Raw genomic sequence first — 72089 nt, 5'->3', positions numbered from 1 at the left:
ATTGGAGCAAAAAGAAGCGGAACTCGCTCAAATATTGGATTTTTTCTCATCATGTTAAACAGAAAGAAAAGACGAAACCAGTGGCGAAAGAATGAGGCCATTTCGACGTTATATGAGAATGTTAGAGCAAAATCAATGATCAAGCTCGTCGGTTCCCTGAAACTGGCAGGCTTTGGAATCGTGAAGGGCAACCCCTATCCTAACACCGGGTGCCAATAACAACCCAATTCATTAACTAGGTCGAGATTACACTGAAGACACAAACTTCAGTCTTGATTTCTAGTCGTTGCAGAGAGTGGTTCACAGCGGCAACCTCAGATCTGATGGTTCTCAAATGGAATCGATGAGGAGGAAGTGGATGATAATAATAGAGGACACAGAGAAGATGGGTTGCGTTGGATTGGATCTGTGACAGCGTGTTGAACTAAGAAATCAAGGGAAGAAGAAGATTTGAGCAATAATTTGGGTTGAGTTGTTGGTTGTTGAAGTTGCAGAAGATGGATATCGCAGAGGAGATTCAAGGGTTTTTGAGATCGAACTGATTGATAAGAATATGGAGATGGTAAGAAAATCGTTGCTACTTCTGTACATGAATTAAGAAGAAATAAATGGAGTTGCTGTTATCAAGTTGCAGTGAAATGAGAAGGAGAAATTAAGGGTTTTTACAGGCAATGATGAATTTGTAATGAATGAGATGGTGAATTTGGGTTTCAACAGAAATTGAAGTTAGGGTTGCTGCTATGAGATGTGTAGAACTGATTTGTGTTTCTCATCAATGGGATTTGAAGCTACAGGACATAAGTTGAGGCTTAGGAAAGATGGGTTTGATTGCAGGTGAAGAGATCAAGGATTTGTACTGATGCTGTGGGTATTGGTGGTGATAGTCAGGCAAGGTTGATGGAATAGCAAGTATGGGCCTGTGTTGTGAGAATGAGTTGATGTTGCTACAGATTTAGAGAAAGAGATGGATGTGTGGCTGAGAAACTGCAATCAGGTGGAGGAAATCTGGAAATGGGTCTCTGGTAGTGAGTTAAGTACAACTGAGTTGCATAACAAGAGTTGTTATGATTGCAGCTACATAGATGGGTGCTTTGGGACGCAGTGAACTTCTGTTGCAGTTAGTTTGAGTGAATTGCAGAAGCTACAGACAGAGCTGAAAGGAGTGAAGCAGATAAGTGAGAATACAAGGAATTGAAGGAAGTGCAGGTTATGGAGCTGCAACTGATACGGTTGGAACTGGTAGAATTGTGCATTGCAGGGAAGCCATATTGTAGAGATAAAATTGGTTGATGAGGGTTTGGTGGAGCTGTTGCTGCTTGATTACAGTCTATGGAGTTGAGGACCTGAATGGAGGAAGTATGGCTTTGAGCAGGTGGTTTTGGTGATTTTCATGGGTTGAGTATATGGCAGAGTGAATGAATGAATGCAGCTTAGATGAATGCTTAGTTTACAGGGTTGTTGTTACTCAGGATGTGGTGAATGAGCTTAGGGGACTGGCCTTGTAACTGAGTTGAGTTTTTGAGGGAAGCTGAGCTGAAGAGAAGTGCTGCGTTGGTATGATTTATTGTCGCTGCAAGGAATATATGGAGGAGTTAGTATTGCCGTGGCCTGGAGGTGTCGGTGTGAAACTACAGTGGGAGAAGGAATTAGTTTGTTGTTGTATTTGAGTGAGCTACAGATGATAAGAAGCTAATGAGTATTGGTTGTGTTGTAGAATACATGAGCTACAGGGAATGGATGGTTTGCAGCGTGTATGCTATGGATGACAGTTTGGTTGTGGCGACACAGAACTGGAGCTAGAATGTAGCAGGCTTTACAAAGTAGTTGAAGTGGTTGTTGCTGTTGCAGTCGAAGTCAGCAGTGTTCGAGATTGAAAGAGGTGTCGTTGCTTATAGAGGCAGTAAAGAAGCTGAGAAGATGCAAGCAGTAATGGGTAGCTGGGACAATAACTGGAGCAGGGAAGACTCAGTGGAGATGCTGCAGAAACAGTGCGGAAACGCAGTGAGAATGGTGAGCTGGTGGTACCAGTTCTGGTTATCGGATTTCTGAACTGAAAGTGGGGTTCATAATATTTTAGTGAATCGCGAAGGGGTATGTGTTGAATGCATGATTCGGCCGCGTCATATATGAGTTTGGAGCTACGCTTTTGGGTACGTTTTCGCAAGAACAAGGAATTGGCTTGGATGGTATTTTGTGAATGTTTGAACTGCAGAGAAGTAGAGTTCAGGTGCTGGAAGGATAAAATTCCTGGCGACAGTTTCTGATTATTCAGGTGGCCAAAGTAAATTTTCCGGTGACCGGATTCCGAACGACAGTAACCGGATTCCGGTGATGACGTCGGCAATCCGACGACCCAGTTTTGGACCCAGGATTTCCAGAGAGATGTTTTAACTCATGGGCTTGGTGGACCACTTGAAGATGGACTTTGAGAAGTAACCTAATATTGGAAAGAGTATCCTTTTGGGAGAGGTGCTATAAAAAGAAAAACTCTAGTCTAATCTCTGATCTCTTCTCCTACTATTATTATTCTAGGGTTTAGACATGGAAACTCTTCTTTTTTTCCTTGTTATGAACTCCATTAACATGAGTAATTAATCTTTTTATTGGTTAATGGTTAAGTTGATTTCACGTAACATGGTTCTTTGATTCAATATATTAGTTTTGTCTCATATTTATCGTTCATGATTCTCTGAAAATATAGTTGCATGATTGATGTATTGCAACATGATTTGAGTATTTGTTTTGTCAAGTTGCAAATTGGTAGAACTCATATCTGTATCTATAGCTAGTTTAGGATTAATCATCGGACGATAATCCTTGAACATAAGTAGCATAAATATGATTGTAGGTTATAGTGATATATCCTTGTAATCATATGAGAATCGTGACCTTTGTTCGAATTGTTTGCGCAATGTATTTCAATTGCATTGATTAGCCTAATTTCATGAATCTTAATGCTCCATGGGAATTGAACTTGATTAGAGCAAGGCGTTAGGTTATTCTTTTGGTAGAATTCATACTTGCATCGTTTTACATGTATGTGTGATGATAAGAGGAAATTGAGGGATATTCTTTCGACTAGGTATCTTAGAGCTTTTGATAATGAGAGATTAAATATCAATTCTAGTTATTAAAACAAGAACGTGTTAGTGAATGAAAACGAAATCCTTGACCAATACTTTCACATCCTTGATTTGCGTGTTTACGTTTCATTGTTTTACTTTTATTTTATTTTAGTTTATATAAAAATCAGAAAATTCCCCTCGTTACTTATAAGAAGCCATAATATATTGACAACCCAAGTACTCTCTGTGGGAACGATCCTTTCTTGCCCTTGCTTCATAATATATTTTGAGTAGTAAGAAAGTGTAATTATTTTTGACGCCTACGACAGCGATCAGCACCACTGAGGCACATATGGGACAAGGACGTATTTCGTTTCATTTGGGAACACATCATTTGTCGCTTCGGCGTACCAGCAGCAATCGTCTTGGACAACGGAAAACATCTACAAGGCAAGAATATCGACCTGTTATTTAACACCTACAACATTTGGAAGAGTAAGGCGACGCCCCTTTATCCACAAAGTAATGGGCAAGCCGAGATCACCAATAAAACAATAACATGCAATCTAAAAAAGAAGTTGGATAGGGAGTACGTAGAATGGTGTGAGGAGCTCTATATGTTCTATGGGATTACAGAACTACCCGAAGGGAAGCAACCGGTCTATCACCCTTTATGTTAACATATAGAACCGAATCCATCCTCCCAACTGAGGCGATGATACCCATAACAAGGACTGAGGCATGGAGGCGAAACATATCGGCAGATCTAATTCTGGATAAGCTCGATGACTTAGAAGAAGCTAGAGAAATGGCCCTAGAAAAAATGGAAAACTACCGACGGCGATTACAGCGTGAATATAACAAACGAGTTCGACCGAGCGAATTTCAACCCGGGCAATTGGTATTGAAAGAACTACCCAGCTACGAACGTGACAAGAAAGCCGGGAAATTGGCGGCACGATGGGGCGGGCCATACACTATTGTGGAAATGGTCGGAGAAGGGGCGTATAAGATATTGAAATCAGATGGAACACCAGAACCGCGACCGTGGAACGCTCGACGCCTGAAGTTATATCGCCCATGAGAGGTGTATAAGAAGGCTTGATACTCTGTCATTTATTTCCTTAAAAATCCACGAGGGGTAGGGAACGTGACAATTCCGTCTAATGGTCATTCGTACTCGGGGCGACGGTAGTGTGCAAGTGCCGAGGTGACTTACACTCGAATGGACATTCGTACTCGGGGCGATGGCAGTGTGCAAGTGCCGAGGTGTCTTACACTCAAAGGGCTATTCGAACTCGGGGCAGTGGCAGTGTGCAAGTGCCGAGGTAGTCTAAGGGTCTTGGTGGTTGGAAACCAGTGGCCGATTGTCGAGGCACGAGTACTCGACAGTCGAGCATACAACATTGCTCCCATCGCAAGTGGCCGAAATCACTTGCCCAAGCCAGCTAATTGATAACTCCTTGGGGATATCGAGCCAATAAAACTTAGGAATGACTGAATACACTACCACTAGATCAAAAAGACGGTGATGAGATACCTCAATCGGGACATGGCATTGGGACCGATGACCCTCCCTGTTGAGTGTGTTCGACAGAAACGGAATTTACACTAACACATTAAACATCTTGATGTAGGAAATAATAAATCTACCATAAACAAACAAACAAACAAGGTACGAACAAATCCACACAAACGAAAGTGTCAAGAAATGAGAAAACAACCGACTGACGACGCAACACCCCATTAAGAAATTTTTTGGAAAAGATGAAGTTGTTCAAACGAATTACAGCCTAGTACAAAGGGAACTATAGTAACGCAGCACTACAAAAGATCTAACTACTCTTTTGGCGGAATCGACCCCGAGCTCGCCTTCTTAGCAGCTGCATCGGCCCGCTTCTTATCAACAACAACTTTCATGCCTTCCTTAACCTTTCTAACGAGCTCGGTCTTGAACTTTTCTTTCTCGGCAGCAAGATCAAGAGTCAATTGAGACGATGCCACCTCAGCAGTAGCTATCTGCCCGAGTAATTGGGTTTCCCTCGCCTTCAACCGAGTGGCCTCTTCCTCCAAAGACTTCACCTTTCCTTGCTCAACTTTAGATATGAAAAGGCGATTAGCAATGGGCAACCACATCAAGACGTCGAAGTAAGCACAAGAACAATACAACATAAGCAAAAAACACCTTCAAGCAAGGGTAATACTACTTTAACGGTCTCCTCGGATTTAAGTAAACTACATTCAAGGGCTGAAACCTCCGAAGTTAGCTCATTATAACGTTTCTCATTAAATTCATTGGTGGGGCAATATTTCTTATGGTCACTCCAACTAGATTTATGCCGATCGTGTGCCAACTGCAAACCCGACAACTGAGTTTGAACCCATTCCAACTCTTGGGATACCTGATCGAATCGTCGAAGCCTTTCCCTTAACTCTCGGGCGGACCCCTCAGCAATGTCTTTTTCCTTTAAGATCCGCTTGCGATCAACGTGCAGATCTCTAATCTGAAGCCTCAACCTGTCACACTGACTTTCTAAATTATCGGCCAACAACGTCTCATCGGCGGCGATTCCCTGAACCCGAGAGAGGCTCGCCCGAAGATTGTCCATCTCCTCGAGCACATACTCAAATCTCTGATAACGAAGTAGCTCGTCTCGCAGATTCTCGAGCTCGACGTCCTGACGATCTATCTTATCATCCTTATTGACAATTATTTTACAGAGGTTATCCACATGACTTAGCTCAATGTCTAATTTTCTCTTCAACAAGCGATACTCTGAAGCAGCGTCGGCATCTATACTAGACCTCTCATCTAGGAAGATAATACTAAACTCAGGATATTGGCACTACAGAATCAATCATAGCTACTTAGGTTTTGAACAAATACCTCGGGTCTCGGCCAGCTGCCTCTCCAATACTCGGGATCTTTCCTGCTCTTGCTGCAGTTGGACACGAAGACCCTCCATCTCTGCCATCTCCCTTCGCCGTATAGCAGCATCCAACAACTTTCTATTGGCGTCCTGAGAACATTACGTTTTACGACATTAAGAACTGACTACCTTACAAAAATGCAGTTAAGAAAGATCACTCACCATCTGGTCGAAGGTGTCCTTCAGACCGGCGGAGTACAATGACACGGCCTTGATCATTTCCTCGTCGGATAGGGAGCCGAAATCGGGAGAAGTAAGAGTCCCCAAAGAGTTACACATTGGGCCCGAGAAAGTGAAGAAGGTATTCTCACCCAATCTCGGGGCAGGAGAAACAGGAGGCACATTTTCCAACAACTCGCCCACGTGCACGACATTCTCTCCACCAGCAGAATCTACTACCTGCTTCGGCTCCTCTTCCTCGCTCATACCACCGGTTTCACCCTCCTCGCCAAAAAGATCCTCGTCATCATCATCATCATCAGATATTACAAATACAATATCATCGGCGATGACGACACCTTTACCAGCAGGCTGCTGGGGCACAACCTTCCCCGGGGCAGACACATCGCCCTTTGGTTCTTTACCCTTATCACTAGGCTTACCACCTACAACGGTAGACGAAATATCAAAAGTTTTCTGAGGAACTTCCTCAGGAAATGGGATAAAGGTAGCCGATCCTCGGGATCCTCACTGTCTTTAGATGAAGCACCTCCAACTTCTCCTTTATAAGCTTTCGACCTCTGCACATGAACCATCATCAGATTTGTTCAAGGCAACAAATATGAGCAAGTACATGTACTGTGGTTAAGAGCAGTATATTTGTTACCTTTCCTGTCTCCTCCTCGGCTCATGTGCTAGGACCCCTGTCCCTCTTTTGAAGGTTGAGAGCTTCAGGTTGGGTATTCTGGGACTTGGGCTGCAAAATATAAACAAGTAAAACACCATTTCACTGATCATCCGGGCCGACCAACTAAACCAAAATTGAAAAACTTACCCGATCAACATTAACCACCCAGAATGGATAGGGCTCGGCCGGAGGAGGAAACTTTCCACTTAGAAGAGGACCATAAATAGCAAGGGGAACCCGATCCCAAGATACGTCACTGGCGTGACGGGAATGCTTATTAGAAGTTTTTCCCTAGGGGTCCTCATCCAACAGCAGATCCTTCAAACCCTCAGGAAGAGTCTTGTTGCGATGAGGACTAGCAGCGAAACCAGCAAGATCACCATTGGTAGAAATCCCACTTCGGTAGTTGGCAACATAGTTGGTGGGAGTATAGTCGCCTGCCTGAGAGGGATCATAGGTCAACCAAGTAGTAGGAGTGCACTCGCCTCGCCCACGCGTCTCCCATTCAAACATGAGGCGGAAACTATTACCATTACATTAAGCTAAAGCACGAGGCGGACGAATCTTGGAGAGAACTTCATACACGAAGGGACGGCTAGGATCGAATAATGGAAAACGCAGCCCGAGCTCCAACTGACCTTTGGTGATAATGGTCTCCTCGGCCGAATGAGAAAATTTCATAACGTCCTCCTTCTTCAGAACACCTTTTTGGCCCGATGGGAGTCTGATATCATAACCGTGAAGATCATAATCATCCTTCAGTTGCTTGATGAACTGCTCATCTTTCAAGTACTTAGAAACTCTCTTGTCATTCCTACACGAAAATGAAGGAGAACCGTCAGAAAGGATAGAGTTAAGAGCGCAAAAATCATGGTGCGAAAGACTGTCAACAATAAATAAGGAGTCAAGGGGAACACCATAATCATCAGAAAAGGTATAACTCACACACCTTTTCTCAGTCATGGAGGGAGTCGAAGAAGCCATTGGGCAACTAAAGAAGAAAAGCTCGAACTGGAAAATATAGAAGAAGGTAACGAGCAGCAAATGTCATAGCAGCAGCAATGGTGGAGCAACAGAAAGATCGAAGGATTATGGAGGTTCTCAAAGGATTAGAAGACGAAAGGATATTCGAGCAGCAGTTGATGGAAGAAAACAAGAAAAGAGAGTGTTATTTTCTGAAAGAAATAAATGAGAGATCAAGGGTTTATCCGTCGAATTTATAGTCCCAACAGTTGTAACTGGAGAAAGAGGTAAAGGGTCATAAAGGCGGAAGTAATGGGAAACAGCATGGCGTGAAATACGGCATGGTCAGGGACGCGGAAGGCGAAGCGGTTTCTTTCCCTCGTGTCGATCACACGAGTGAAAGAAGGGGAATAAATATAGGTGTAAATAATCCACAGATCTAGGTGGATCAATCCTAAGCAATGAGGCATCAACAATAGGTGGAGTTGGAAGCACCAAATCATCTTATCCAAGCTCGGCGCGAGAAAAGAGACATCGAAGAAACCAGTGAGGCCAGCACGTGTAAAGGTGAAACTCAGATCTGATGCCTGTCGAGTACAAGGGCAATAAATGCACTGACAAAGTGGTTGAGAGGATAAGAAGGACCTGGTCAAAGTAAGACTTGGGACCGAGAGCATCAAGGACGATATCGGCTATACTCACTAAGCAATCGACATCGGTTAGAAGTACGTCGGGAGAAGAGACCACTAAGCTCAGACCAACACATCAAGAAAACATTATCCATCACCCGAGAAGGACATCAAGGAAGATGTACCACGACTCACACTGTAACTTGGATGTATCATCATGTGTAGCTATAAATAGAGATCCTTGTAGAGAGTTGAGCCCAAGCAATTAAGTGAGAAAGGAGAGAGAACTAAGAACATTGTGGTGATTATAGAGTGTTTACTAGTGAGATACACCCCTTGTAACTTTGAATCAAGCAATAAAGATCATCCATTTACCCCCGTGGACGTAGGTAATCATATCGAACCACGTATATCTTGTGTTCTTGAGCATATCTTGTTTGTTGGCTCCAATATATGTGTGTTTATAATTTGGATGTAGAAGTAGGATTTTCCACATCTACACCGTTGTTATGTGTCTTTCTCTAGTTATTTTTAATATTTTTTAAATTTTTATCCCCAAGTGGCCGATCATGTGCCTCTTCTAGTGATTTTTCTTACAAGAAGATGATCGTGAGCCTCTCAGTATCCAATGTGACACACTCCTTTATATGAATGAGTGGATAAAGGAGTTTGAGTGAAAGTGGATCTCTACACTACCCATAGTAACACCCAATTTAGTCATTTTTATCAAACTCTTTCACTTTGAGTGGGTGTTCTCATTTCTTAGCATTTGCTCTAAGAAAGAACACGTTGAAAGTAGTTTCGCCTATAAAGTCATTAGTCATCTGACCGGATTCTACAAGATCATTTCTAAAGTTCCTACGGAAAGACTGGAATCTTTGATGTCAAAGCCCATCCTCAAGACTCAATCTGCATGTTTCAAAGGAAGACAAATAAATGATAGTGTCTTAACTGTCAAGGAAGTGGTTCACTCAAAAATTGATCCTAAATGACGAGGCATCATTTGTAAAATTAATTTAAATAATGCATTTGATAATATCAAAATCAACTGTTTTTATTATAAGTGATTATCAAGAAGATGGGTTTCAAGGAAAAAAGTGTAGTTCGATTGAACTTTGTTTCCCATGACCCTTTTTCAGTTCTGATAAAACAGGCTTGGTTTTATTCAATAGTTAAGGGGAGTGCCTCAGGTGACCCATTGTCATCAATCTATTAAATATATCTCAAACATAGACTTATGATGTTGTAAAATCTTCAAACCCAACTTCGGCACTAAAAAATTTATAAGTAAATTCTTCTGGCTTCTCGGGTCAACGACGATATCTACCATATTCTTGACCATGAATAGTCGTTCACTGGGATCACCTTTGTTTCTTATGCCTCACACCATATAGAGAGTTTTTTATTAGGTTCAGTTAACCCTTAGACATGAAGCTTGTGTGGCTAGTTCTGTCTTCTTGGATTTTTTTTCTTCTACAACCCTTTTGGTTTTGGATCAAGATATTTAATCTATGATTCATCGATAACGTGTCTTATTTGGTTATAGTGCGAGCAAACCAAATTTTCATTGTTCAAAAGAAGTGGGTACAATGTACACCACCAACTTTTTTGTTCGACAACTTGTATGGACAAAATCTAATACCATTGCAAGTAGATCTAATTAAAGATTCTTGAATAATATGTATGTAAAGTTTTTCTCTTTCTACCACAATCAATATGTCTAGACTAAGAAGTCTGTGAACCTGATTGTGTAGAAGAGTTCTTGGACGATCTCACAAGTCAATATCCAAGATCAATCTAATCGTATCCAAACCAAGAGGATACGAATTCTGACAAGTATGAAACTTATAATTTATCTTTCAAGATACGAATTTAACAAAAAAAAGTCTCGTTACTGATCACAATTGATAAAGACATAAACTACCTAGATTGAATATGTACTATTTGTGTTATTCCTATCATAAAGATAAAACAATATAATGTGGAAAAGGAAAAACACAAAATACCAGAAGTTTTGTTAACGAGGAAAATTGTACATGCAGAAAAATCCAAGGACCTTGTCCATTTTTAAACTCAAATTGTATTACGCCGCTACAAACACTAGCCTACTATCAGACTTTGTACTGGAATGTAGTTGAAACCGAATTAACCCTCCATGCAGTTCAGCTGCGGTTGTGCTCATTACCTCTCTTAAACCTCGCGAGGCTCTACGCAATTTATTCCCTTAGCTGACATCAGCCTAGGGTTTCTTTAACCTAAGTGAAGACTTTTGATATCAATCTTCCTCTCACTGATAAGACTATTTGATTTCTCTTTTGATCTTTCGATCTCGGTTTGGAAATATGTTTGAAATAGACAAAGCTAGCAAACTTCACGAATCTGAGACACCTACATTCAGTCAGTTGAAAAGCCTGGATTACTAACCACCTCTCAATAAAATCTAAACTGATCAATTATCAAGAGTTTTAGATATCTATCTTGAGGAATCACAAAGTATGAGACTAAAAGAACTTTGCATATTTATCTATATCGTTCCTGATTGGAGATTAATGAGAACCTCAACAATCAATAAGAACAAGATCAGGATATACAAACTATCAATAAAAGATAGTCGAACCTGACTTAACGAATCCCTAAGTGAAGTCTTTAAGTCGTAAACCCAATCATGTTTCTCAAAGGAAACCTAGGTTAATAGAGGGCGACTCTACTTTGCAACAAGGACACATAAGCGTCAGGGATCGAGAATTCCAGTTGCAAGAACATCTCTATTTATAGTTTTTCAAGGTTCTATATATCTTTGAATTCAATCCAAGATAACTTGAGATTCGAGCAAACACTTTCTCAGTTTAGATGAAATTCTTATCAGGAATTCATGTAAGAATGTGAGAAGTTCGCCTTGAAATTACACAGAAAAATATATACTATAGTCCAGGGTACTTGAACCATGTACAATGATAGTTTATGGCAAATATGCCTTAAGAACTTATAAGCGTAATCGTATCCATTAACACTTAAGACTTGAACAACAATTTATAAGCACAACGTGATTTAGTGAAAAAAGTTGTCTTAGAAGTATTTATTGAAAAAGTGGGGGTATAACAACCACACCCAATAATTCAATCGACAATCTGTATGGACTAAACTCCAATATAATTACGAGAGCACCAACTTAAAAGCGAGCTCAATCAAGAGATATATCGAAGAGATTTATCTCTATTTCTCAACACAATCAACAAATTGAACGGATAGAAACCCGTAAGCCTGATTGATATGAGAAATAACTTGGACGGTACCAAAGACCAATGCCCAAGTGTCAATCAAGTTATATCCAACAAACAAGGTCGGACTTATCAACTGATTGAACTATACACAACCTGTGATATTTCAATTATATAAACAAATATAATGCGGAAAAGAAATAACACAGACACCAGAAATTTTGTTAACAAGGAAACCGCAAATGCAGAGAAACCTCGGGACCCAGTCCATCTTTGAACACCATAATGTATTAAGCCGCTACAGACACTAGCCTACTACAAGTTAACTTCGGACTGGAATGTAGTTTACGCCTAACCAAGTCTCACACCGATTAAGGTGCGGTCGCGTTCCTTACGCCTCTAGAACCACGCCGGATTTTGCGCACTTGATTCCCTTAGTTAATCTCACCCACAACTAATAATTGTTACGACCCAAAGTCGAAGACTTATAACCAAATATGTCTCCCACAGATATGTCTATTATTTATTTGGTATTTGTTGCGTCTTTTGATAAATCAAGGTGAACGGGAACCAATTGATAATCTGGTCTTATACTCCCGAAAAGCAGCCTAGAAATATCAATCACCTCACAATAACCCAACTGATTAACAGAAAATGTTACTGCGGAATCAAAAGAGTCTGAGATGAAGAACTGTTGTGATTACTTTTTATATCTTACCTATCGGAGATAAATTTCGAGCAAATCTTAGAGAAGATAGTACTCAACACGATAGAACAAGTAAGATCTGAATACACAACTATAGAGAAAATAGTTGGATCTGGCTTCACGAATTCCAAATGAAGTCTTCAAGTCGTTAACCTAATATGGTTTTCGAAAAAACCTAGGTCAAAGTAGAATTGACTCTAGTTTGCCACTAGGACACAGGAAAGTGTCGGGATTATATTTTCTAGTTGCTAGAGTTCTCCCTTATATTGTCTTTCAAATCAGGGTTGCTTATAATCAAAGCTAAGATAGATTAGTAACAAAGCATTCAATATTCACCGTTAGATGAAATCCTGATTTAAGATTCAAGCTAAGTCTGCTTAATAATAAAGCAATAAAACTCTATCTTTATATGGTCTTAGCTTGTTACACACAAATGAAATATACCTTCATTTAGATATGGGTAACCGTACCTAAACGTGTATATTGAGTTGGCTCAATAACAGTTAACCTTAGTTAGCCATATGAACACTTTTTTCTTAACCATATTCATCTAACACTTCTAGATCAAATATGATGATCAATCAATCATGAAAGATAATCAACTGAATCTAATTGTGTTTCAAATAGAGTTGTTCAATTGTTCACTATCTCATAGAAATATATATGAACAAATTGAAACAAAATCGGATTGATTCGTAATCGTACAAAGTACTTATACAAGAATCAATTCATGAACATTAATCCACGGTTTGCAAAGATTGCATTCCTTAATTCATAAATGTTTTAGTTCATGAGTATGGGAATCATACTTAACCGATTTTATAACTTAACCACTGTGTTCGCAAACCAGGTACGCGAACAACAGCTCCGGACCTTGGCATGTCCAGCCGTTCGCAAACCAGCTATGCGAACAGCCGTCCCGGACCCAACTCAGGTGAAGTCGTTCTCATACTAGGTACGCAAACAAGGTTCTCATACCTTTACAGGTAAAACTGTTCGCATATAGGTACGCAAACAAGGTTCTCGGACCTGAATTATAACAACACAATTCACATACTAGGTATGCATACCGTGTTTTATCCAGACATGGTTAATTATTCTAAACTCCTATCTCAATCATTGAAACATCCTTAGAAGACGACAATGGCTGTCTCACACATACCATTAGCTTCAAGTAATTTTCATGTGATCGAATGATCAATACGAAACTTTCCAAGTCGACATCAAATGGTTGTCTCAAAAAAATCATGTAAGATGTTTCAAAGCAATTTTCACATGATCAACTTTTGACTTAATATTTAGTTTCCAATAAATAAATTGTCTCCAACTAAACTTTTGACTTAATTATTTCTTCTCCGCATTATATTTGTTTATATAATTAAAATATCACAGGTTGTGCGTAGTTCAATCAATTGGTAAATCCGACCTTCGGGTTGTTGGATAGAAATTGATTGACGCTTAGATATTTGTTTTTGATACCGTCCAAGGTATTCTCATACCAATCAGTTCACGGGTTCTATTCTGTTGATTTGCTGATTGATTTGAGAAAGAGATATAACTCTTGGATATCTTTCCTTGATTGAGTCTGATTGTCTAGTTAGTTATCTTGGAATTGTATTGGAGTTAGTCCATACAGATTGCCGAACGAAATATTGGATGTGGTTGTTAGACCCCCGCTTTTTCAATTGATATCAGATCAGGCAAATATGCTAAGACCTCATAAGTCCGTGTTTGTAGCAATCTGATTTCTGCAGATATAAGTTTATCTCACTTTTACGTACATAGAGATGTCTTCCAAAGGTTTTGATTTTGCCAAATGTCTTGGGCTTACCTCAAAGGATAACTCCTTAGTTGATTCTTATGAATTCCGAGGTAGGAAACTTTTGCTATAAGATTCTGATAATATTCCCTCTTAAGTGACAGTTAACACTATGTCAGAATCTTAAATGGAGCTCACCAGAACTTAAAAAAAAATTGTAGAGCTTATTGATATTCAAGTATCTAAAATTAGATCTCTTGAAGAAAAAGATGCTCGGCTCACTGATGAACTTGAGAAGTCTCTTGATAGAGAATGGGAACTCTATAGTATCGTTGAGTATTTTTCTAACAATATCGAAAATCTTGTTCAAGGAACTATTCTACAGCGTGAAAAGATTAGTATGCTTGAAGATAAGATTCAATTAGAGAAAAACGTTTAATCGAGACTCATTCATCAGAATTGAACAACTGTCGTATTGAAAAAGAGAAACTTGTTGCATCTCTTTTTCTAGCCCAGGAACAGTGCAACTCCTTGAAAAGGGAAAACTCTGTTTTAGTAAGTAAATCTTCTTCAGTGCCTTTCTCTAATACTCATGTGGTATCACCTAGCATGAAGAAATTTAAAACTAAGGATTTTCCTGCTAAGAAACAGTTACGTGACTTATAGATTTCCAAAAGGGCTATGAGTCTAAAACGAGATGCTTCTAACGTTTCCTATCCACAAACCTGTTCATTATGTGGGAAAAAGAATCACAATGTTCTACATTGTTTCGCTAGAAAGAAACAGATTTATGATCTTCAAAATCTACTTCTTTTTACTGTCGACGGAGTAAATAGTCTGATGACATCTACAATGGATTTCATTCCTGCAGAAAACTAGATCTCTCATAATAGAGGTTTCCATCTAGAAATCTTTACAGGAATTGTGTCCCTCCTTATGGTGCAAATCCATACGTCACAAATGTACACATTCCCAGTGATTATGTGAATAAGTCTGGTAGATTTAAGTCTAGGAGATGGAATTCTCATAATTTTGATCCTATGGAACCAATCTCTAGAGGTCCTATACTTAATCCTCAGAAAAATCCTTCTGATGGATATTCAAAAAGGTTTATGTCTTATTCTTCTGGAATAAGATATAATCAAAGGAAGGTAAGGAATATACAACACAAACACTCAGAAGGTATTTACAACTCTTTTCTCAATCTTCGTAGTGGGATTACATCTCACTCTTCTACCTAGTTCTAGGTAGACTTATCCTTGTATCTGACTTGGGAGTTGCAAGGATGATATTTGTGGGATGCTCAAGTTCGTTGTATGCTATCATTTGATCTTGTGTCTGGAATAAAGTTGTCTTCTTTATTTGCGAATATCGACTCTCATATATTGACTCCTAATAACTAATGCATCTTGTTGATTTTCATGTGCTCTAATTTGAAGCGTATCTTCTAAATTATTGAGCTATGAAAAAATATGAGATAATTAAAAACAAAGTATATCTCCTTATTTTGGTTTTCTTCTAATCCATCAACTTTATGTAACCGGTCCACGAACGCCCATGTCTTCTTCTATTTCTTTAAGAGTTTTTAGGGTTTCCATAACAAGGGTCTCCTTCCGTTGTTCACAAACATATATATATATATATATATATATATATATATAATTTTTCTCCATCCCTATTTTAATATATATATATATGGATGATCAAGATCTCAGGAAGTAGTAAATCTTGATATGGAAGAAGACATCAAAGGTTGCAGTTCGGTTCAAGGACTTGTCTTGAAAAAGATGACTGCAAGGAAAGAGTACAACTCGTGGATTGCTGAATCAGTTAAGGATTTAATTCATTTTCAGAATGATTCTAAGGCCGAATTTGCAAACCTACAACTGCAAATAAATCATCTCATTGACGGTCAAACCGAAATACTTGAAAATCAAAAGGTACTGATACGAAACCAGAAGAATCTCATCTCTAATTGCATCAAGGGAAGACAACTTGCTCGCATTGTTGATTGAAAGTTGAATGTTCTCATGAACATGGAGTTTCCACGGTCAAAAGGATCAAGGATATCGATAATACCTTTTATGATGGAGTCATGGAGAGGTATGAAATTATCAAAGAAGTCTTAACTTTTTTATATCTAGGAAACTTCTTATGAGAATTTATTCTTGTGTTTTAAGAAGGATAACTAGGGTATGGAATAACAAATATTGTGATTACACATAGCTATTGCCAACGATTTTCATCTTGCAATGTTTTTAAATTTATTTATTTAAATTCTAAGTTATTTGGAAGATGATTTTGCAGTATTAATCTTTATTGGTTTTATATATTGAAAAAATATTTTATGGGATATGTGTGTTTACATCCGTGAACTATGATTATCCCATTTTTGTTCAAAAGTTAAGTCTATTATGTCATTATGCAAATATTGATAAAAGATAGAATGAACTCTTGAATATTCTGTTGTATTGATATTTCCCGGATCCACTTCTATGTGAAAGTATTGTATGGCTCCATAAGTTTTCTTATGTTGAGCATTTCTGATTGAGTTAATCAATAAGGTCTTCTTGTGGTTAATTTATTCGAGTTTTCTGGATACAAATTCATGTTTCATGTAATTTGTTAATGTCCAAAGAAATCCTTCTTTTCTTATAAAAGTAAGGTCGCTCTTGTTGTTCTTTCGGGAATGACATTTTATGGGGGAGAGTTCTTAATTGAACTTGTGCTTAATTGACAAATCTTTGTGGGGAATGCGGCTGTGGAATATTGTATGAGTTATCTTGTATCTTTATAAACTCCTTGATGAGTACACTAAATTTCGACTATGTGAAATCATCGAAACCAAGTTGATATGTTCTCTTTTAATCATGAATTATGTCTTTGAGAATTTCATTATGATTCTGTTAGTTTTCGTACCTTTGTTAATTTATATTGACAAAAAGGGGAGAATTATTTTGTAGTTCACACTACATACATATGGTTTACGGATCATTATGTAAGGGAGAGTGGTTTTCATTGTATGCTGAAGTATTGACTAAGGGGGAGTGATACATATCACCATAGTATTATTGTCAAAGTTGTGATACAATTGAACTTTGATGATGTGTAATAATACTATGACATTGTATAACAATAATTGAGAACAATTATTTTCTTATTGTTATGGCTACAGATCTTCAACAACAATGATGCTGAGTTGAACACGTTCAGAATCGCTGGAGTACTTGAAGTGACGAAGAATTCAAGGAATATTGAAGAACCAAGGAAATCAAGCATATTGGATGAGAAGCTACAAAGTTTATTTATTTTGTGTTCCATATGTATTGATAGTTTTGTCACTAAAATTGACAAAGGGGGAGATTGTTAGAGCACTGCTCGGTCGAACTCGTACCCGTTACTATCTCAAGCTTGTTTGTCAAGTTTAGGTGATCAAAACTATAAGTCTTGATTTCTAGTCTACTTATAGCTATGTCTCGAATTATGATAGAATATGTAGTTGAGCTTTAGACTTCACGGCGTTCATCGATTGAAGACGAAGATCTACTGAGGAGAGCTTGGAGGAACTTCATCAACAAAATATATGTGGAGACTTCAACTTATCTATCACTCAGAAGTCTATTATATTCTATCTCCTAATGAGACTAAGTCGTATAGATATATAGACTTTTATATTATATACATTTGATATTTTGAGCCGAGTTTATCTCGCTTATTTATTTCTCGAAATATGTGTTGGAAGCTTTTTGGTTTAATTAAGTTCATCATTATTCTTGATGAGTTTATTTGGAAACAATTTATTTGTTGGAAACTAAATAATAAGTCAAAAGATGATCATGTGAAAATTGCCTTGAAACATCTTACATGATTTGTGTGAGACAATCATTTGATGTCGACTCGGAAAGTTTCGTATTGATCATTCGATCAGTTGAAAATTACTTATAAGCTAATGGTATGTATGAGACAACCATTTTCGTATTCTAAGGATGTTTCAATGATTGAAATAAGAGTTTAGAACAATTAACTTTGTCTGGATACAACACAGTATGCATACGAGTATGCAAACTGTTTTGGTATGATTCAGGTCCGGAAACTTTGTTTGCATACCAGTATGCAAATGGTTTTAAGTTTTAAATGTTAAATTCCGGGAACCAAGTTTGCATATCAGTATGCGAACGGTTCTACCTGAGTTAGGTCCGGACAGTTGTTTACGTACCCGTTTGCAAACGGCTGGACAAGACCAAGTCCGGATACTATAATTTGCGTACCGGTATGCAAACTTACTCGGTTAAATTCTAAAGTCAGATTAAATATGTTTCCATACTCATGAACAAATACATTAATAAATTACGGAATGCAATCTTTTGCAAACCATGGCTTAATGTTCATGAATTGATTCTCATGATTCAATCCGATTTTGTTTCAATTGGTTCATATATATTTCTATGAGATAGTGAACAATTGAACAATTCTATTAGTAACACAATTAGATTCATTTTATTATCTTTCATGATTGATTGATCATCATATTTGATCTAGAAGTGCTAGATGAATGTGGTTAATACAAAAGTGTTCATATGGCTAACTTCGGTTAACTATTGCTGAGCCAACTCAATATACACGTTTAGGTACGGTTACCCATATCTAAATGAAGGTATATTTCATTTGTGTGTAACAAGCTAAGATCATCTAACGGTGGAGAGATATTGCTTTGGTTTTAAGCAAACTTAGCTTGAATCTTAAATCATGATTTCATCTAACGGTGAATATTGAATGCTTTGTTACTAAGCTATCTTAGCTTTGATTGTAAGCAAACCTTGATTTGAAAGACTATATAAGGGAGAACTTTAGAAAATGGAAAACCTTCTTGTCTCCTAGTTGCGACTAGAGTCGATTCTCCTTTAACCTAGGTTTTTCCAAAATTATTATAGGTTAACGACTTGAAGACTTCATTTGGGATTCGTGAAGCCATACTCAGCTCTTTTCTATGTAGTTGCGTGTTCTGATCTTAATTGTTCTATTGTATTGAGTACTATCTTCTCTAAGATTTACTCGAGATTTATCTCCAATAGGTAAGATATAAAAGTAATCAGAAAGCTCTTTGTCTCATTCTTTGTGATTCCACAATAACTTCTTCTACTATCATATAGTTAAGTTATTGTGAGGTGATTGATATTTCTAGGCTGTTCTTCGGGAATATAAGGATGGATTTTTAACTGGTACCTGTTCACCTTGACTTATGAAAAGACGGAACAAAAACTTCGTAGGTACTTCTGTGGGAGACAGATTTTATCAGAATAGACTTATCATTGGGAGACAGATTTGTTTATAAGTCTTCGACTTTGGGTCGTAGCAACTCTTAGTTATGGGTGAGATCAGCTAAGGGAATCAAGTGCATAGAGTCCTGGTGGGATTCAGAGGTGTAAGGAACGCGACTGTACCTTAATCGGTGTGAGACTTGGCTAGGGATCAACTACATTCCAGTCCGAAGTTAACTTGTAGGCTAGTGTCTGTAGCGGCTTAATACAATGTGGTGTTCAAATCTGTACTAGGTCCCGGGGTTTTTCTCCATTTGTGGTTTCCTCGTTAACAAAACTTCTGGTGTTTGTGTTATTTCTTCTCCGCATTATATTTGTTTATATAATTGAAATATCACAGGTTGTGCGTAGTTCAATCAATTGGTAAATCCGACCTTAGGTTATTGGATATAAATTTATTGACGCTTGGATATTGGTTTTTGATACCGTCCAAGTTATTCTCATACCAATCAGTTCACGGATTCCATTATGTTGATTTGCTGATTGATTTGAGAAAGAGATATAACTTTTGGATATCTTTCCTTGATTGAGTCTGACTGTCTAGTTGATTCTCTTGGAATTATTTTGGAGTTAGTCCATACATATTGGCGAAAAAAATATTGGGTGTGGTTGTTAGACCCCCGCTTTTTCAGCTATGTGCAATCACAATATTTTCTATTCCAAACTCTAGTTATCCTTCTTAAAACATACGAATAAATTTGCATAAAGTAGAGATTTCTCAGAGCATCTGCTGAGAATTCCTTCTTATTATTGAAAAACTCATTGATTATCGGATCATTCAATTTTTCCGGATCTTCATAAATATCAGTTAACTCACTAAGTTCTCTTTTCAGTTCACACATGGTTTTTTGTCAGAGAAAACATTTGTTCGTAGTGAGCTATCTTTTCCAAAGAGAAAATGATTTGAGATTTTAAATAATTTCTTTTGATGTTGAAATCATTCACCATAGCCCTAAAGTTATTATCATGATGACAAACAAACAAAAAAACAGTTAGAGGAAGAGGAAGAACCTTTTTCATCATTTGTAGACCTCTCGTTTTTCTTTCTTGAAGATTGGATTCCTTCACATATATACATATTAACTGCTTCTACTGCATCCCTGTTTGTGGTAGCTCTAGTTACAGGAGCCATGAATCTGTATCTTTTAAAGAAAAAAGAGTGAAGGGCACTTTGTTCACAAATGAATATAAATAGAGCACCGGACAAACCAAACCCTAAAGAGTTTTTTCAAGAGGTATTTTGAAAAAGTCTTCACGGTTCACGATCCATTATCTATTTTTTATAAAAAAAATATTCATTTTCAAAACTTAACGTACATAACCTTATATAAATAAAAATAAACAACTATACAAGACTTGAGCAACCTTGATGCAATCCTCATATTCTCAAGTTAATAATGAGGATGCTGAACATTACTACAATTAGGTAGCAATGGAGTGAGCGGAATGCTCACTTCTTGTGTTACGTGGTGACTTACCAAGGTTTATTGAAAAAATAGACTTCTTACCTCGTCTGACTCTGGTTTTCTTAGACTTATTCTTGTCATCAAAGGTTCCCTGTTGGTTACCCAAAGCTAGATTCATCCTTTGCATGTCATTTTGAAGCTTGGAAATTCTTTTGTTGTTCTTATTTAATTTCCAACACTTACTTTGAACATGATTTTCATTTCCATTAAACAAACAATTCAGAGAGAAATTTTTGTTTTGTCGATTGGCCTCCTGTTTATCACCACCTTCTACATCCATCTTTCCAGAACCGGCTGGAACAAAGGAGTTGTTTGTGCTTACAGTCTTGCTTTTGAACCCTATACCATTCGTGTTTCCAAAGGACTTCTGGCCAAATAACATTGCTGAGATTTTGTCAGATCTTCCAGACAACCTTTGCAGGTCACACTTAAGGGTATCAATCTCTATTTTTTTAGAGATAGGGTTCTGGTGAATTCATCATTAAGACAATCAATCTCAAGATTTTTCACCTGAAGTGATGATTCAAGTTTCTACAACAACATCTTTAGTTGAAGATTTTCTTGGTGAATTTCTTCATTTTTATCCAAAAATTCCAAAATATCAGTGTCAGACTCGTATTCTGAATCAGAATTTGAGTTGGTAGAAATTTATGTTGTGAGAGCTGAAGTTTCCGTGCAAACTTCGGAAGTATGCATATCATTGACCAACTGACATGATTTTTCTTATATTGAATCATCTGAAGCATCAGAGAGAGATTGATGTTTCTCAGATCTTTTGCTTTTCTTCACAATATCCTTGACCTATTGTGTAATCAATGACCTATTAAGATCAACATGATTAGGACAATATTCATCAGCCAAGACAAGTTAGAAGATTCACTTGTATTGGTCACAACATTGAACGCAAATGTTCTGACTGTGTTCTGGAAAGTGTTTCAAGGTTATTTCCTTCAATGATGGCACTTTTCTTAGAATCGTATCTAGCTGGCAGCGATCTGAGAATTTTCATCACAATGTCCTTTTCAAGAATAGTCTTACCCAATGCAAAAGATGTATTAACAATTTCAGACACCATGTGATTAAACTCATTAAATGAATCTTTATCAGCCATACAAAGGTTTTCCTAATCAGAATTTAGGTTTTGAATCCTAGCTTCTTTCTCAGAGGTATTCCCTTCAAATACGAATTCTAAGATATCCCAAGCATCTTTAGACCGAGTGCACGTTGTCACATGGTGCTGAAGATCTGGGGTAACGACATGGATGATAGCATTTAATCCTTCAGAGTTTTTCTTTGCAGCGAGAATCTCGACAGGATCATACTCACCAATATGCTTTGCAACAGTTACACCGTTTACTGTAACTAATGGAAGATAATAACCATTAACAACATGAACCCATGATAGAAAATCACGCGCTTGAAGAAAGGAAACCTAGGTGTTTGTGGGTGAAAACTGTTTCTGCTGATTTTGGTAATTTCGGGTGTGTGGATGAGAAACAAATCTAAACCCTAAATAATGAGCACGGGAGTACTTTTGATTCGAGTGATCAATTTGTACAATCCTGGCCTAAACCAAGAAATGGTCATTCCAGGCTTGCTTCGGTCACAAAGTGAAGGAGAAGGGTTGGTCTTAGGGAGGGAAGCAAAGAGAGTGTTGAGACCAGAATAATTGATTATGAAGGTGTGGTTGTTTATGACTTGTATCTGAAAGTAGAACTGGCTAGTAGAATGGAAAGCTACCAGGTGATTTCTAGATACTGCGTTGTTGCCGACCAAAACTTGTTGTTTGGTGAAAATAGGTGCAGCTTATTTATACAAGTCATATTGAAACATACCCTGGTCTCGTAGGAAGTGGAAACAATTGAGTGGTGGAAGAATAGAGTAACGTGTAACCGTCAGTCATTATGCTTCCATGATGAAGGAAATGAATTCGTTTACACCGTTACTTTTTACCACCACTAATTGTCCTGCTTCATGACACTTTCTTGCAACGGGCGCATTGCACGCCGCACGCTGTAAACCTCCAGACCAATACCCTGATGAGCATCCCCCAGTTTGTGACATGCTTGATGTCTCGAGTGTTTTCGTGGAAAACATGTAGCACTTTGCTACGTGCTGCAAGTCAAAGTCGAGGGACTTACTGCAGGAAAATAGCATGCAATTTTATTAGGCTCGTTTTGGCTGGCCGCCTAAAAATTTCCACAGGTTTGTCAGTTCGGTGGTGAACTTCGATGGCTGAGATCGCATCTCATGAAGGAGGGTAGCCGTTGATTATGGCTACCTTGTGTTGGCGCCTGATAATGGCGCGGTGGTTTTTTGATGTACGCCAGTGGCAATGTGGCATGGCTGGGATAGCTCGTGCATGCCAGTGGCACAGTGATCAAGTGGCGCATGGCGTAGCCATGGCCACTAGATTTAGGTAGCTGGTCGTCTGAACTTGCCACAAGTCTGTCAGCTCGGCAACGAACTTGGATGGCTGAGATTGCATCTCATGAGGAAGGATGGCCATTGATTATGGCCGCATCTTGTTGTATAGTGAAGTGGCGCCATTGGCATAGTGGCGTCTGGCAGAGCCATGGCATAGCGGAATGCCAGTGGCATAGCCGTGGCAGCTGTTTTTGGCATATTGGTGTTAGACCCAAATATGGATTCTGGCAACATTGGCCTTGTTGCTAAGTTAATATTAAAGCCTTAGGAGAGTCACTGTACTCAGTTGGCATGGAAACTTTTATCCAAATTAGGGTTTGGCGCATCGCAAATCTATTTAGCACGTGCGACATGGCGGCATGGCTGGCATAGTTAGCACATGTCAGTAGCATGAAGTAGCTTCTGTCATAGCCATGGCCGCTAGACTTTGACACCTCGGTGTTGGACCCACATGTGACGTGGCATCATTGGCCCTGTTTCTACATCAATTCCAACGCTCGGGGAAACGTTACTTGGCTTGGTTGGCGTAGCAACTTTGCCTAAATTAGGGTTTGGCACGTCGAAACCCTAATTGGTGCGTGTGGCATGCGGACGCGTCATGGCGACACTTTTTTGTGCAAATGGTGCCATAACTATGCCAAAGGAACTATGGCAAGGACGTAGTGTGGAAACTTCCACAAGAGTAAGGATTGCCGTGAGTGGCTATGATATGGCGGCATTCCTAGGGCTTCATGGGCCCCACACGGCTCGTGGTATGTCGTGGGGCCGAAGTGGCATAATTTGTGTTGCGAAAATTAGGGTTTTGGTTAATGTATGGTTGTGCTTCTGACTAGAAAACCCTAATTTGAGCTTATCATGGCGTTGGCCCCGAACAGGAGGTAGGTTAGCACGTAGGGCTCTATTTATGGCATGTTTGGCATGTTGGTGCGACGGAGTGGCATGTTGGCGTCCCACTCAACTTATTGGTGCAACATGACACGTTCGGCATGTTGGTGCGGCTTTTTGGAAAGCCAATTAATATGTTGTTGTGGCAGGGCGCGCTTGGCTTGCCAATTAATATAGTGGCGTGGCAGGGTGCGTTTGGCCTTTAATGTATGGTGACGAGTTTAGAGCGACTTGATTGGTCAAGAAAATGGGTCGGCCAAACATAAGGCGCGACCACACCTCTAGTGCTCGTGGCGTATTTTAAAGTGACCTGATTGGTCGGTATGAAGGAGAGGGGTCGGCCAAGCATGGGCGTGGCTACACTTCTGCTGTGAGTGTGGCGGCTTTAGAGCGACCTGATTGGTCAATGGAAGTGGAGCCTACAAGTAAGATCCCATCCATAACTTATGTGCGCGTGGCGAGTTTGAGGCGACCTGATTGGTCGAGGGAAATAGGGCCGGTTTAGGATGGGGAGTGGACAATGGCAAGTGGCGCCAGCTGGCCTAAGGCATGGCTACACCTCCTTTTGCTGCTACGGCTCCCTGTTTTCTGATTCTGGGCAGGGTTTTGCACCTACTAATCAATGGCGGATTAATTACCTAGTTTGCCTAGGCTTACTTTCGATAAGGAAGGTCTGGTATACTGCGCAAGGCGCAAAAGTAATTGATTGAATTCTATATGTTGACACAGAGTTCTTTAAGTTCATATCCAGTGAGCAGCATACTTACTGATTGAATATCTTATGCAAAGACCTTACCCTTGATATTTGGAAATTCGTGCTACTCTGCTGAGAGTGAACACGAATTGTCATGTCATATCAACATTAAGGGTTCAACCGGGGAACATAGCATAAAAAGCATTCAAAGAAACTTATATTAAATGAATATAGGCAAGGCGCCGAAATTTACAAAACATGGGATGGTTGCTACATGCGCCAGTCTGGATAAGTTTCATGTAAATATATTGAATGGTTCAATAAGTATGCCAGCGGAGAGGTTAACACTCATGGCTCTGTTTCCTTACAGAGTGACATCACATAAGATGCAAGGTTTTTACAATTTTAACCCTAAGCTAAAAACCACCATCAATACTATGTTAATATAGGGCGACTACTTTGCAACTAGGACACATAAGCGTCAGGGATCGAGAATTCCAGTTGCAAGAGCATCTGTATTTATAATTTTTTAAGCTTCTAGATATCTTTGAATTCAAGCTAAGATAACTTGAGATTCAAGCAAATACTTTATCAATTTAGATGAAATTCTTATCAGGAATCCATGTAAGAATGTGAGAAGTTCACCTTGAAATTACACAGAAAAGTACATAGTATAGTCCAGGGTACTTGAACCATGTACGATGATAGTTTATGGAAAATATGCCTTAAGAACTTATAAGCATAATCGTGTTCATTAACACTTAAGACTTGAACCACGATTCATAAGCACAAAGTGATTTAGTGAACAAAGTTGTCTTAGAAGTATTTATTAAAAAAGCGGGGGTATAACAACCACACCCAATAATTCGTTCGTCAATCTGTATGGACTAAAATCCAATATAAGTCCGAGAGCACCAGCTTTGAACACCACACTGTATTAAGCCGCTACAAACACTAGCCTACTACAAGTTAACTTCGGATTGGAATGTAGTTGAGCCCTAACCAAGTATCACACCGATTAAGGTACAGTCGCATTCCTTACGCCTCTAGAACCACGTCGGATTCTGCGTACTTGATTCCCATAGATGATCTCACCCACAACTAAGAGTTGCTACGACCCAAAGTCGAAGACTTATAAACAAATCTGCCTCCTACAGATATGTCTATTGTTTATTCGGTTTTCGTTCCATCTTTTGATAAATCAAGGTGAACAGGAACCAATTGATAATCTGGTCTTATACTCCCGAAGAGCATCCTAGAAATATCAATCACCTCATAATAACCCAACTGATTAACAGAGAAAGTTATTACGGAATCACAAGAGTCTGAGTCGAAGAACTGATGTGATTACTTTTTATATCTTACCTATGAGAGATAAATCTCGAGCAAATTTTAGAGAACATAGTACTCAACATGATAGAAAAAGTAAGATCAGAATACGCAACTACATAGAAAATAGTTGGATTTGGCTTCACGAATCCCGAATGAAGTCTTCAAGTCGTTAACCTAATATGGTTTTGGAAAAACCTAGGTGAAAGGAGAATCGCCTCTAGTTTGCAACTAGGACACAAGAAAGTGTCGGGATTAGATTTTCCAGTTGCTAGAGTTCTCCCTTATATAGTCTTACAAATCAGGGTTGCTTAAAATCAAAGCTAAGATAGATTAGTAACAAAGCGTTCAATATCCACCGTTAGATGAAATCCTGATTTAAGATTCAAGCTAAGTCTGCTTAATAATAAAGCAATCAATCTCCACCGTTAGATGGACTTATCTTGTTACATATAAATGAAATATACCTTCATTTATATATGGGTAATCGTACTTATACGTGTATATTGAATTGGCTCAATAACAGTTAACCAAAGTTAGTCATATGAACACTTTTGTCTTAACCATATTCATCTAACACTTCTAGATCAAATATGATGATCAATGAATCATGAAATATAATAAAATGAATCTAATTGTGTTTCAATTAGAGTTGTTCAATTATTCACAATCTCATAGAAATATAAATGAACAAATTGAAACAAAATCGGATTGATTCGTAATTGTACAAAGTACTTATACAAGAATCAATTTTCATGAACATTAAGGCACGTTTTGCAAAGATTGCATTCCTTAATTCATAAATGTTTTAGTTCATGAGTATGAGAATCATACTTAACCGATTTTAGAACTTAACCACTGTGTTCGCAAACCAGGTATGCGAACAACCACTCCAGAGCTTGGCCTGTCCAGCCGTTCGCAAACCATGTACGCGAACAGCCGTCCCGGACCCAACTCAGGTGAAATCGTTCGCATACTAGGTACGAAAAAAAGGTTCCCGGACCTTTACAAGTAAAACCGTTCGCATACTAGGTACTCAAACAAGGTTCCCGGACCTGAATTATAACAATACAATTCACATACTAGGTATGCATACCGTGTTGTATCCAGACATGGTTAATTTTTCTAAACTCCTATTGCAATCATTGAAACATCCTTAGAAGACGACAATGGGTGTCTCACACATACCATTAGCTTCAAGTAATTTTCAAGTGATCGAATGATCAATACGAAACTTTCCAAGTCAACATCAAGTGATTGTCTCACACAAATCATGTAAGATGTTTCAAGGCAATTTTCACATGATCATCTTTTGACTTAATATTTAGTTTCCAAAAAATAAACTGTCTCCAACTAAACTTGTCGAGAATAATGATGAACATAGTTAAAGCAAAAATCTTCCAACACATATTTCGAGAAATAGATACGCGAGATAAACTCAGCTCGAAATATCAAATGTGTATAATGTAAAAGTCTATATAGCTATACGACTTAGTCTCATTAGAAGATAGAATAGACTCCTGAGTGATAGATAAGTTTCAGTCTCCATATACTTTTTTTTGATGAAGTTCCTCCAAGCTCTCCTTAGTAGATCTTCGTCTTCAATCGATGAATGTCGTGAATTCTAAAGCTCAACTACACATTCTATCCTAATCCAAGACATAGCTATAAGTAGACTAGAAATCAAGTATATAGTTTTGATCAACTAAACTTGACAAACAAGCTTGAGATATCAACGCTTGCGAGTTCGACCGAGCAGTGCTCTAACATTTATGAAGGTTGTAGTAATGCCAAACATATTTGTGAAAATAGTTTATGAACATATGCTTAGTTCGTACATGGTAGGTATGTATATGAGTACACATACCTATAGACCAGTATGTGAACTCATGTTGCTGAGTTACGCGTACAAGGTATATATACCTCTAGCCATTCTCGAACTCAAGCCATTTGGGTACGCGTACTGGGTATACGTATCTTCCCCCGTTCACTAACTCGGAACCTTTGGGTACGCATACTAAGTGTGTGTACCTACCTAAGTTCATGAACTCAGATGTATGGAGTATACGTACTGGGTATGCGTACCTACCGTGTGTCCAGAATATCAGTAGTTTGGAAAACTCTCTTTAAGAAATTTGAAACATTCCCAATCGCTACAGATAATAAATATCATTGCTTGGGCAATTTCCAAATGATCAACTTGAAACAAAATATTTCATGAACAATAATTGTTTTAAACCAAAATTGTCAAGGATCTAGAACATTCATTGCATGAATCGTATTTCGAGTGATTTATCAAGACAAGCTTGACTCGAAATACGACATAGTTTCATAAAGATGGAATGGTAAATGTCATGAGTAAATAAGATGGTTCAGTCTTCACCAAATGTCTTCGTTTGATCTTCGTTCTCCAAATGTTTGTCGATGAAGTTCTCCAAATGTCATGAGTAAATAAGATGGTTCACTCTTTGTCGATGAAGTTCTCCAAATGTCTTCGTTTGATCTTCAGTCTTCAATCTTTGAGTGTTATTTAGTGATGTCTGATACTCAACTACCATACTATAATCCTAGTTCGAGACTTGACTTAGTGGACTAGAAATCAAGATATAGTTTTGTGCACAAGTTTGAGATAGCAACACTTGCGAGTTTGACCGAGCAGTGTTCTAACAATTTTCATAGACTTTCGTTCTTTTTTGTACTTTTATTTCCTTTAGCGGATGAACTTCCAGATTTCCCCTTAATATTTCTATTAGATTCGTGTTTTTTAAGTCTTATTTTAATTGCGTTAGCTTTTATGCTTGCTTTGGCAATAATATAAACTAAGAACATCTTCTGATCCTTTAGTGTATAATATGGATCCCCCATAAATATACTTCTTTGTGGATAGCATAATAGCCCAAGTCCACAACCGGATGCATACCTTGACTCCAAATTTCGAGCATATTTTTGCACGGATCGATTGTAAGTCTGCTTTAAGTTGTACTCTTGGAACCATCTCTCTTGAAAGTAGCCAACCCTATAAAACTGCTTCCTCACAACTTTCTTGAACCCTTCCCATGAAAATGTAGCCTTACGTGGACATTGACTCCGGTAAGCCTTCCACCAAATTAGAGGATGATTTTGGAAGCTTTAATGTCGTAAAAGCAATCTTCTCACTTTGAACCATACTCAAAGGACGCAATATGTGTCTTTAGACGCTCTATTCAATCATCCGATTTTTCAACATCGACACTCCCATCATCAAGTGGAATATCAACATGAAATTAACTTTCAGTTTCTTACCTAATTTGAAACTTACCACGAGATTTTGGTGTTGTTGAGTCTTTAAGAAAATCACCTTCTTCTTCGTATTTTCATCTAAACCCTATAATGCAACCAACATGTCAAGTGTAGTTTGCTTCGAATCATAGTTTTCTCTAACGACCTTCTCTTTAGTAGTTTTTGGTTCATGATTTTCAAGCTTAGATTTTTTATCTTTTTTTTTTTAATGTAATCTTGCTTCCCGAGAACTTTACCAGATTGTTTGTAGACAGATCTGGTGAAGACCATATACCACATAAATATTCCTTAAAGAATCCAGCCGCACTCTGATGACAACTTGATACGTATGATATATACCTTGATGACTCCTATTTATAGGCACAATTTGAAAATAAGAAAATAAAAGTTTAAAACAATTTTTTTTATAGTGTCTGATGTTTAATTGGGGTTTGAAGTCTAATTCATTCTCAGGTTTTGTTGTGATGCACACTTCCAAGTAATCTGTGTACCTTGGTTGTCACTTGTCACTATTTTGGTGATACTAGGTTTTATTTTATAAAATTTGCCCTTTAAATAAGAATCTTATTATTGGGGTTGTAAGAGAGAGAGATTTTTGGGGCTTAAAATGATAGTTAAAACCAAACCATGGATAGGGGGAACCTCATCCATATGAAAAGTCCAATTTACCCTTATACATAAATAAATCAAAATCACACTATTCATTAAAAAAAACTAAATTAATTATCTTCTCCTCCTCCTTCTCTTCTCATTCATCAAATGTAATGAAAATGATGATCATGATTTCATCATGATGATCATAAAAATAAAACTAAAACTATTATCTTCTCATTCTTCTTGTTTACAAAACATGATGAAGATGGCGATCATTATATCACCATGATGATGATGATCACAAAACTATTATCTTCTCCTTCTTCTATTCTCATTCATAAATCACGACGAAGATGATGATCATAATTTCATCATGATGAAATTGATGATCCTAAAAATAAAAGATAGGGGAAACCCATTATTTATTTTTGCTTGTGAATGACTAAGAAATCTAATTCGATTAAATTCGGGTAAATTTTTTTTTAATTTATGTAGTTGTTTATGGCTGGGAGTTCTTATTTTCCCAATCGTAAATCTCATATTACGGGTAGAAAAATAGAATTTCTATCCATCGAATAATTATACGGTTGGGAAGATTTTATTTTCTAGCCGTAATTAGTTGTTCATGGTTAGGATTTCCTAGCCGTTAAGTAATTCTGATAATCGCAGAAAAAAAACAACAAAGGTTTGCTTTCGGCTAGGTTTTTCCAGCCGTTGTAGTACAATTGTCCGGATCTCCCAGCCGAAATTATCAATTACGTCTAGGAAAAACTAGTTGTAACTTGTTCTGATTATAAGAAAAAAATCACATGTTGCATGAGTTTCGGCTAGGAAAAATTCTAGGAAAACCTAGCCGTAATACAGACACAGGTGATCCTGGAAGAGCTTACGGCTAGAAGTTCCTTATTTCCCAGTCGTAAACTGTTGTTTACGGTTTGGAATCCTTCTATTCCTTACCGTAAATACTATTCACGGTTAGGTCAAGTATTATATCCCAGCCGTAATTGTTGAAAAACCCAGATTTTGATTTTGATTTCAGAGGATTTGAATCAACCAAATTGAGATTGGGAGAGGTGTACAAGGCTTTTATGACTATTTTCATGATGTTTTTCATCAGTGTCTTCCAAAGTTTTCAAAAAAAGTACTTCAAAATCATCCATCTCCTTCTACTAAATCAAAAGAAAAAAAATTTGATTTAAAAAAAAAATTATTCGGATGATTAGTTTAGTTAATCATGATTAACACTAATTAAATCGAGGGCAAATTAGGTATCATATAAAATAGGATGATAAGGGGTCATAAGGATTACTATTTCATGACCCCATACAACACCCAAATTCCCACCTTCTTAAAGCCCCAATAATAGGACTCTTAAATAAAATAAAATAAAAAAATGTTTGTGGTGTGGTGGTGCAATCAGACCAAACTCGAAAGGGGCGGTTCCACAACTGCCATAAAAATCTTACCATATAAATACACATATCATAAGAGCAAGTATTATGGTGGAATCCATACATATTCCATCTTTTATGCCACCTCAACACTTGGAACTGTTTATGGAAGCACAAGTCTAATCGTGGAACACAGAAAACGCAAATAAGAATAGCGTAAAACGCGAATAATAATAGCGCCAGGGAAACACTATTAATAATAGCGCTAGACTTTAGTCAACGGTCAAAACGCCAATCTTAATAGCGCCAAACGCCAATCTTAATAGCGCCAAACGCTAATCTTATTAGCGCCAAATGCAATTGTTAATAGCGCCAAGCGCTAGTCTTATTAGCGCTTTTTCGTTCATATATCCAGTAACACCATCGACCCCTTCTTCTTCTTCCTCAGTTCATCTTTAATGAAAAAAAAAAAAGAAAAACCAAACCTAAAACCCCCTTGTTTAATTCTCAGAGCATGGTTCAAATCAATGAAATTGCTTCAAAGGGTTTGTTCTCTGCTTCATAAGGAATCGAAGCATACTTAAATTTCTCAATTTGATTGAGAATCCAAAGAGAGGTTAGTTGAATTATAATTTGAGTTTATTTTATGGTTTGATGAAATGTTAGGGATTTAGATGATATTATTGTTGATTGTATGCATGATACTCGATTGTATGATGAATGATAACAATTTTGATTCACAATGACGAATTTGACATGTAATTTAGGGTTTTAGATGATGAATATTGTGTTATTTAGGGTTTTAGATGATGAACATTGTGAAATTGCCATGAGATAATGAATTAACATGTGTTAGTTACATTATGTAAACAATTTAAGTGCATTGTGTGACTATATTGATTTTAATTTGATGATTTTGTATAGATTGTGGATATGGATGTGTTAATGATCTTGAGTTCAAAAGAACCGGATGAGAAACATATTTCTACAAGTATAGACCCACTTGATACACAACATGATATCACGTTTAGAAGTAATCTAGAAGACCTTGAGGATTTATATGACCGTGTGGTGGTTCATGAAAGTGCTAGTCAAGTTCTTCAAAATTCCGGCCTTGCTAGATTTTTTGAAATTAGAATTAAGAGAGCTGATCAACAACTAGCTTATGCAATCATAGAGAGGTGGTGGTATAGTACCAATTCGTTTCATTTCCCAAATTTTGAAATTGGTTTCACCCCTTTAGATTTTGTTCACTTAACTGGAATTCCTATTGGAAATGGTCGTAGAAGATTGGAACATGCCGCTACAAGTAAATGGAAAAGTAGAGAAAACCAACAACTAGAGGATACCTACTTTGGACCTTTGCATGGGTATGCAAAGTACAACAAGAACTCACCTGAATTTCCTATTGTTTGCCTCGTAAACTATATCAAGGACAATCCAATTAATGATGAAAATTGGGAGATTATGACTCGATACTTCTTATTATGTGTGATTTCAAAAGTTTTATTGGCGCGTACCACTACAAGAGCAAGCAAAGGTTGGATCGCTTCCTTGCGTGATTTGAATGCGATTGGTAATTATGATTGGGGTTCGGCTTGTTTTAGTCACTTGTATAGTAGCATGAGTGCGGTTGCTAGAGGTGGAAAAAACATGTGTGGATTGGCGATGGTTTTAGAATATTGGTTTTACATATATTTTCGTACTTTGACGCCTTTTCTCCAAGAAGGTGTACCGACTGATGTATGGCCTGCAATTATGATATTCAAGAAAGATAGTCTAGTGAAGTTGCAAAGGGGTACTTCCAAACACTCTCTTAATACAGCTCGCCAACAAATTGAGTTGAGGACAATTGTTGGAACGGAATGGCAACCATGGTCTACTAGTATGTATAGAGATCATCCTGATATAGTGCATGCTCGTGAAATCTCCAATCAAAGAGTGGCTTTCTGTAATCCGGAAAGCGATACTAGTATCATGTATCTTGGTGAACGGTTTTTAAGGCAAACAAAGGGATTTATAACAATTCCAATAAGTCCACGTGAACGTTTGGAAGACCTTGCTACCCCCAATGATCCTATTGATGTGGTTGAAGGACGATACTAGAAGCATGTTGATGAGAGCATGTATATGTGGTGGTGGAAGCAACAATCTATTGGATTTTTGCTCCCAGAAATATATCGTCAAGAAAACAGAGATGAAGTTGGAGCTGCAAGCACTCAAGATCCGACATTTCTAGTAAATCAGGTCCCCCCAATATATCCATCACGGTAGTATGACAACGTCTCACAAGCTTCACCTGAATTTCCAAGAGTTTCTTTCTGTACCGTACGTTCAGACAGTGAATGCAACCGTGTTGAAGTGCCTTTGCAAGCACCCGATCCTCCTCCATTCACGTATGATGCTAATTGGGGAACAAGGGTTAGTAATTTTTGATTTTAACTCCTTCAATTATTTTGTTTGCCACATTATTATGATTTTCTTTACACATTAGAAGTTCCTTCATATATTTGCTATCTTGGTGTTTCTTTTCAGGAGCAATGGAAAGATTTAGCGCATAGGTTGGCTACGTTAAATCTTTCAAAGGACGAGTATTGGTTTGAAATAGATCGTGCACGTGCTCTTGGTGAAGGATCGACGTCAACCCAATCATGTTATGATCTTGGAGACAACTCTCAATGGTTAAGCCGTAAAAGACCAGCCACAAGTCAATCAGATGATGCACATGGTCATTATGTTCCACAAGATGAAGTAGTTCCAGAGTCACAATTAACTCAAGTCTTGAATAGTGGCGGGGTTGGTTTAAGTGAAGACGAAATGGCAAGGATGTTAGGATTAAGTTATGGGGGAACATAGATATGTTTTCTTTAATGAATGTGTATGAAACTTGGATGTCGTTTCTTTAATGAATGTGTGCATGAATGTCTTCTCTTTTGTATGGATTCAAAAATCTTGGAATGCTTACATTATTTGAGTTTTGTTTATAGGTGTAATATGGACGATGAAAATCCACTAAGGAGGTATGTACTAATGACGTATGGTATCGATCTTAGCATTGGTGATGATAGCGAGGAGAGAGCAATTGTGTTGTACCAGTATATGACTCAAAGAATGCATAGGCTCTTCCAACCGGTGCCTCAAGAAGTATTGACGCGACAAATGGTGGACAGGCAACGAGAGGATGGAGATGCAAGGATGATGCATGACTACTTTAGACCTAACTGTACTTGAGGCCCTAAGAAGTTCCACCAATGTTTGGGTATGTATCGACCTCTTTTCTTACGTATTCTAAGTGAAATAGTTGTTGCGGATCCTGCTTTTGATTCCCAAGTTGATTGCACCGGAAAACTTGACCACTCTCCCCACATGAAGATGTATGCCGTAATGAAATGTTTGTGTAAAGGCATAGCCGCTGATAGCACAGATGATTATGTCTGTATGAGAGCGTCAACCGTCTATATGTATGTCAAGAGGTTTACTAGGATAATTGTTCGGCACTTTGGTCCAAGGTATATGCGACTTCCTACAAGAGAAGACACAGAAAGATTATTGGCAGAAAATGCAGCTAGAGGGTTTCCTGGAATGCTTGGAAGTGTTGATTGTATGCATTTTCAGTGGAAGAATTGTCCAACAGCATGGGCAGGTACGTTCCGTGGACATGAGAAAAAACCTACCATCATCTTAGAAGTTGTGGCATCATATGATCGGTGGTTTTGGCATGGTTTTTTTGGAACGCCAGGGTTAGCGCTATTAAGATTGGCACTGAAATACGACAATCTTAATAGCGCTGAACGCCATTCTTTTTAGCGCTTGACTTACGCTATTTTGATTAGCGTTAAGCGCCATTCATATTGGCGTTTCTTGTCCTCTACTGTGCCAATTTTATTGGCGTTCATCGCCATTCTTATTGGCGTTTCGATGGATTCCACGAACCCTTCCACCAAACCATGAAACGTTGCTTGGATTCCACGAACCCTTCCACCAAACCAAACCATGAAATCACGAACCCCAACTTGGAAGCCACTAGACTTGACATTCCATGAATTTTCCACACTTGGAATAGGTTGGATTCCACCGTAAGACTTGCTCTAAGTAAAAATATCTTCTCAAAAACTTTGCGGTGGGTGGGTGCGCCAAAAGGACAGAATTGTCGATCCGTTGTTTGAGTATACATAGAAGGGGAAATCTTAAAATCTCTAATCAAAAACAGAACGAGAACCTAAATTACTATGGTGTGCGATAAGTGTAATTTTCTCTCTTTTCCTTTTGTGAATTCATAAACTCTAGGGTTTAAAAATTACTCACACAGAATGATGACTTTTTAGAGTTTTGATTTGCAGGTGAGAAGAAGTTATCGAAGGTGATCGTTCCTGATAAGTGGAAAGAAGGTGCTAGCAACACCACTGAAGGTGGAGGCCGTAAGATTAATGAGAATAAACTTCTATCCAAGAAAAACAGGTTCGTCATCTTTTCAGGGTTTTTTCCCCAATTTTAGGTCTTTTTTGCCCTATTCTTTTGGTGATTTGTGCTTGATAGGTTTCTAGCTTTGTAATTTGGTTGTATAGAGATTGGGATCTGATAATGAATATGAGCGAGAGCACTGAGAGTTTGATTGTATGATTAACACACCAAGTTCTAAGGATATTTGAAGCAATTGTGAGGAAATCTTAAGAGAGATTGGGAGATTTTAGTAATTAGAAAACTGTTTGTCATAAATATGTAGAGGGACTTGGATTGAATTCATTGGAAATGCTATTACTCATGTTGCTTTAGTGTGTTTGAACGTGTCGTTGAGTATTCCAATCGATAACATTCCTACAACACCAAGGCATCTTAATCCATTCTAAAACTCATCCCTATCGCAAGTTAAACCCTGTGCTAAATGCTAAGTGTAAGGCATTACACAAGCAACAGCTGTAGAACACATTTATTTATGGTATGTTAAGCGTTGAAAAGCAATAGAGGCCACAATCCAGATGTTAGGATTTTGCACTTTCGTTGAGGTTGTTCTAAGGTACATCTCCATAAATTATTCCTATAATCAGCTTATTGTGTTTCAGTGTGCATTGTTATTCGTTGTACCTATGCCTTATGTGATGCTTGCCATAGAACGCTACATTGCAATCCCTTTGGCAAAGGAAGGTGGTTTGCACAATCATTTCTGGTGCGGGCCAGAGCTGGTGCAGTTTGAGAAGGCATACTTCCTTGAGTCGATGAGAGATCAATATTGAGATTCATATTCAGATTGTGATGCTATTACAGAGACGAATAATATGTCACACTTTTCCAGAGAGACCCTGATATTTGTGTGAAGGGGTTAATACGGAGTTGCTCTTTACCAGTGAGCAATATGAGCTAAATAGAATCATTGAGATTATCTTCTATATGTTAGACATAAAAACACTGGTGCCTCTGTGGTTATACTTGCATAGGGCATAGGCATTAACCTTCTATTCTTGCATTTAGATAATAAACATGTCAAAAAGGAAAAACATTGTTGGATGCAGAAGTGAGAACACTTAGAAGAAATAGCTCTCATGGTCTGAAAACTAACAATCCCTCGTACAGCAATTGAGATTGGAATAAGTGGACGAAAAATAGCTCTTTTCTGAGCAACACAATTACAGTAAAAGTTAATTTGCCCTTAAATATTTTTAGATTTACTGATTTCCAAGTTCCAGATAAAATCTTACTTGTTTTTCACCCACGTTTCCATTCGAAATATTTAATTGATCTCTACCCTTCAATATTTTACCAACTTTCATTACTCCTTGTGTATTAGTTGTTAGTAATTAGTCAAAGGTGAGTATATGCTGTTTGAATGTTGTGTTTATTGTTGTTAGCTGGCTCTTTTTGGGCATGACTCTACCCATCAGTCACTTACGAAGTTCAGAGTACCCTATGCAGTCAAATAGACTGTAGTTATGCTCCCTATTGTTGCTTCATATGTTTATTAATTCTGTACCTTGATTGCTTCTTTTGTTTTTATTGCGTGTTTGGCTAGTCAATTGTTCCATGCTCTGATCAAATTTATCTGTTTGTTTTGATTTATGTGTAGATGGACTCCTTATGGAATGACAAAGTGCATGATTTGCAAGCAACAGACTCACCAGGAAGCCAAATACTGTCACACCTGCGCATATAGTAAAGGTAATGAAAATTTGGAAATACGAATGCACTCAACTCCCCTTTTTGTTTTACATATATTTGAATGTTTTAGAAGAACAAGACAGCATTTTTGAAGTGCTTTATGTGTTCTGCAGGAGTCTGTGCTATGTGTGGGAAGCAGGTACTTGACACCAAGCTTTACAAGCAAAGTAACGTATGACACGAATCAGGTTTTAGCGATGCTGGTAAGCAACAGCTTATCGAGGAGTTCGTTGAAGAACATGGATTCTTAGTTCTGTAAATTAGCATAACCTGCCTTCTTTGTCATTCTGACGTTAAGTGTCACTAAAAGCAAACAGCTTAAATCTATTATAGGCTAGTTGTGCAAGAAGTGCAAGCACAGTACTGCTCTTGTAATCTTTGTGGGAACCTTGTGTTCCTGAATCAAATTTGATTTCTGAATGTGTACTGGAACTTACTTAAAATTGTGATCTTAAATGACAATTGTTGGATGGAAGCTTTATTGTTCAGGTGTAGAACATGAAACGTTCACTATTCCAATTCATGTTCTTATCTGTCTTTGAGTTGAGTTGACTACTGCAGTAGCTAAACCTAGCACCTTTCTTATTGCCTCATAATAAGATGAAAAAATTGAAAATGCAAAGTTGCCAGCATGTAGAACCACACAAAATATGTAATTTGCAGTACATTACAAGTAGAGTTGCACCTTTTTAAAGATTTTATAAAGCTGTGAGACTTGGCTGAACTGAACCTGGATAACTTGGATCATGACCTTTTGAAGTTATTTGAACCATCATAATCTAAATTTTGGACTCTATATGCTCAAGAATTCTCACATACTACTTGTGTTAGGCCTGGTTCTTGTCAAGCGTCAGATCCTGCAAAACCCTCCTCTGGAACTTGCTATTTACCAAGGGATAAAAGAGTAAATGAAAAGGTCTACAAATAAGAAAAGAGAGTGTAGAGTCGAAGAAAACCAAGAAAGCCTCCACTTTGTTTTTGGTTCCTTCAGTTGAATCCCATGATTAATTCCGCTCTTTCGATTCTTCAACCTCCCAAAATTATCAAATATTGTCGATACCAATCATTGATCTTCAAAACTGTTCCTATCTCCCTTCTTCCATCAATCTCACCCTGCTCTTGTTCTAGTCAAAACCCTTCTAAAACCCTTGAGGAAGTTCAAGAAGATGCTCAAGAAATCTTCTGAAGATGGCCATCAGGTTTTTGTTGCAGACTCTCTATTGATCAACAACAATGCCCCTCAGGTTTTTAATAAGGAAAAGCCAAAGGTGGAAACTTATTACAAACCCATGTAGGTTTTCGCCTTCCTTTTCATTTCACAATGTTTCTCTGAACAAGACTAATAATCGAAAGACTGAGGATGTCAATGAGGAGAATAAAAATGGACCTCCTCCTCCTCCTCTTGCTGAAGAAATCTTTAAGTCGGGTTCTTACAAACAAGGTGATTCTACTTTTTATTCTCTCTCAATGGGTTATGCTGATTCTAAGGATTTTGTGAATTTGGAAATTGTTTTGGATAGAATGAAGAGAGAAAGAAGAGTAATTACAGAGAAAGTTTTCATATATATATTTAAAGCCTGTAGAAATGCACATTTTCCTGATAAAGCTGTCTACTTGTTTGATAGAATGGCAGAGTTTCAATGTAGACAAAGTGTTCGATCATTTAACTCGGTTCTTAACGTTCTTATTCAAGAGTGTCGTTTTGATCAAGCTTTGTCTTTCTACTCTTATGTCGTTGGAAAGGGTATATCACCAAATGGTTTAACTTTTAATTTAATTATCAAAACAATGTGTAGAATGGGTTTGATTGATAGAGCAATCGAGACTTTCAGAGATATGTCATGTCTCCCTGATTTATACACTTACTCTACTTTAATAGATGGTTTGTGTAAAGAGAATAGAATTGAGGAGGCTATTACTTTGTTGGATGAGATGCAGAGTGAAGGGTGTTTTCCGAATGAGGTAACATACAATGCATTGATCAATGGGTTATGCAAGAAAGGAGACATCACTCGTGCTTCAAAGCTTGTGGAGAATATGTTCCTCAAAGGGTGTATTCCCAATGAAGTGACGTATAACACACTCATTCATGGTTTGTGTCTTAAGGGAAAATTGGAGAAAGCTGTTTGTCTTTTGGATAGAATGGTAGCAGATAAATGTGTACCAAATCATGTAACTTATGGAACAATTGTAAATGGGCTCGTTGAGCAAGGTAAGGTTGCTGATGCTGTTCTTTTGCTGGATTCTATGGAAGACAGAGGGCATCGTCCGAATGAGTACATCTATTCATCCATTGTGAGTGGATTGTTCAAGGAGGGAAATTCAGAAGGCGCGGTGAAATTGTGGCAGAAAATGATAGAAAAGGGTTTCAAACCTAATACCGTCCTCTATAGTGTTCTCATAGATGGTTTATGTCGACAAGGAAAACCAGATGAAGCCGAAAATATTTTGCCGGAGATGGTAAACCATGGTTGCATAGCCAATGCTTTCACCTATAGCTCCTTGATGAGAGGTTTTTTTGAAGCAGGAAATTGCGGAAAGGCACTACAAATATGGAAACAGATGGAACACAATGGATGTAGTCCTAACGAGGTGTGCTTCAGTGTACTAATTCATGGACTTTGCAAGGATGGAAAGTTAAAGGAAGGGTTGATGGTATGGAAGCACATGCTGGGTCGAGGATGTAAACCCGATGTAGTGGCTTATAGTTCGATTATTCATGGCATGTGTGAAGCTGGATTTGTTGATGGGGGCCTAAGGCTTCTCAACGAGATGCTTTGCCTTGATTCAAAATCTCAACCTGATATAATAACATACAACATCCTCTTTCATGGTTTATGCAAGCAAAATAAGATCTCTCGAGCTGTTGATCTTTTAAATAGTATGCTGAATCAAGGCTGTGATCCTGATTTAGTTACCTGTAGCATTTTCCTAAAGAGTTTGGCAGAGAAGTTAAATCCCCCTCAAGATGGGAGAGAGTTTCTTGACGAGCTTGTGGTTCGGCTATCTAAACGACGAAGAGTATTAGGCGCTGCAAAAATTGTGGAAATAATGCTGCAAAAATTTCTTCCTCCAAAGGCTTCAACTTGGGAAAGGATTGTTGAAGACCTTTGCAAGCATAAGAAGGTTCAAGCAGCCATTGACAGGTGCTGGCATGAACTATTTGGTTAGTTTCTAGGTAGCACATTCATTGTTGTACAATTCTTTCAAGTTTTTTATTTAAGAAGAATGAAACGAACTTTCAGACATCTCCTACTGTGAGAAAAAGTTAAATAGAAACAAGCTTTCAGATATCTCCTACTGCGAAAATCTTGTCTGAAGAATTAGCTTTAGTATCGCTCCCTGTTTTGTTAACTCCATGTTATCTCAACATTAGATGCTATGGACCTGATTAATTTGAAGTAGCTCTAGTCTTGGGGTTTAAACACTTTCCTGATAGTAAAAAGAATGCCTTTGTTTTAACATAAAACTTGCATTTTGCTTGTTGTCCCTTTGTTTTTCTTTTAGATCATTCCAAAGAACATTTATCAAATTCATTCAGTCACTGAAAATCAATTTGGTAGTTTATTAAACAGATTTTTAAATTCGAAAGGGGTATACTGTTTACCGGGTAGCAAACATCTCCGTCTGAATGTTGGTTATCTAGCCCACTGTTTCATTACGTAAACCTACAACACCAACGGCTGAATGTCTAAAAACGTCAGTTGCATGAAAATGGTAAAACTAGAAATCAGTTGTGCGGGAAGCTGCTGTATAGCATACTTAAACTAAGGATCAATTACCTGAACTGTGCCGTCGGGCACAGGGTATTCCTAGGTTAGGTTATTCACCCTAACCTACAACGCAGTCATTGACAGACGTGCAGTAAGTTTTGTAACACAATTATAACATGAAATTTATCTGTGCCTCCATGGGTAAGTGTCACGCCTTCAAATGCTCCAAGCAATTTTTCGCGAAGATATAACCCGGCAATACAATAGTTCAGTAATCTCTTATCACCCACTTGTACTTCAGCCTTATAAGATTGCACCAATGCAATCAGCCAACTCTACCAAGAGTATGCAACGAAAGTCTTACTCAGATTTTCTCTACCAAACAATGTAGCCCATACTACAAAGAGGTTCTTGCCATGTTTATACTTCACAGATTTGGGGGAGTATAATCAAATCAACAGTAAACCAAAGCCAAACGTATAAGCCAACAACTCACTTTTATTAGCTTAAGGGGGAAGATACAAAATCGTCCAACCAATGGACTTACAAGCTTATTCTCTAAGCCTACAACAAACTCACTCTCTACTGCAATATGGTTCCTCAACACTTGAACTATTGAACAACCTGATTTGTGTAGCTTCTCTGGCTATTTATAATGCCAAGAAGCCAGAGCCAATCCGTATGCAACTCTGTTGCACTCCCCATGAACAACCATCTGTCCATGGTCAGTTCCCTAACCGCCAGTTCCACTTTTTAAATGCTAGCTTTGGTGCTGGCTTACACAATGGCGCCTCACCTGTCTTCAACGGTTAGGATGTGCCAAACTCGGTTATAAAGCACTTTATAACCGTTTCCAACTTGCTCTTCGACTTTGGCATGCGTGTGATGCACACACACTCGCATCTGGCACTTGCACTCAAGTCCCGCAACATCGAAACGTGCAACTCAGCTTGCACTTCTGCCAAGTCTTCAACAATACTGCTATTATGGCTTGCGTTGTGCTATTATAGCTTGCATTGCGCTACTATGGCTTGCGTTGCGCTATTATAGCTTGCATTGTGCACTTAGCTCATTTGGATGCCAACATCCCAATATTATGCCAACTGAGTCTTGACTTGCTTAATTAAACTTCATGCTTCATATGCATCACTTGCATCACATTTGGCGAGCGATAATCACCAATTGCGTGTTTGGCATCACCATTGATGCACATGCACAGTCCAAGCCTTGTCCAAAGCTTAGGACCATGTCAAAGTCATTCCATGACTTTGCATCTCATCCTTTATTCCTTCCTTGAGCTGGGCTAACTCTGAATAAGGATATGCAACACTATCGCATAATGTTGCATGTGCCAAGTAAACTTTCTTGTCTCAGCCATGTTGGCGCTACATCGTCGGATTGTGTAGCTCCATATGCCAGGTTACAAATTCCGTAACACAACATAATTGTGCGTCACTATGCGGACCGGTCATAGACCTCCCCCACCCAATCCATTCAACGTCCTCGTTGAATGCAACATCAGTTCAGTCTTCACTGAACTTTCCTTGGCCTTGCACGCATCTGAGCCACTCTCAGAAATCAGCAACTTTGCCTGGCCTTTAACCTTGCCAAAACTTCTCTGCCTAGTGATTTATGCCGCCACTTAGTTTATTTGCCTTGACATTGAGCCCATGAATTCTAGCATCATTGTCACATTGTCGACTATGCTTCAATCTCTACTTCATTCACATCTCAACACCCAAATGCTACTTGCAATCTGTTGTTATGCCTCTTGCATCAGCACAAAATTTTCCTTCAAGCCATTCTGTGCCTAAGTGTACACTTCCAACAGCTAACATATCACCATGACATGCATAACTTAGCTCACTTGCCTTCAATTCCGACTGACATTGCACCTTTGCAATTCAACAGGTCTTACTGTAGACTAAGTGTTCTTCAATCCTTTTGCAACACTCATGTGCAAATTCGACTAAAATGCATGACATCAGCCATGACTTAGAATACTCGGGGCTATCCAGAATCACTTCAAAAGTAGTATCCTCTTCACGTGCCTTTGAAACTAACAAGGCCTCACTTGTTCTTTCAATCTGCTACGCTTTAATGTAGCGGAAAAACATCATCATGCTCTTCCTAACTATGAGTTACTCTTAATCATATGCTTGATGGTCTTACATCTTCATTCTTGCTGCGTTACTCCATGCTATCGATGCCAAATACTGTTGCACTTCTACGTAACTCTCCCAACAACAAACTCGCATATGCCACCAACTTTGCTTCTTGCTTGGTTTTGCTTTCAGCGTTTCTTATTGTATACTTTGGCTAAGTATACTTGTAGTGCTTCCCCAATGAACTTAGCTTTACATTAAGCAAAAAGAGACAAGGTTTTTTCTTAAACACCTCCTTCATTCATTACACTAACCTTACATAAGAAACATAGGGACCATTCCCATTACACCACTGCCAACACTCGGCCAAACTGAAAGCAAATACATTACCAAAGCAAATACACCAACTAAAGTGTGTTATCTTCAAAGACCATGAGATTAGCAACACCCAACTTAACTTGAAAACAGAAACAACAAACAGATAATATGCCAAAGTCTTCCATACTTCAGCAACCTTGCAGGTTCAGGTACTTGCAAACGGCAATGCAATGCCTCTGCTTCATACATGCGCTAATCATGGTGAACAAGGGATGCTAAGATCCATAGGATATCCAAATTCCATATGAATCTCAGCTAAGCTTTCTTCCAACGAGCGGACAGGAGCAAACTCACTTGCCTTTCCCATATCACACTTCATATCAACCGGACTAACTTTCCTTACACCTTTCACGAAACAAGGTGCACTTGGACTTTGTATGAAAATCCCGCCAAGGTGAGGCATCACTGTTACCTCTGCTTCTTTGAAAAAGTTGTTACCAAGGATCATATCAAAGTCATTGAGATGCATCACCATTACACTGATCTGGCCACGCCATTCTCCAACTTCAACATTCGCCACTGCCATCCCCTTGATTGGCTTAGCTATATCATTCACTGTCTTCATGCAGTGACCAGCCTGATATACTTCCAAACCCAAGTACTCTGCCAATGACAAGCTCATAACAGTATGCGACGCACCTGTATCTGCCATGCCCCAGAGACGATGATTGTGTATGCCAACTTTCACATAAACCATGCCAGCGCCACTCAACCCATGCTGTATTGTTGCCGTTTGTGCTACTATGTTGCATATTTGAATAGGATTAACATGCTCCACTTGATCAGTTTCTTCTTTGTCACCACTACACTCTGTGACGATTGCGGACAATTTTTCTTTCTTTGGACAATCACGCGCAAGGTGAGGACCCTTGCATAAGAAACAGCCACTAGCCTTGTTCTTCGCAGCCAAACTATCATCCCTTTGATAGCTTTTTTCCTTGGCCTCAAAACTTTTCTTATCCTTGTCCTTACACTTCTGGTTTTTCTTTTCCTTGCCCTTCTTATTAGCATCAATTGAGGTATTGACTGACCTAAAATCAGCAAGGTTGTCCACGATTGCAATGGCTGAAGATAGGTCTTTGGCACCCTGCCTTCTCACTTCAGCCTGAGCCCACGGCTGCAAACCAGATGTAAAATTTAACTACTTGTCTTTCTCCGACATGTTGCGAATGTCTAGCATCAGAGACGAGAACTCTTTCACGTATTCCCGTGGTGTACCGGTATGCCTTAGCTTACGCAAGCTCTCTATGGATAGCCAAGCAGCATTGCTTGGTAAGAATTGACTCTTTAATTCTTCTTTCATGACATCCCATGTCACGATGCATGGACGACCAGCAGTAAGGTCATCATCAATTCGTCATCATCAATTCTAGTTCTCCACCATAACTTCGCATCACCCTCCAAGTACATGCTAACGAGAGTAACCTTTTGTTCTTCCGGGGTTCTGGCGGCCTTGAAGTATTGATCCATATCCCACATGAAATTCTCCAATACTTTCGCATCTCTTGCGCCAGAATACGCCTTAGGTTCTAGGACTTTAATCTTCGTAAAGTCATTGCCACTACCACCCGCAGTAGCTTGATCTGACCCAATTACACCCACCATTCGCCTCAAGACACTTAACTCATCAGTTAGTTCTTTCAAGGCTCCTGTGAACATGGTCTTAACATCATTGATTTGACCTTCCAAATCAGTATGCTTCTTAGTTGCTTATTGGTTTGACTCCAGCATATCAGCAGCGTACTCATCAAGAGCCTGAACGCGATCCAACACCGTTGCATTATAATGGGCATTGTTAGGATAACACACCTCTTCTCCAATCTTGTCTTCCAAGTCCGATACCCTATCCGTTAAGGCATCCAGCGTACTCTTCTTACCATCCATTATTTCTTGCAATTTCAGCAACTAAACTCGAGCAAAACAGAGAAAACCTTCCAACACAAAGCTAAAACATAGCAATCTGTGCTCTGAAACCCGTACTGTCACGCCTTCAAATGCTCCAAGCAATTTTTCGCGAAGGTATAACCCGGCAATACAATGGTTCAGTGATCTCTTATCACCCACTTGTATTTCAGCCTTATAAGATTGCACAAATGCAATCATCCAACTCTACCAAGAGTATGCAACGGAAGTCTTACTCAGATTTTCTCTACCAAGCAATGTAGCCCATACGATAAAGAGGTTCTTGCCATGTTTATACTTCACAGAATTGGGGGAGTATAATCAAATCAACAGTAAACCAAATCCAAACGTATAAGCCAACAACTCACTTTTATTAGCTTAAGGGGGAAGATACAAAATCGTCCAACCAATGGACTTACAAGCTTATTCTCTAAGCCTACAACAAACTCACTCTCTACTGCAATATGGTTCCTCAACACTTGAACTATTGAACAACCTGATTTGTGTAGCTTCTCTGGATATTTATAATGCCAAGAAGCCAGGGCCAATCCATATGCAACTCTGTTGCATGCCCCATGAACAACCATCTGTCCATGGGCAGTTCCCTAACCGCCAGTTCCACTTTTTAGCTGCTAGCTTTGGTGCTGGCTTACACAATGGAGCCACACCTGTCTTCAACGATTAAGATATTCCAAACTCGGTTATAAAGCACTTTATAACCGTTTCCAACTTTCCCTTCGACTTTGGCATGCGTGCGATGCACACACACTCTCATCTGGCACTTGCACTCAAGTCCCGCAACATCGAAACGTGCAACTCAGCTTGCACTTCTGCCAAGTCTTCAACAATACTGCTATTATGGCTTGCGTTGTGCTATTATAGCTTGCATTGCGTTATTATGTCTTGCGTTGCGCTATTATAGCTTGCATTGTGCACTTAGCTTATTTGGATGCCAACATCCCAATATTATGCCAACTGAGTCTTGACTTACTTAATTAAACTTCATGCTTCATATGCATCACTTGCATCACATTTGGCGAGCGATAATCACCAATGGCGTGTTTGGCATCACCATTGATGCACATGCACAGTCCAAGCCTTGGCCAAAGCTTAGGACCATGTCAAAGTCATTCCATAAATTTGCATCTCATCCTTTATTCCTTCCTTGAGATGGGCTAACTCTGAATAAGGATATGCAACACTATCGCATAATGTTGCATGTGCCAAGTAACCTTTCTTGTCTTAGCCATGTTGACGCTACATCGTCGGATTGTGCAGCTCCATCTGCCAGGTTACAAATTCCGTAACGCAACATAATTGTGTGTCACTATGTGGACCGGTCATAGTAAGGTACTACGAATCCTTCACATATAGGTGGTTACCAGAACGGTTCTTATCATTTGGGAAGCAATATAGTAATAGAAGAAGGGGAGGCGATTATTCGTGCGATGTTGACTTAGTCAACCTCAAGTTTCTTCGATCTTCTCCGACGAATTCTTATTTTGTTTCTTCAATTAATTCATATGTTTGTATAAGTTTCTTTTGAATCTCATGATAGTTCAACCCTAATCTTTATTTTTTTCTTCATTTCTGCTTATTCTTAATGAATTAAATTTTCCCTTGTCTAAAAACCCTAATTTTTTATTTTACAATTTCCATGGATTAATCTTTTAGGGTTCGTGTTTTTAAAGCTTTTAAAACCAATTTTCTTTTTATATCATGTACAAATTTCTGTTTGTTTAGCTTATTTCTATTTTGATTTATCTGATGTGAATCTCTAAGTTATCTGATTAAGCTTTTCCCTTTCTGTTTTTCATATTAGGTCATGAGATAAAGGAGGTAGCATCCATAGGGTCATAGTTTTTTCACCATCTTGAGATTAATATGTGGAAGTGGAAGAGGAATTTCTGGTTAGTATACAGCTGGGGTTAATTTTTGGTTCTTTCTTCAATGTCTGGAAATTTTGGATTTCGTCAATATTGCTCATATAGTCAGGTTAATCAGTGAAGAACAGTCTTTGTTGGATATCCTCTCTAGCATTAGGGTATACGTTTACTGGGTTTGTGAAAAACCATACCCAAACGTGTACGTGTATGTTGGTTCAACATAGTAACCCAAAAGGTTAACCGTATGAGCATTTCATATTAACCTTGTTCTTCTTCACCATAACTAGTTCAATTGACTCAAATGAATTAGTTAGAAAGTTGTTCAATTGCTATAAGATCTTATGTAACTACACAAGACACAATTGAAACAAAGATAATTCGATTCGAATGAATCGGCTCATGAACTTTATAGCCACGGTTTGCATAAAGCATTCCTTAGTAATTTAAGTTTCATGTTCAGAGCACACCTTTAGATCATAACCTCTTAAGCTCACAAACAAGTTCGCGGACTTAAGACAACCGGTGGAGTTTTCCAAACTCAGCAGAAAATCTCGGCAAAGAGACTTTCGCCAGTTCGCGGACTAGGTTCGCGGACTGAGTTCACGGACTTACACGCAAACGACTTTTTAGAAAATCCCAGCAGAAATTCTCGGTACAAGAACTTCCGTGAGTTCGTGGACTGGATTCGCGGACTTGGCAAAGCCAATTCCTCCGGTTTCTCTCAATCAACAAAGTTCGAAAACTTCGGATTAATGAATACATGGTTATGTAATCTAAACTCTCATTCCAATCATTGAGAGATTCTCAGAGGATGTTATATAGCCGTTATTCACAGACCATTTCGCGTCAGAGCAATTCTCAAAGTAATTGAAACTTTTCATGACTTTCGTCACTAGGTGAAGATAAACTTGATCAAAGTGAAACGCTTTACCAACACATGATTTCGAGATATATATAGGCGAGATATACTCGGATCGAAATATCAAATGTGTATGATCCAGTCTATATAGCATACGTCTTTTGTCTCATAAGAAGTAGGAGATAGAAGAGATAGACTTTTGAGTGATAGATAAGTTCAAGTCTCCACATACCTTTTTGTTGATGAAGTTCCACGGTTCCTTGAGTAGATCTTCGTCGTTGTATGATGAATCGCCATGAAGTCCTTGAGCTCAACTACATTTTTCTATCCTAGTCCAAGACTTAGCTATGTAGGCTAGAAATCAAGATTCATAGTTTTGATCACTAACATTGACAAACATGCTTGAGATAGCAACGCGTGCGAGGTCGACCGAGCTATGCTCTAACAATCTTCCACTTTGTCAATTTTAGTGACAAAACTATTAATGCATATGGAATACAAAAAAGATAAACTCTAGTGGCTCCTATTCCATAGTCTAATCTTCAACGTTCCCTGAAATCTTCGTCCTTCCAAGTACTCCAATGATCCCAAAGGTTGTAAGTTTAGCATCACCGTTGTTGAAGATCCGTAGTTATAAAAATGAGAGAAATCGAGATTCTCAATCATTATTATACAGTGTCAGGGTATTATTATGTAACATCAAAGTCCAATTGTATCACGACTTTAACAATAATACTATGGTGATATGTATCACTCCCCCTTAGTCAATACTCCATCTCGATCATGGAAACCACTCCCCCTTACACAATGATCTAAAAACCATATGTATTTGTAGTGTGAACTACAATATTTCTCCCCCTTTTTGTCAATAAAATTGGCAAAGGTACAAGAACGGGATCATAATGAAATTTCCACAAGAGACATTTCATAGACTAAAAGAAAAATACATACCAACTTAATTTAGATGCAATCATAGAGCCGAAGCTGAATGCATTCATCAAGGAGTTTTAAGATACAAGATAACCCCTATAAAATTCCACAGCCGCACACCCCGCAAGATATTACCATTAAGCACAAGTTCAAAAGAACTCTCCCCCATTTGATATCATTCCCGAAAGAACAACAAGAGCGATCTTAATTTCGAAAGAAAAGAAGGATTTTTAAATTGGACACCAAAAAACCATAGAAATGATTTTCTATATCCAAAACTCAACCAAATTAATCACAAGAAAACCCATGATTAATTTAATTGGAATACGCAACTAAATCAAACCACAAAAGTGATCAATTTAATTGAAGGTGCTCAGCATAAGTAAACTTACGGAGCTACGACTAAGGTAATCATACGGAGACAACTAACTTAATCGTTCACATACTCAACATAAGGAAAAATCTTACGGAATATACGACTACATCAACCAATAGAACATGATTAGTATAGCCGTTCATATACTCAACACAAGAACTTGTGGTATATATGAAAAATCAACTAGACTAATTACAAGAGAACTTATAATTAATCTAACTGGAATACAAACAACCAAACTAATCACAAAAGTAATCAATTTAATTGTCAAAGGATTTGCTCGACAAAAGAAGACTTTCGGAGCAAATAACTAAATAACCAACCAAGATGATTAATTTAGTTCATAATGCTCAACATATAGCATCTTATGGAACAACCAACAAAGCCAATAAGAATAATCGACTTAGTTGTATCGTTCTCAACATAAGACACACAATGGAGCCTTCACGGTAAAACATAACAAAATGGATCAATGAAGATAAATACCGTGGATAACATACAAGGATATATTCTATTTTCCATCATAACGACATAATATACTTTATCCTTGTCAAACAAAATATTTCATCCTATTTCCAATCAAATACATGACTGCATAGGCATAAATTTTGTAATTGTAAAAAGTCCATTCGTCCTTTCATTAATACGAATACCAATTCATGAAGGAATTTACTTTTGACAGCATATGAGACCTTCAAGTTCACAGACGCAAACAATACATATACCATAATCAAATTGCAATATCACAAAATCATAACGATCAATACTGCAATAACATCATCCTCCAAATATTTTTAGAATTTAAAAACTAATAAACCTAAAAAATAACATAAGAAGATGAAAAAAAAATAGCTATGTGTAGTCACAATCATCGTTATTGAAAGCACTAGTTATTCTTCCAACTAATCCAAATAGAAGATATACTAGGCAACAATTCCTTTGAGAAATTCTTTATCATTCCCGAACTCCTTGTTATCGACAATCATCGGGACATAAGGTTCGCGGAGATAAGTGTCAATACCCACGAACTGTCTTGGCTGAAGAGGTCGAATTAGGGTCCTCTGAATTTCCAAAGATTTAGACACGAACGTCTTTATTTCATAAATCTCCCTTCTTATTTCCTTCTCATCAAGAACATCGGAAAACTTCTGAGAGTTAGAAGGAAAAGCCCTGGGTTTTCTTGTATTTCTTCTTTTTCTTTTCAGGGACTTAGAGACAGGAGATTTTTATTTTTCCTTGATTGAAGACTTAACAATCATGTTGACATCCTTTCCATCTGACGACATAGTGCTTTGAGAACAGTTATAAACAACTGGATTTGTGTGATTGAATCACTTAACTCAACAAACAGTCTTATATATGATGTCAAGAGGAAAAATGAATGTAGGGTTCGAAACCTATTGACAGGTTTGTATACGCCCAACTCTAAAACCCTACAAAGAGTAGAATTGTCGATAATAACCATTTTTTTTATTTGATAGACAAAAAATAACAGAACTAAGAAAAGATGGAAAAACTCTTCTGAAGCCTGGATCAGCACTCAATCTTGTCTCTTTTCGAACAGGCACATGAGACAAGATTTTCTCAACAACACAATCAAGTTGTGTTGCGATGAACAATGATTTGTCCATCTTTTTCCTCATGGGAGGAATCCTCTGATCTTTGTCTATAAAAACGATTTGACCATATTTTCTTTTCAAATGGTCTTATTATATCCTTGGAAACCAACTTCTTAGACGAAGATAAGATCCTACATACCTCGGCGGTCTTCTGAGAAAGTTTCAGCTTCCTTGCTAATCGATCTGCTCTTCGTTGAAGTTTGCTGGCGTGCCTTATTTGGTGCCTGTATTTAAAACACCTTGATAGTCAGTGTCCCTTCATCGAACAAAACGAGCATGTCAAACTTGGATAGTATTCATGCATCTGAGATGTGCAAGCAGACATACATACAGTTGATCCTTAAACATCACTGACAGGGTTTCCAGTTATCGGATTCAAAGAATCTTCCAGCTTGATTGGGTTTCCCTCTTCTACGAACCCATTGAGGTTGATATATGTATTGCTACAAGTATCAAAATCGATGTTTTCACAAAGAAGCCCTACACTTGATTTACTATCTTCATCAGAATCATAGGTTTCAGACATTTCATCAAGTGTTACAACTAGACCTTTGTTCCCAGTGTATTTTCTACGATTTGGGCATTCGTTAGCAAAATGGACAAAACCCTTACACTTAAAGCACTGAGGCATGTCCTCGTCATCAGCCTCGCCAGCATCCCTGTTTTTAGGAGGTACGCGACCGTGAGGTTTGTCTGATGACTTAGGTTTGTCTCTTGAAAACCGTTTACTTCTCTTCAACAGAAGATCCCTAAACTGTCTTGTGATCAAGGAGACTGATTTTTCAAGATCTTCATCCGAAAAATCATCCTCATACTGATCATCCTCAGAGACATGAACACTCTTACCTTTGACCAGTAATTTAGCGTTCTTCTGTGCTTTAAAAGCAACATCCTTACCGACTTTGGATGTATGCTCATGGTCAAAGATCTTAATCTTTCCAACCAAGGTGTTTCTGGAAAGATTATCGAGGTTATTCCCCTCAACGATGGCATGCTTTTTAGACACGTATCTAGATGGCAGCGATCTGAGATATTTCATCACAATGTCCTTTTCAGGAATAGTCTTACCCAATGCAAAAGATGCATTAAAAATTTCAGACACTTTGTGATTAAACTCATCAAATGTTTCTTCATCTGCCATACGAAGGTTCTCCCAATCAGAATTAAGGTTTTGAAGCCTAGCATCCTTTTCACTGGAGTTTCCTTTAAATACGGTTTCTAAGATATCCCAAACATCTTTAGATCTAGTGCAGTTTGTCACATGATGCTGAAGATTTGGGGTAATGGCATGTATGATAGCATTCAAACCGTCGGAATTTTGCTTTGCAGCAGTTATCTCAACAGCGGTGTATTCACCACTAGGTTTGGGAATGTTTACATCACCGACTGCCACAACGGGGGCATCATAGCCATTAACCACATATACCCATGATTGAAAATCACGCGATTGAAGAAAAGCTCGCATAACAATTTTCCACCATAAGTAATTGGAGCCATCGAAGACTGGTGGTACGTTAATAGAGATAGCACCTCTGTCCATAGAGTCAGATTGCTACAAAAACGGACTTGTTAGGTCTTACACGTGTTTGCCTGCTCTGATACCAATTGAAAAAGCGGGGGTCAAACAACACCACCCAATATTTCGCTTAGCAATCTGTATGGACTAACTCCGAAATACTTTGCTAGAGAATCAACTAGACAGTCAGACTCAATCTAGATAAAAGTATCTCAAGGAGTTAATATCTCTCTCTTGATTTGATTTTTACTCAAGCTAAAATCAATAGCGAGTCTTTATCAAATACAAGGAATAACTTGGACGGTACCAAAGACCAATGTCCAAGGATCAATCAATATCAATCAACAACCAAAGGTTGGATTTCCAATTGATGATCACGAACGCACAACCTGTATTATTTCAATTATATAAAATATAATGCGGAAAAGAAATAACACAGACACCGGAAGTTTTGTTAACGAGGAAACCGCAAATGCAGAAAAACCCCGGGACCTAGTCCAGATTGAATACATACTGTATTAAGCCGCTACAGATACTAGCCTACTACAAGCTAACTTCGTACTGGACTATAGTTGAACCCCAATCAGTCTCCCACCGATCCAAGGTACAATTATACTCCTACGCCTATGATCCCAGCAAGATACTGCGCACTTGATTCCCTTAGCTGATCTCACCCACAACCAAGAGTTGCTGCAACCCAAAATCACAGACTTGATAATAAACAAATCTGTCTCACACAGAAAAGTCTATCAAAGGATAAATCTGTTTCCCACAGATAAACCCTAGGTTTTGTTCCGTCTTAAGATATGAAATCAAGGTGAACAGGAACCAATTGATAATCCGGTCTTATATTCCCGAAGAACATCCTAGATTAATCAATCACCTCTCTACAATCCTTCCTGACTACAAAGGTGGTTTGTCGAGGAATTACAAACAGTGAGACGATGATGTTTGTGACTTCTTTATCTTGCCTATCGGATAACTCTCACGATCTCAATCCAATCAAAGATTGTACTCGTACGATAGAATATGCAAGATCAGATCACACAACTACGATAAAAGTAGTATCGGTCTGGCTTCATAATCCCAATGAAGTCTTTAAGTCGTTAACCTGGTTTTAGAGAAGAAAACCAAAGGTTAAAGGAGAATCGACTCTAGCGAGCGCACTAGTATCACACAGACGTGTGGGGATTAGTTTTGCACAATGCTAGATGTCTCCTTTATACAGCCTTCAAATCAGGGGTTTTCCTTTGTTACAAAGCAATCCATATTCACCGTCAGATGAAAACCTGATTTAGATTCAAGCTAATATTTCTCAAACGTTAGATCGAAAACTTAGCTTGTCACACACACTTGGGTAGACGTTTACTGGGTTTCTGAAAAACCATGCCCAAACGTGCACGTGTATGTTGGTTCAACATAGTAACCCAAAAGGTTAACCATAAGAGCATTTCATATTAACCTTGTTCTTCTTCACCATAACTAGTTCAATTGACTCAAATGAACTAGTTAGAGAGTTTTTCAATTGCTATGAGATCTTATGTAACTACATAAGACAAAATTGAAACAAAGATGATTCGATTCGATTGAATCGGCTCATGAACTTTATAGCCACGGTTTGCATAAAGCATTCCTTAGTAATTTAAGTTTCATGTTCAGAGCACATCTTTAGATCATAACCTTTTAAGCTCACAAACAAGTTCGCGGACTTAAGACAACTGGTGGAGTTTTCCAAACTCAGCAGAAAATCTCGGCAAAGAGACTTCCGCCAGTTCGCGGACTTACACGCAAACGAGTTTTTGGAAAATCCTAGCAGAAATTCTCGGTACAAGAACTTCCTTAAGTTCGTGGACTGAGTTCGTGGACTGGGTTCGCGGACTTGGCAAAGCCAATTCCTCCGGTTTCTCTCAATCAACAAAGTTCGAAAACTTCGGATCAAGGAATACATGGTTATTTAATCTACACTCTCATTCTAATCATTAAGACATTCTCAGAGGACGTTATATATCCGTTATTCACCGACCGTTTCGCCCAGAGAAATTCTCAAAGTAATTGAAACTTTTCATGACTTTCGTCACTAGGTGAAGATAAACTTGAACAAAGCGAAACGCTATACCAACACATGATTTCGAGATATAGATAGGCGAGATATACTCGGATCGAAATATCAAATCTGTATGATCTAGTCTATATAGCATACGACTTTTGTCTCATAAGAAGTAGGAGATGGAAGAGATAGACTTTTGAGTGATAGATAAGTTCAAGTCTCCACATACCTTTTTGTTGATGAAGTTCCACGGTTCCTTGAGTAGATCTTCGTCGTTGTATGATGAATCGCCATGAAGTTCTTGAGCTCAAATACACTTTTTTATCCTAGTCCGAGACTTAGCTATGTAGGCTAGAAATCAAGACTCGTAGTTTTGGTCACTAACATTGACAAACATGCTTGAGATAGCAACGCATGCGAGGTCGACCGAGCTATGCTCTAACATCTTGCACCACTAATTTGTTCACGACATTATTGATGCCTAATGCCCCATTTCTATGAGTACTACTTATTATGTTTATATTATATCATGTTCCAACTCCTTCGAGAATGGTGTGAACAGAATCACAACAAGAAATTATTAGAGGTCGTCAATAAATTAACAATCCAGCTACATTAATGATTGTCCAGCCAGACAGACACACTAGGAAGGGTTTTTGAGATAGGGGAAGTATGATGCAAAACACCTAATGGCACAACCCACCTCCATGAGCATTGACTTCCTTCCAGAAAAGCAAGCACCACGGCTGCTTTGTCTCCAAGAAGGGGGCAAATCTGATCCTAGCTCAGTGAAATAAAATGTCTAAGGACAGTGGCATGATGTTTTGACCTCTACAAGTTCTTTAGTGTCTGTTATTATTGTTTGAATGGCAGAAAGATTATCCTTTTTACGAGCATTTTTGTTGAAGTACTTTATTTGAATTACTCGAAGCTTCTTATTTTTCGTAGGGATGCGGATGATCGTATTAGCTTGGCTTCTTCAACACGGCAATCAGGTGGTTTACGTTGGAAGAACTAGGAAATTCTCTTGGAACTTGCCTGAAGAAATCAATTTCTTTGCTGAAAAGGTAATGTTACTGCAAAGGGACTACTGCGAGTTTACATGAGTTTGTAAATTACTTCGTATTTAGTCGTATACTTTTTGTTTTTTGTAACATGATGTGAGGCCCCAATAAGAAAGTTTATTTAAGATTTGTGTAGCTTATGACCAGAACCATCGTTGATGCTATATGCTTCGAAACTTATCTTCACGTCAGTTGTAATCCTCCTGCTAAAATTTTTAGGGTTTCATTACGTCTGTTCATGTGAAGTCGAGTGAAGATGTCAAGATGGGTTATAACTAATAATGGGCCTGTGATTGAAAGATATTTTAAAGGGCCATAGTATTCTTACACTATAAAGGGCCTTTTGATATTAGAAATGCTTAGGATTGGAATCATGATTGCCTACTCTACTAGTCTCTTTGTTTCTGTCTATGTTCTTGGCAAGTTGGGGTTATTTGTGGAATTGATTTCATGATTGCCTATTTTACTAGTTCTTTGTCTAATCTCTGAGTTCTTGGCAAGTGGTGGTTACTTGTGGAACAGCTTTTAAAGTTTTTTTTTTGTGGGATGTTATAAGCTTTTTGTTACTCCGAATTTATGTTAATCGGTTTACTGACAATGCTATGTTGAGCAATCCAATTATAGAAGATTTATCAGATAGAGCTGTTGTTTTGAAACCAAACCCTTTTTCTACTCTTCCCCCGGAACCTATTGTTACTGATGAAGAATTTTAAAAGGTGGTTAATCTCATGATGGTGGATTCTGTGGATTCTATGGATGCAGAGCCTTCTTTAGCTCATGACCTTGTAAGTACTTTAAACTCTAAAATCGTTGTTTCTCTCTGCTTTTCATAATCATAGTCTTTGCTCTGTTATGATATTTTAATTTTACCTCTACTTTGTTTCTTGTTAGTTTTACTTTATCTGAACCATGAATTTCATTTGCTGGAATATGAATGGATGTTGCTCAGATAAGAAATGGTTACATTTGCTTAATTTATATAGAAAATTTAGACCGCATGTTGTTTGTCTTATGGAAACTATGGTAGATAATGACACTGTCAAAAAATTCAGTCATCATCTTCCTTTTGACTCTTGGTTTGTAGTGCCGACAGTTGGAACATCTGGAGGCTTAGCACTAGGTTACTTTGCTAAATCCAATATATAAGTCATCAGTAGCTCTCTTAACGTGATTCATATTTTATGTGATATATCGCCTAGTATTAAAAATTGTATGGTATCTTTTGTGTATGGAGCTTTAAATGTTTCTGGAATGAAAAATCAATGGAATTTTCTAAGTCACATGAATGAAGATGATATTAGACCTTGGTTGCTTCTGGGTGATTTTAATTTTATTCTTCATAGTTCAGAAAAACAGGGAGGAAATCCTGATACTTCTTTGGAGTCATCTTTCATCAAAAATAAATTAGTGGAGTTAAGATTGAATGAGGTTTTTGCTTTTGGTAATCCTTTCACTTGGTGTAATAAAAGATTTAAAAATCCTTCTGAGCTAATTTTTGAGAAATTAGATAGAGGTTTTATGAATGACTCTTGCGTAGATGTTCTTCCTCAAACTCGTATCACTAATCTTGCTAGAGTGTACTCTGATCACAGCCCTATTCTACTCAAGTGCTTTCACAATGAACAGAATCTGTAAATTCCTTACAAATTTTTCAAGTGTTGGCAGTTAAGTCCTGATTTTAAGAATGTTCTTACAAATTCTTGGGATAAGAAAGTTAGTGGGTCTCCTAGTTTCATTGTGGCAGGCAAGCTTAAAAATCTTAAGGCCGACCTCAGTAAATGGAACATTGAGTCGTTTGGTCATGTTAAAAATACAATTGGTAAATTAAATGCTGAAATTGAGAAGTTACAGATTTTACCTTATACTTCTGCTATTGGGGATCACATCTTAAACTAGTCTAAACAGCTCAATTATTGGTATGAGATAGAAAACTCATTTTATAAACAGAAATCTAGGATTGACTATTTTACACATTATGATAAGAATACTCAATTCTTTCATAATACTGTCAAACTCAGAAATATGCATAACACTATACACACAATCAAAGATGAGAAAGGTAATTGGTTAGAAAACAGGGAACAAGTTCTGACCCTCCTTTCTCATTATTTCAAGAACATGTATACTTCTTCGAACCCTAATAATTCTGATATTGATGAGGCTCTAAAAGATGTAAAGCCTATCATTTCAGATGATATAAATTCTCGTTTAGTAGTTATTCCTACTATTGAGGAAATCAGTGCTACTATTAATGAAATGGCTCCATGGAAATCATCGGGTCCTGACGGTTTTCCTGTTGGCTTCTTCAGAGATAATTGGCAAGAAATTTCTAAGGAAGTTATTGATCATGTTCAGAATTTTTTTCGCACAAGATTTCTCCTCAAGCAGTTAAACCATTCTTTCATAGCTTTAATACCTAAGGTGAATAATCATTCTTCTCCTCAGGATTTTAGACCTATTAGTTTATCAAACACAGTCTACAAAATCATTTCTAAAATTCTTACAAATCGTCTCAAACCTTTACTTGATTCCCTTATTTCCCCCTTTCAGTCAGCTTTTATTGCTAATAGACAAATTCATGATAATATTGTTATTAGTCATGAAATTTTACACTCTTTTAAAAGAAAAAAGAAAAATGCTAAAAATGGTTTTATGGCTATAAAACTTGACCTTTCCAAAGCTTTCGATAGGCTGGAGTGGTCTTTTATTCTTTCAGTCTTTAAAAAACTAGGTTTCTCCGATGAGTGGTGTCAGATTATTGAACAATGCATTAGTACGGTGTCTTATTCAATTATGGTTAATGGTTCTCCTGGTGAGGTATTTTTCCCTACTAAAGGTATTAGACAAGGAGATTGTCTTTCACCATACATTTTCATTATCTGCATGGAAGTTTTATCTCAACTCATCTTGAAATGTGAAGCTCTTAATCTTATTCAAGGTTTCAAAAATCGAAAAGATAGTCCTTGTATATCTCATTTATTCTTCGCTGATGATTGTATGCTGTTTTCAAAAGCTTCTTTAATGTATGCTAGAAATTTGATGAAAATTATCAATGTTTTCGCTAAGGCCTCTGGTCAGGCTATCAATTTTGAAAAGTCTGGTTTTTTTACTAGTTCTAAAATGCACCATAAGCATAAGAAACTTCTTTCAAAAGCTTTAGGGATGAAATTTATGAGTTCTTCTGAAAAATACTTAGGTACCCCTCTTTTGTTAATAGAGATAAAACCAAATCTTTTCAATTCTTAATAGATAAATTTTACTCTAGATTATGAAACACAAAGAAATCTAGTCTAAATGTTGCTGGTAGAGCTGTTGTAACAAAGCATGTGTTATCTAGTCTTGCAGTTTATCATATGTCATGTTTTCCTTTTCCTAAGAAGATCACTTCTAAAATTGATTCCATTCAAAGAATTTTCTGGTGGTCTAAGAAAAACCCTAGACGTGCGTCTTATTTTCGTTCTTGGGGTGATATTGGGAAAGATAAAAGATGTGGTGGTCTTGGTATTAGATCTACTTATGCTACTAACAGGGTGTTTATAACAAAACTTGGTTGGAGAATCATTCAGATCTCTTAATTTCAAAGTTTTTAAAAGACAAGTACTTCATTAATCATAATTTGTTGGAAATTGATAAAGCAGCGGATTCAAATTCTTGGATTTGGAAGGGTATAGTGAATACTCTAATTTTCTTAAGGTCTAATATAGTTTCTAAAATAAATGATGGTAATGATACAAGAATATGGGATTCTGTTTGGTTGCCTGGTACTTCTTCTCCTCTTGTTTCTCTTAATCAAAATTACGATGAATTTAATCTAGTTAGTGAACTTATTGATAAGCAATCTGGTACTTGGAATATTGATTTGTTAAATTCTCTGTTTGAGCCTGAAGATGTTGTTAGGATTAGAACTATTAAGATTAATTTGCTTCTTAAAGATCAAATTATGTGGGCTCATACGAAAGAAGGGTCTTTTACTATAAAATCTGCTTATAGAGTTTATAAAAATGAAGTTAGTGATGGTGAAGAAGCTTTGTTTTGGAAAAAGGTTTGGAACCTGAATTGTCTGCCGAAAATTAAATTTTTCATGTGGAAGATATTTGCTCATATGCTTCCAGTCAATGCTTTGTTAAAAAATTATAACCATGTTATTGATGAATCCTGCCCTCTTTGCAATGCTGATGTAGAAACTGTTACTCATTTGTTCTTCCATTGTCATGTTGCTACTCATATTTGGTTTGGTTTATCGCTGCAACATCTTGTTAGTCTTAACTTGGATTGGCCAGAAGATTTCTTTCTAGAATGGTTTGATGATAGATTAGGACAGTCCCCTTTTGTTGTTGATTGGCCAAGTTTAGGCGCCATAATCATGTGGTGTATCTGGAAGCTTAGATGTGATGTAGTTTTCCGCAGAATTGCTATTAATCTAGATAAAGCTATTCTTGACACAAAAAGAATGATTAATACTTATATTGTTATTCCTAAAAAGGTCCAGAGGAAGTCAAAATTCCTATTGATCTGGTGGATCATTGTCTCTTTATTGATGGTTCTTTTAAGGATTTTAATTTTGGTGTTGGCATGATTTTGTGTGATAATGCAGGCTCCATAACTCGATCTCGTTCGGACTTTGAACTGATTTCTGATGTTGTACGCGCTCCTGGGCAATGGAGATCAATCTTTCCAAAGTCTTGTTTATCTGCTACTGTCTTCAAGTTGTGAATTTTGTTAACGGAAGCGGAGTTAGTGTCGAGTGGAGATGCAAGGATATTTTGCTGGACTGCAAATCTTTACTCTTAAGTTGTAATAATAATTTTAAAGTAGTTTATATTAAGCGTTCAAAAATCAAACTAGCAGATAGGCTTGCACGCCTTGCTAGAAAGTATTGTCTTAAGAATGTTTGGGTCTCTTTTCCTTCTTTTTTGAACAATGTGGTCAGGAGAGAACCCATCTTGAACGTTTGTAACTCTTTTAAGTTAATGTAGTTAAAGGTGTTTTCTTAGCCAAAAAAAAAAAAAAAAAAGGTGGTTACCCGAAGTGTTTACTTCGATTGTACATGGACATTGGACCTAGAAAGGCACAGAAATGGTATTGGTAAAGTGAAGCAACATCAGCTGCAGAAGTCGCCCTAACAAGGCACTAAACAAGGGCAAGTACGCCTATTCCTTTTTTAGCCCTACCAAGGGAACATTGCCGGGCATTGTGCAATGAGAAACTAGCAACCCAAAAGCCCGATCAACCATACAAGAAAACAGATAACACGATACTGAAGAAGAGAGAATAAACAAGAAGGTCTTCTTATTTTGGATAATATTTAATAAGACTTCGGAGCATCCCATTATCCTCCCACATTACACAAGCAACAGAAACTTAAAAAAAAAAAAAAAACAGAAAGAAAGAAAGAAAGAACCACACGACCACTAGTTTATATGCGATCTATCTTAATGGTAAGAAGCAACAACAGAAGCAGCAAATGAAAAGAGTTTTGAAGTGTCCGTTTGGATCTGCAGCACTGTACTATATAACCCAAACTGCCAGTAGCTGACCAAATTGTGGCAGCTCAGAAACCATGAATTTTGATGCTTTCTTTTTTCACAATCCCAGCCTGTACAAAATTGCCAAAATTAGTTGAAGAAACATAAGATAAAAAAATAAGCTTGTTGCTAACTAATGTGACATGAAGCAGGGAGCGGATATTGCCGTCACTAGGAAGGTTGATACATTCTTGCGTTGATCACCTTGGAGTTGAATGACTTGGCCTAACTCTGGGTCTTGGACAACAGTCCCATTGCAGCAGAATTCCTTCTTGAGGTCTTTGAGAATCTTGTTGTAGCTAAATTCCTTTTTCAAGCCTTGCACAGTTGTCAAGCTTTTTCTACCATTCCTCTGCTGAATCCGCACGTGAACGTACTCTTTTGTCCCAGCACTTGAATCCTCAGCATTTGCATCAGCGAATGGATCGAAGGCAGAAGGAATTTGGGTGTCGAGTTCAGACATGAACCTTGGTTGTTGTATAGTAACGCAAACGGTAGCTTCTCTTTGCTTTGGCTGCAGATCTAATAACATAAATCAGAGAACAATTGATCAGTTTCTCACTTCAGAAAACTATTTAAGATTGCTATGAAGATCAAAGTACATCCCAAATCATAGGCCTATTTAACAAATTCTGATCTCCAGGGATCATATGCCACCACAATAGCAGATGCTACAAACAAATCATACCAGAAACAAATTCACTTTATATCCCATCAAAAAACTGAATGAAAAATGAGAGTTGAACGGATTAAAACGCACAACTGAATGATCAAGTTAACAAATTTGTGGTATCAACTGACAACTCTGAGTAACAGCCCATGGTGGGTGGGATATATTTTCACTGCAATATATCAGTAAGTGAATAAAACATTTTGGTTAAAAAAGACAAGGGATCTCCACACTGTAGGGAAACCTAGTATCATTCTTTCCACAGAAATACAAAAGAACTCGCGTAGACATAATCGAACCACATACGATTACCAACCAACAAAAACAACGAACACATCACACCCTGGAATTTATCAACAGTGATCAATCTTATTTCCAATTAGAACAGACAGAACAGATATGTCAGATATAAGACAGAACAGATGTGTACAAAATACACAATCCTATATGATAGGAGTTATGTTATCTGAAGAACGTTACCCAGGCAATTTGAACAGAGATACATAACTTATAGCAAGTGGCAGGTATATTGGTAGACAATCGCCCACTAAACATACTCTTCTAAACGATAACTGAATCAAATTACAGCTCAAAAACAAATGATACTACACAACCAGGTAACATGGTAAATAAACAAAACATCTGACAGAATCAAATTGCAATAAATAAGGAATAGCAACAAGACCATAAGAAGAAACCCTAAATCTGAGAAACATCAATAACAGATCAAGCGTCGTTTCAATCAAGAATATGCAGTTAACCCGTAACTATTGGGTGAAGATCGTAATTTTAATCACAAAGATTAAAAAAAAAACATCATATATTCATACCAGTTCTCAGAAACAAGATCAATAAAACAAAGATAATTATCAACAAAGCTCAATCACAGATCAAATCAATACTCAATCATACAAAACCAATCGAAAAAAAGTGGATCAACTTAATCCTAAGATCTTATTGATTCCATCTAAGATCGCAATCAAGAACAAGATCGTATACAATAGAGAAGGAAGAAATATACCTGATCCGAAACAAGGGTTCCAAGAAGTTCGATGAAGAAACCCTAAATCGGAGAAGTCTAGGACCTGAGCAAAAGAAAAACTAGACCAGAGAGAAACGAGACGAGAGAGAAGAAAATTTTTAAGAGATAAGATTTCGGGGCGGTGGTAGAGACGTTGCAAAGTGTTTGCCGACTTATTATATTTTTAAATGGTCCCTCGATATACATTCACCTAACCCACTCCGTGTGATTCACTAAATCAACGGTTTTCATGTGTTTATTGTCAATTCCGGGTAATCTTTAGATGCCCTGCGTAGTATTGACGCTGGACTTTTTCCTATACAACAGGCGATTGCAACTCTGGACTGTAAATTAGTGGTTGGTTTCTTCACACACCTTATATGTGGGTGAAAGACTTCATGTAAGTCATTTGATATTCTCATATGTGCAATTTGCAATGACTTTAGTCTTTAGATTAGTTGAACTAGTAATGGGCACTACTTCAAGATTTCTTATAAGAGCACGTCTCATGGTTGGAAAAAGCATGCCAAATTTAATGACTTCTAACTTGGATTTCCAGTTTTTTTTTCAAGATATGTTCTAAGGTACCTTGGAATGGAGCTAAAAATCTAAGACAAAGCAGCATGATAGCAAGCCAAATAGCCATGGATTTGTTAGAAAGTGTAATTTAAATTGGCGTCTGATAAAAACTTTTTTAAATACAAAACTAGTAGTAAAACATCAAGGTGATCAAATTTGGAGTATAAAACTCCGTTCAAATGTTGGGATCCATTGAAACTCCATATTAAACAAAATTGATACAAAAATCCCAAATTTTTAAAAATTGATACAAAAATCCCCAAACAAAATTGTTTTCATCAAATTCTATGATGAAACCAAATCCGGTGTCAACTTATTTTAGCCTATTTTTAATCATGAAACCAAAGATTTTAATGATGAAACAATGAGTTTATGACGAAACCAAGTTTTTTGTGGTGTTTTTTCTGGTTAGTGGTGGTGTTGGTTAGTGGCGGTGCTTTTTCTGGTGATGGTAGTGCTAGTTGCTGGTGGATGTGGTGTTGGTTACTAGTAGTGGTAGTTAGTGGTGGCAATGATGGTTATGAAGCTGATGGTGATGGGTGGTGCTGGCTGGTGGAGATGGTGATGCTGATATATATGATGGTGGATATGGTGGTGGTGGTTGGTGATGGAAGTGGTGGCGGCGATGATGGTATTGCTGGTTGGTGATGGTAGGATAGTGGCAGTGATGTTGTTTGTCATGTTACTGTTGATTAGTAATGGTGTTACTAGTTGGTGGTGATTGGTGGTGGATAGTGACACCTTTAGGATTTTTGTGTTACTTTTGTTATTTGGGTTTTTTATGTTACTTTTGTTTTGATGGGTTTTTTGTGGATGCATGGTAACTCCTTTAGGGTAATAACTCACGGCCCGTCTTAAATTTTAATGAAATTGATACTTTTCATGAAAAATCAGATTTTCTAATACTGTTTTCTAATATATATTTCTCATAGATTACGATGTGAAGGGTTCCACATTCAATTAAAAAAAATAAAAAAAACATTTAATTCCTATTTAAATACATCTCATTTTTTCTTCTCGATATATGGGGTCTATTTTCTTTTGCAGAGAGCTTCGAAGCCACCCATTATACTTTTTTTTTGTTTTGAAAAGGAGGAAATCCTCAATATATTAATAGATGTTGCTCACAAGTTCCAGAGATGGAGTTCCGAGCATTCATTACATTTTCATTCCACTATTGAATGTTTAGATAGGTTAATAAAGTCCTTAGGCTATAATATGCCCAGTTGTGTTTAATTTCATACTTCTTGCAAAAGATAGAAAGTTTTGATGCCCATATTACATCATTTCTCATAATCAAAGTAAAATCCTAGGTTAAAAAGTTTATTTCAAAAATTTTTGTGTTTCCAAAATCTTCACTGATCAGGTAGCGATGTCTTCTAGATTTTGTGTATATTTCCACCAGCAGCACCAGAGTTGGTTCTGAATCACTTCTAAAGGAGATTTTTTGGCCACTCCAACATGTTTCCCATTGGAAAGCAGCTTCTGCTCCAGCTTTTTCTAGTTCTTCTATTGATTATTGTCAATAAAGAAACCTCTTGCTTCTCTGATTGTACCTGTATGATCAATCAAAGTTAGACCAATTTCTGCTCTCATAGAAGAATCTGCTATGGTCAGAGCAATGTTAAGATTCAGAGCAAAATTTCTTACTTTCTATAGAACGGGGTTTTTAATAAGCTGGAGGACAACATCATTCCTGGAAATATAGTACAGATCTTCCATTATATTGTGACATGTTTTATTCATTGTATTGTAGATGTTTATAAATCCAATAATGATGTTGGCAGTTACAATACTATTTTGAGTTTTATTTTTAAACACTACATCACACCGTACTTTTCAAATAGACCAGATTATAATACTGCAAAGAACATGCCAGTCTATATAATACTCTCCCTTGTTTGGGTTTTCAAAACAGTTTGTTAACCATTCATGAAATGTTGTTGTACCATTCCTAATGAAGTCCATATTGAAATTGAAGTGCATCCATACCTGAGTGGCGTAATTACAATGCAGGAACATATGAGATAGAGTTTCTTGGCTTTCATTACATAGTTTGCATTTAGTATCAATATCAGGTAATATGGTTGCCACTCTCATGCTATTGGGAAGAATGGAGTGGGCTACCTTCCAGATAAAGATTCAACTGTTGGTGTTGTCTCCATGTTCCATATCCTACTTCATTTAGTTTCCACATTGTCATCAATGTTTATATGGTTGTACAAAGATTTTACAGAGAACATACCTTGTTTGTTTAGATTCCATCTTGGAGTATCCATTTTTTCTTCTCTTGGTATTCTAATTTCCTTTATTTTTGCTATTGTTTGGTTATCAAAGCATCTAACAAGTTTATCATGGTCCCAGGTCTTGTGATCAGTTATTAGTTCACTAACCTTTCTAAATCCCTCAGCAGATTGAGGGTTCCTATGAAGTGGTATTTTAGTCCCTGGTACCCACAAGTCATCCCAAATATCGATGTTTCTACCATTTCCTAGTTCCCAGAAGCAACATTTTTTTATTTGATTGATCCCTGATAGCATTCCTTTCCATATCCAGCTATCATTTGTCTTTGGTTTACTGTTTATGTGAAGGTTATCACAGTTTGGATAATATTTGGCTTTCAAAATTGTGGCACATAGGGACTCAGGATTCTGATTTAGATTTCATCCCATCCTAGCTATCATGGCAATGTTAAACTTCCTAACATTCTTTATGCCCAATCCTCCCTCTTCCAGACTTTTACAAATAGATGTCCAGTTTTTTAAGCATATCCCTTTTTTCCCATTTTCATTCAAACCCTTTTCATTTTTTCCCCACCAATAGTTTCTTTGAAGTTTTGTTATCTGATTACAAATTTTTACTGGTATTTTAAAGAGTTCATTTGATACACATAAACTGACGAAGTAACATTTTTTATCGTAATTGTTTTCCCTGTATTTTTTAGATTAATTCCATTCCATCCAGACATCCTAGTTCTCAGATTTTCAAGTAAAGGTTCAAAGCATGATATTTTAGATCTATTAGTGAAGAGGGGAGAACCTATGTACTTATCTGTTAGAGGAATTGCATTAACCCCTAGGATTTCTTTTACCCTTCTTCGAGCACTCGTCTCAGTTTTTTTACTGAAGAATACTCCAGATTTACTTAGGTTAATTAGTTGGCCTGAGGCCAAACTGAAGTCTTTGAACAAATCAACCATATTTTGACAAGTTTGTTCACTTATCTTACAGAAGACCAGGCAGTCGTCTGCGAACAGGAGATGACTCAAAGAAGGGGCCTAATGAACCGGTTTTATGCCTTTAATCTTTCCAGTATTCTCAGCATTCTGGATAGATCGGGAAAGAGCTTCAATACAAAATAGGAAAAGGTAAGGGGAGATTGGATCTCCCTGACGCAGTCCCCTAGACGGTTTAAAAAAATTTGTGGGAGAGCCATTAAGGAGGACAGATAAAGTGGTTGTACAAACACATTGGTGAACTAAGTTACACCATTTGTTGTTAAATCCCATTTTGATCATAACTTGGTTTAGAAAGTCTCATTTTAGCCACCCATTATACTTGGACTTCCGTAATATACATTACAAATGTCCTATCAGCTTTAAGCTTATGTTCGATACATTTTCTTAATATAATTGAACCTTTTTACTCAAAAAAAAAAAGATAAATAAATATTGTACCAACAACTTGCAATAATAATAAGATTTCCTACCGTTACTGAGGGCATCAAGTGGAATTTCTATGTACTAAAATTTCTTGGATACTGCTTGTTGGATTGTTTCTAGACATACCTTTCTTACCACACGAGAAACAGTTTTTCGGAGTCTAACGTGATCAGATTTTGTCGTTTTGAGTGGTGCGTGATATGTTTTTGAGAAAGTTTAGAATCTTTCTATTTATCAGAACATATCTCTGTGTTCTTAGAATCTTCTTATTCTCAAGACATTTGAAAAAACTGGAATAAAAATCCTCCACACAACCACATACAGTACTGGTTTTAGTCTAGACTTTTTTTTCTCCATCTCTTCAATTTTTGAAAGAGAAAGAACAAGATCCTCTTTTTCCTGGCGTCATTAGGGGCGACCCTGAAAGAATTAGGGGTGACAAAATAGGGTCACCCAAACATAAATTGAAGCCATCCCTTATCTCCGATTTTTTGAAATGGCAAATACACCCTCCACAATCGGTAGATAAAACTACAATCGGTAGTTTAATTTATTAATCGTTAGATGTTAGGATAATCATAGGGTATTGTGTACATATGTAGTTTGAAAGTTTTGTTATTTTGAAATAACCTACAATAGGAGGGTACTTATTTACCATGTCTCCCGATTATGAAGTTGCCCCATAATTGAAATTTGAAAAAAACTCAAGTTTTTCGAATTTGGGAACTACCATAATCGGTCGACTTGGAGATAACATGTCTCCCGATTATGAAGTTTCCCTAAAAATGAAATTTGAAAAAATCTCAATTTTTCGAATTTGGGAACTACCATAATCGGTAGCTTATGAAGTTCACCTAACTTACCGATTTTAAACCCCACGTTAATCGGTAGACAATGAGAAAATATTGTGTCCGATTATAAGGGTTTTTTTGGTTCAGAAGAACTGTAAAAATGAAATCACGATAATAGGTAGAAAATGTTAATATTTTTACTTATGATTGTGGATCTGTCTGACAAATTTTTGAAAAAGTCACCAGAATCGGTAGTTAAGGTTGATAACGTTACTACCGATTCTACACATATCTGACAATTTTTTGAAAATTTACCAGAATCGGTAGGTAAGGTTGATATTTATCCTCCGGTTATTGTGAAAAATTCAGCAGTTTCAAGTAATAAACATATCTCAAAATACATTCATAATCCATAAACTTAAGAACATATAATCCAAACAAGTATTTAAAACACCATAATCCGAAAGAAATTGTTAAAACAACATAATCCATAACATCGAACAACACATTATCACCTATTTCCTAGTTTCTTCTTAGTATTGTTAGCTATGGTTTTAGAACGCTTAACACGATCCGGACGACCCGCATTATCACCAGTATCACCTTCATCTCCCTCAATATTTCCTTCAGCAAGAGAGCTTGAAGAAGCATGAGATCTTTTGTTCGTCTTTGATGTTTTTTTCTTAGGCGGGTTCTTCGTCACTTTCTCCCCAAACTCAGCTGCATAACGGGTGGAAAAAACTTGAACCTATTCACCTGTTTTTTAATTGACAAAACATCAAATGGAGTTTACCTAAAAAATGAATCGTAATATATAAGGGAAAAGTCATAACCATACGCACCAGTTTATCATAACCTGGGGGTTTTTCTTTGACGATACATTTGTAAATGGCTGCCTCCGAGGTCGTCTTTGCTTTAAGTTCACGGATTACACGAAGATGTGAATGCTCCCGGTACCACTCCATATAGCCTGGAGCATTTTCATCATCTCGGTTGACAGCTCTCCCAGTGTTCACCAAGTGGTACAACCTCTTATCCCAATGTTCAGTAACAGATGGTGTACCAGGGTAAACTACCTTGATGGTGTCCTTGTTAAACTCGCCATGCTCCATGTCCAACTAGAACTTGACATTCATGTGATGCCATGGTTGGCAATAACCATGTTGTCGCATCACCCTGGATCCATTGTACATCACATAACTTGTGGGCTGCCACAACGGTCCAAAATAATGGGACAACTTGGAACGACCCGCTATATGTCCACTAGCTCGGTCTTCCTTATATGGATCAAAGCATACCTCCGAGGCCTTGATTGAGTCTAATTTCTCCCTCAATTGAACCAATTGTTTCTCCTTTTCCCCTGAACGGTTCTTTGTGAACTTGTACTTTGTTCCTCTAGGTGTACCTTTCACCCAATCCAGGTTTTCTAATGCCAATTTCAAACTAGGGTAGTGGTCATAGATCCATGTTTACATAGATATCAAACCAAGTATTAGAAATTGATTCTTAAATTGGAGAAAAAAAACATAACAATCAATGGATTAATAGAGTTGAGAAAATACCTGGAATAAACTCACATTCCCGGAAATTTGGCTAGTTATACGCCTCGACGCCTTTCTCAAATATGTCATCAAGAATGCAATGCATGTTGTGCCCCAAGAGTAGTCTGCGACCTTATTGAGAGGATGCAGTAGTTGTAGAAGGTTGGCGTCTAATTGGTTTCCACTGGCATTGTGGAATATGACACATCCCAATACACACAAGAGATAGGCGGTGGCCGCGACATCCACTTCGGCATCACTTGACGTTCCTTGCTTTTCTTTCTCGGCAGTGCCTTTGAACATCTTGATCAACTGAGTCATGTTAAACTGTCTAGTTTTGTAAGAAAAACACATGTTGAACTCAATGTCTGATGTCTCTTTATCCCAACCAAAACACTTTTTACACAAATCATAAAGTTGTTCCCAGCTTAACTGCTTTGTGTACTCATACTTGACAGCTACACCATGGTCATTGAGATTAAGAATCTGCTTCACATCATCTGGAGTAATGGTCATCTCCCCAAATGGCATATGAAAGGTGTCAGTCCCGGGATACAATCTCTCCACAAAATCCGATATCGCGACCCGATCATGATCCAACATTGAGTTCTACGCAGCAGTAGATAATCCCGAGTTGGCTATAGTTGTCTTGAACCTATCACATTTACCTTCTAAAGGCCAATCTTTCAATACTTTTTATGGTGCGGCAGTGGGTTTGAGTAGACGAATCGCATCGGAATGATATTGTTAAACACACAATACATTAAAAAATTAATATAGTATTATTACGAATAAAACGACAATACGTTAGTAAAAAAGAATACAATTATTACCTCGTTTTCGTAGATTTTTCTGGCTTAGGAGTCTTTGTAGCCAAATAACAATGCTCCTTCATCTCTAGGAATCCACGAGATTTCTTCTTCAAAATATGTCTTCTTCAACTCAATGGGGACAAGGTGTGATGCTTTCTTCGCGATTGGCTTCCTTGTACTTCTCATTCTCCTTGTGTACCACTTGGTTTTCTTTCTTCTTGAGTGATTTCTGGAACACTTTGTCCAACTTCATCTTGAGTGATTTATGGAGCGCTTGGTTGTACTTCTTCTTGAGTTCCTTGTTGAGCGCTTGGTTCTACTTATTTTTGACTCCTTTCTCTTCGCGCCCCCTCTTTGACGAGGCCCTGTAACAGTTGTACCTTGGTCTTTCTTACCTCGCCTGTCCCTAAACAATAAAATTGGTTCGTAAGAATTACACTAGAAACTACACAATCGGAAGTCATAAATAAAATATAAACTTCCGATTATGAACAATCGGAAGCACGGGTAAAAGCTTCTTTCCGATTACACACAATCAAAAGTCATATTCTAGTTTTATCTCCCGAATATGCATCAATTTGGGTTCAGAAATTGATACCGTCATGAGACATATATAATCGGAACAAAATAATCTAACATATCCATCGATTGCATATACTCGGAAGTAAAGAAATAGCCTTTGGCTTCCGATTAAAACGTAGCCCCGAAATTGGATTTTGCCAGAATCACAAAATTTTACAACTTATATAATCGGTAGTGGGTTGAATTCGTCTAACCTATACACACAATCAGAAGACAAATACTATATAGTATCTTCTGATTCTGGGTACCAATTGTGTGTCCCTACATGTTCTAATTCTCTGTTAAAATCGAAGGAAACATCTAACCTAGCTACCGATTACGTCAATTTTAGGGTTAGTGAAAAACAACTATGTATAATCGGAAGTAAGCTATAAGATTTAACTCCCGATTCTGGTCGATGTACCGAAAACCCTAGAAAATGGACACAATCGGGAGATAAAATGAAGATCTGACTACCTATTCTGGAAAATAACTAAAAACCCTAGAACTTATTTTCATGGATTCATCAAATTGAAGTAACACAAACATATAAAACGATGGAAACTTACCTAATTGGGGCCATTTCCTGGAGAGTTTGATTATCAGAATCACCACCACCACCTACATGAGCGGCTTCATCTTCTTCATGTTCTTCGTGTTCGTCTTCTTCTTCGTCATTTGCAGCAGTTACAATCACTTTGTTTTTTGATTTTTCTCCAATTTTTGGATCGTCACCACGGTATACATTTTTTACTCGAGCTCTCGTGGGTTCATTAGTTCAAGTTATCGTTTTATAGAAGAATCGACGATGTTTTTGATTCGGCGATGAACAACGACGATGAATTGAAGTTTGAGAACGAGGGAATATTGTTTTTACTCTCCA

The 72089-nt window shown here is 37.7% G+C and overlaps 5 protein-coding genes across 6 annotated transcripts; 4 read left to right on the top strand and 1 right to left on the bottom strand.

The window, feature by feature from the left end:
• The first annotated feature begins 32433 nt into the window (after positions 1 to 32433).
• On the top strand, positions 32434 to 33606 carry LOC113315672 (protein MAIN-LIKE 1-like). Its single transcript, XM_026563933.1, has one exon. The coding sequence runs from the start codon at positions 32434 to 32436 to the stop codon at positions 33604 to 33606; it is 1173 nt and encodes a 390-aa protein (XP_026419718.1).
• A 1155-nt stretch (positions 33607 to 34761) lies between these two features.
• On the top strand, positions 34762 to 35307 carry LOC113315671. The gene has a single exon (XM_026563932.1). The coding sequence runs from the start codon at positions 34762 to 34764 to the stop codon at positions 35305 to 35307; it is 546 nt and encodes a 181-aa protein (XP_026419717.1).
• A 294-nt stretch (positions 35308 to 35601) lies between these two features.
• LOC113318832 (cysteine-rich PDZ-binding protein-like) lies at positions 35602 to 38138 on the top strand. The gene is made up of 4 exons (XM_026567086.1): positions 35602 to 35745; positions 35841 to 35958; positions 37559 to 37650; positions 37764 to 38138. The coding sequence occupies exons 1-4, from the start codon at positions 35730 to 35732 to the stop codon at positions 37826 to 37828; spliced, it is 291 nt and encodes a 96-aa protein (XP_026422871.1). The 5' UTR covers positions 35602 to 35729; the 3' UTR covers positions 37829 to 38138.
• A 447-nt stretch (positions 38139 to 38585) lies between these two features.
• Positions 38586 to 40888, top strand: LOC113317731 (pentatricopeptide repeat-containing protein At4g20090-like). The gene has a single exon (XM_026565869.1). The coding sequence runs from the start codon at positions 38884 to 38886 to the stop codon at positions 40819 to 40821; it is 1938 nt and encodes a 645-aa protein (XP_026421654.1). The 5' UTR covers positions 38586 to 38883; the 3' UTR covers positions 40822 to 40888.
• Positions 40889 to 61309: 20421 nt separating this feature from the next.
• LOC113318732 (protein translation factor SUI1 homolog 1) lies at positions 61310 to 63464 on the bottom strand. 2 transcript variants are annotated; one of them, XM_026566956.1, is made up of 3 exons: positions 63262 to 63464; positions 61737 to 62092; positions 61310 to 61641 (listed from the first exon to the last, which is right to left on the bottom strand). In XM_026566956.1, exons 2-3 carry the CDS (start codon positions 62031 to 62033, stop codon positions 61597 to 61599), a joined length of 342 nt encoding a protein of 113 aa, XP_026422741.1. In that variant the 5' UTR covers positions 62034 to 62092; positions 63262 to 63464; the 3' UTR covers positions 61310 to 61596. The 2 variants fall into 2 exon arrangements, with proteins under 2 accessions (XP_026422741.1, XP_026422740.1); XM_026566955.1 differs by having other exon boundaries at positions 61312 to 61641; positions 61775 to 62092.
• Positions 63465 to 72089: the final 8625 nt, after the last annotated feature.

Source organism: Papaver somniferum, chromosome 10, assembly GCF_003573695.1.
Source record: "Papaver somniferum cultivar HN1 chromosome 10, ASM357369v1, whole genome shotgun sequence".
In the NCBI taxonomy this organism is placed as follows: Eukaryota; Viridiplantae; Streptophyta; class Magnoliopsida; order Ranunculales; family Papaveraceae; genus Papaver; species Papaver somniferum.
Note: the sequence above shows the minus strand (reverse complement) of the source record. Positions and strands in the feature narration are given on the sequence as shown.

Coding starts and splice junctions, on each gene's coding strand:
- LOC113317731 (XM_026565869.1), top strand. CDS start 38,884: ATGCCCCTCAGGTTTTTAATAAGGAAAAGCCAAAGGTGGAAACTTATT.
- LOC113318832 (XM_026567086.1), top strand. Junction 35,959..37,558: donor CTTCTATCCAAGAAAAACAG/GTTCGTCATCTT, acceptor ATTTATGTGTAG/ATGGACTCCTTATGGAATGA. Junction 37,651..37,763: donor CACCTGCGCATATAGTAAAG/GTAATGAAAATT, acceptor TGTGTTCTGCAG/GAGTCTGTGCTATGTGTGGG.
- LOC113315671 (XM_026563932.1), top strand. CDS start 34,762: ATGTATCGACCTCTTTTCTTACGTATTCTAAGTGAAATAGTTGTTGCG.
- LOC113315672 (XM_026563933.1), top strand. CDS start 32,434: ATGGATGTGTTAATGATCTTGAGTTCAAAAGAACCGGATGAGAAACAT.
- LOC113318732 (XM_026566955.1), bottom strand. CDS start 62,033: ATGTCTGAACTCGACACCCAAATTCCTTCTGCCTTCGATCCATTCGCT. Junction 61,642..61,774: donor CCAAGTCATTCAACTCCAAG/GTGATCAACGCA, acceptor AATTTTGTACAG/GCTGGGATTGTGAAAAAAGA.